Source organism: Sinohyriopsis cumingii, unplaced genomic scaffold, assembly GCF_028554795.1.
Source record: "Sinohyriopsis cumingii isolate HCF-2022 unplaced genomic scaffold, ASM2855479v2 utg001460l, whole genome shotgun sequence".
Classification (NCBI taxonomy): Eukaryota; Metazoa; Mollusca; class Bivalvia; order Unionida; family Unionidae; genus Sinohyriopsis; species Sinohyriopsis cumingii.
The window spans coordinates 1-72,089 of record NW_028316002.1 but is presented as its reverse complement, the minus strand read 5'-3'; the positions used below and the strand labels follow the sequence as shown (position 1 = coordinate 72,089).

General features: G+C 36.2%; 1 protein-coding gene across 2 annotated transcripts; it reads left to right on the top strand.

Annotated features, from left to right (window-relative positions):
• The first annotated feature begins 22,830 nt into the window (after positions 1-22,830).
• On the top strand, positions 22,831-67,733 carry LOC149772461 (uncharacterized). Of its 2 annotated transcripts, XM_089947749.1 has the most exons (20): positions 22,831-23,096; positions 28,824-28,936; positions 37,233-37,496; positions 38,844-39,107; positions 40,456-40,719; positions 41,819-41,944; positions 43,427-43,552; positions 48,989-49,105; positions 49,370-49,495; positions 49,760-49,885; positions 50,148-50,273; positions 50,538-50,663; positions 53,895-54,002; positions 56,926-57,036; positions 61,286-61,384; positions 61,850-61,936; positions 63,535-63,666; positions 65,834-65,920; positions 66,574-66,708; positions 67,186-67,733. In XM_089947749.1, exons 1-20 carry the CDS (start codon positions 22,871-22,873, stop codon positions 67,453-67,455), a joined length of 3,033 nt encoding a protein of 1,010 aa, XP_089803875.1. In that variant the 5' UTR covers positions 22,831-22,870; the 3' UTR covers positions 67,456-67,733. The 2 variants fall into 2 exon arrangements, with proteins under 2 accessions (XP_089803875.1, XP_089803876.1); XM_089947750.1 differs by lacking the exon at positions 49,370-49,495.
• Positions 67,734-72,089: the final 4,356 nt, after the last annotated feature.

Sequence of the window (72,089 nt, the reverse complement as noted above, 5' to 3'; positions counted from 1 at the left end):
TAAAAATGTTGTGTTTTGAAAAAAATGCGTCTGTCGTTTATTTGCCATTTGTATCATGAACCATGCTCTTTGATTCTCTATATCCCTCAAATCAAACTATTTGAGCGTTCCGACTCTAAACAATGTAGGGATGTTTTCGATCCCGTCCGCGCTTGAACGAAATAAAGCGGGGTAGTCTCTAGTCTGACCATCCTCCTATGAAGATGTGCTCAAGACTGGCCAAGTTGAACGAAGCTTACGTGAATTTGCATCGTGTGATAAAAAGTCTGATACCGAAGCCTAAGGAGATTGAGAATATCAGAATGTTAAAAGTAACTAAAGACCTGATAGAAGAGCTCTTCAGAGAGGAAATAAAGAAGGAGAAAGAAGAATGGACGGTGAAGTACAGACTTCAGAAGCAACAGAGAGAGAGAGAGAGAGAGAGAGAGAGAGAGAGAGAGAGAGAGAGAGCGGCAGAAACAGCAGCAGGAACCTGGTTTTGTCGACTGCCGTGTCGACACCAAAGAGTTCTCCTTCTCTTTCCGAAGAAGCAGACCCTATCCTGTGGGAAAGCCTGCCGCCAGACAGCGACGCAATCTTACATCATAAAAGATTGCCATAGCCCTTCGTCCACAAAAAACAGCAATTTCCAGGGCTACCCAATACTCTAGAAAAGAAATACTAATTCAATTGTCAATGATATGTTAGTCAGTTAGAAAAAAATAGAAGTGCGTCTATAAGCACATTATATCTTTATCTTTGTTCGAAGTGCGACTATAAGCCCTTCGTTCCCGTAGCTTGTCAACATTGTAAATTAGTGATTGTTAATACAAAAGTGAGTGAGTATTTCTTTTAATTATGCGCGTTTTTGTGATAATATGGGAAATGTAAGTTTTGGTTTCAGGGGATGTTTTCCTTCACGTCTGTGCTTGGCCAATATAAAGGGAACGCTCGTCAGTCTGGCTACCCTTGCTGATTTGTGAAGAACGAAAAATGAGTAGCAGAAATGCGAAACTAATGGAACTCCAGATGCACCTGGAATACGCCAGGAGACTCTTGGATGAGCTGGCTATGTATAGAGTCTAGAATAGAAGAAGAAAAGGAGGAGAGAAAAAAGAAAGAAGAGGATGAAAAGAAAAGAGGAATCCTGCCTCACCTCATGCTGAGGCAAAGTTGTGAGGTGAAAGCTGTGGTGAGGACACCTCTGCAGACAGTAACAGCACCACAGTAACGTCAACCACAGCCACAGCCTCTTCCACGAGTCCAAATATTAGTGGTTCCCCAGACAGAAAACTGGGAGGAGGAGCTGGAGAGAGAACGGGAACCACAACAAGGACAACATCCTAGGCTGCGACATAGAAGAAGAAGACAGAGGAAAGTTTTAATAATCCCAGAAAATGAAGGTGGTGATGCTAATCATCCTGCCTCTGCATTCCCAACCACAAGCACAAGGGTGAATTGGGAAGGGGATTGGAGTCGGATATGTGTCTGTGGCGCCAGACCCAGAAGATGCAACCATTAGCCAGATGCATTTGGAGTTCTAAAAAAACAACCCTTTTCAGGGCTAACCAAAAGTCTAGAAAAGAGACACTATTCAATTTACCAATTTGTGTGAATGTGGAATAGTGTGAATATAAACACTCACTCCTTTACTGATATTAGTGTGTGTGTGTGTGTCTGTGTGTGTGTGTGTGTTTGTATGAGCTCACGTACAATTGTGTGGATAGTAGATTATTGGGTTTTGTATGCGCTCGCGTACGTTTGTGTGGATAGTAGAGTGTGTGGTTGTTTAACTTTCCTTCTGTGTGGATGGTATTCTTGGGTTTGATTTTGCTTTTTCGCATGTGTGGATAGTATATTTGTGGTTAATTCATCGCATGTGTGGATAGTAAATTTTGGTTTTTGATAGTAAAATAAGGGTTTGTTTTTTCTCCTTCCCGTGTGTGGATAGTACTATTGTTTTGTTTTGGCTTCTTTGCGTGTGTGGATAGTATATTAAGGTTTTGTTTTGCTTCTTCGCGTGTGTGGGTAGTAAATTTTGGTTAGTTTTTGCTTCTTCGCGTGTGAGGATAGTATATAATATGTGAAGTGAGTGTAGGGGATGTTTTCCTTCACGTCCGTGCTTGACAAAGCGTTCGTCGTTCTATGGAATAACCGAAAGAAGATGAGCATAGGACTGTTTAACGAACTATAGGACTGTTGATATTAGATGATAGATGTAGCCTATGTAGTGGAAAGGCTAGAGAAGGAAAGGAGGCATCCAGTTACGAAGGATTTTATCACAAGTCATATGACCAGTATCAAAGTAGTCAGGAATCTTGTCCAGGGAATGATAGAGGAGGAAGTCAAAAAGTTAAGAGGTTTCATTCAACTTCCGTATATGAAAGTTGGTAACTTGAAAAAAAGCCCTAGATATTGTCATGAGAGTCAGGTGTTTCTTGGAAGATATACTACAATGGATAGAGTGGTCTTTCGTAAAATGGGGAATGGACCAGCTCAAAAAAGCCGAGGAAAAGATGTTAAAAGTGCTACAAGAAGAGGTGAAGAAGATAAAAGAAAGGTGGGCAAAGGCGAGAAAGGAAGAAGACAATAGAAAGAAAAAGAAGAGTTTGACAAACTAAACAACAACTGGATGAAAATCTAGGAGAAATTTAGAGCCATAGGCCATCCTGACTGGATGCCAGAAAATGAAGAGAAGAAGAAGAAGAAAGTAATATTTGGAAAAGTCAGGAGATGGTGGATGAAGTGGAGAAAATAGAAGAAGAAAAAGCAGAAGAACAGAAGAACCCAAAGGCCCTTTTCAGGGCCACTCATATGACACGAAATAAGTTGCTTTCTTGCCTCAAAACAATTATTTGTCTGTTATATGTTGTATATGTGTTTGTCTATTGTCTGTGTTATATAAATCTAAATCTCCCATACCGTGACGTCAGACGCTATACAGACTCCACTTTCCCTTGTCCGTAAACAGTCCCAATATTCCCCAAGTTAAATTTCCCTTGTCCGTAGACAGTCTCAATCCATTGTCCTTATATATTCCTATGTTAAATTTCACATGTTAAATTCCTCTTTTCCGTAGGGTACAAACCCCTAGTTTAACATTAAAATCCCATTGTCCCCTACGTATCCCACTTCACTACTTACGCGAGTGTTTGGTTTCGCTTGGTAGATAAAGACACCCCTTTGCAAATAGCAATATTTTTATCGAAATTCGCTTGGTCTGAAAAAGGAACAACATAAACTGGAGATGACACATATGAAGCATTTAGAGAATTCCCTAGAGGAGTAAAACCCCAAAAGAGACCGTGTCATGAAAGATAAGAATTGTGCAATGAAGAAGACGAGAACTTGCTTGAAACGAGAAATTCTGAATAGTAAGTCAAACTGAAAAGCATATGTAGTGGGAAAGTTCAACATAGTCCTAAAGACTAGAATATGGCAGTATTTTACTTGAAAAGTAAGTCGAGAAAATGTTCATATTTTACTAAATTTAATTTATGGCCACTAAAACAGTCGTCCGAGATCAATATAAATCGCAGAGACTGAAGCATGCAAGAAGAAAACAGATCAAGTACAAGTGGCAGTTTATTTAGTCACTTGGGTTATTTCTTTCTTCTTCAATTGAATCTGATATTCACATGCTATCGTGTCGGTTGAAACAAGTTGCATATTTGCTAAATCATCAGCATTTACTCTTGTTAAAATTTTAATCGTTTTCACGCTTATGAACTATGCTTTAAACGTTCTGTAAAATCGTTTTGTGCAAACTTCTCTTGCACTTGATCAAACATTAAAATTTCTGTAAATATATGAACTTTACAGCCAGAATTTTGCAAATAATTTATCTAAATCAGTTTAATTTTGTTCTTGTCCAGAAAGAGCGACATGCAAAATTTACAGTCGTTATTGATATTTCATTTTCAGTTTGTATTGTGTGATTATCATAAAGGATTCTGAGACTATTTCATTTCAAAATCTTATCTACCTTGAGTTTTTGTGCTTCTGTTGTGGAGCCCATGTCAGTGGCAAGCCAGATACAGCGGTTACTTTCTGGCGGAGGTGTTTATAGTTATGAGTTACATATACTTCCTAAACCCCTTAACATATTTAATTATTCTTGACGTGAAGTGGTGTGAAGCTGACACAATAAATTGTGTGACACGTCCGCTAGCACCGTTTACTAAGGGGTCAATGTCTAAGTCATAGAAAATTCGGTTTTGGTTAAAGAGTTAAAAATTGCGTATATCTCCTAAATTACTTGATAGATTATTATAATACTAAGCATACAATGCTTTGAATGCAATGGAATTTATTTTATGACACGCTCACTTAGTGCTATAACCTTTTGGTTGAGGTAGTTAAGGTGTAGGTTAATTGTTGGGATTGTTTGCTTGATTTTCTAAACTCCATGATTTATATTGTTCATACATGCAATTCATTCTGTGACAAGCATGCCAGCACCTTCTACCTTGGGGTGAAAGTCATGATTAAAATATAAGATTCGTTTTGGTCAAAGTTGTTAGATTTTCTTACATTTTATAAAGTCTTTTATGAGTTTTCTCTCCATACCTGGGATGAATCATTAAGAAGTTAACATTCTGTTACACACTTGATCACTCTTTAGTTACTTTGAAGGGGGTGGGTCGGTGGGCAACCACAAACATTTGGCATGAATAAGAATTCGAAAAGATGGAAGAGAGACAAATATAAATACAATGATGTTGGAGTTATTATCAGATGCTGAATTGTGACATAACTCAATACTGGATGTTTTTCTAATTTAAATTTAGTTTGCAAAGTAAACTGAAATATAATTACATGACTTCAAATGGAATTAGTATCTGAACTGACTTTTGTAAAGTAAATTAGATTTGCATATAACTGCATTGAATGTTAGTTGGAAAAAGTTTAATTATTTATAATAGCTCACGTCACCATTTATGAAAATCATTAACACTATCGTCTAGTCAATTTTCTTTATCGAATTTATTGCATGATAGGCTGACACTTTTAGAATTAGAGTCGATATAACAACGCTTTTTAGAGATACAAATAAATCAAGAAGAAAGCCACAATTAGAAACTGGTTATCAAGCACTTTCACTCTGTTCTTTTTTGTTTGGGCCATGTAATGTACGTGTGCCTTCGTCACAGTCTTAACGTTGCACGCTGAACAATCTTCAATGCTTAATATTTGTCTTGTTCTGCATGCCCCACCAAATTATACCATTAGCATTCCACAATATTATTAAAACCGATTTTGAAAAAAATGTTATCGTATTCTTGTATCGCTAATTTTGATAGCATTCTAACATTTATTTAACTTATTTTCTGTGTCAGTCATTTTGCTAATTGTGAAATCATTCTAACATTTCTTTAACCTATTTTCAATGTCAATCATATACTTCGTATGTGACCATTTTCTTCGTGGATCATGATTAGATACATAAAATGACGAGTATGGAATGGCTTGATTACTGTCAAGATAATCTTCATTAAAACCTTCAAGCTTTGTGAACCTTAACCCTCTCGAATTTTATGTTTACATTGCGAATTATTCTGAACTTGCCAGAATTGTAGTATCCTTGTCTGTGTGTATCCCTAGTTGAATTATTGCAAATATCACTCTTTTCTTCTCTGTATATTTACTCGTTTTTAGCAGTAATTGTTCAGTAAAAGTCAGATATGGTATTCTATACCTCAGTTTGGACATACCGTTATGCGCACTGTCGTATTTACTCAATAACATTTCAAATTAGTTTTCATTAGTTGAAGTTAAATTGAAAAATATTGCTTTACACACATTTATGCTGGATGATGATTTGCTAAAATCACTTTAAGCATAATGAAACCATGGTCGTTTAACTTTCCAGTTTACTTGTATATTAACTGGATGGTGAAGAAGAGACAAATTAGAACATATAATGTCAACAAAGAACCTGAAAAAGGACATTTCAGAAAATCCAAAGCATACATGTAGAGTTGAACATGGAAAACAACTAGATTGATATTCAACAGAAATAAACAAACCAAATCAAACCAAAAGAAAACAACAACAACCAAAACACAGAACAAACTCGAACGTTTGAATAAAGAAGAGGAAGAGTCAAGACTCTACAACATAGAGCATGAGGAGACTTCAGCATCACAATATGAAGAAAACACACTGCTAGAAAAATATACAAGTTCAAAAACCTCGAAAAGTATACTATTTGATAAATTGTGGCATCTTGTAAAATATGTCGGAAATAACAGTGAATAGTCAACCTAAGTATGGCATGAATCCGTCCGTTAGAGACTGAACAAAGTCCAGCCATGACAGTAACTTAAAATAAAACATCTGAAATATTTTAAAGCTTACTGTAATAAATATCGTGTTAAATACCAAGGGCATAGCTCCTCTGAGATAAATCAAAGCTTTTGCAATAGATTACTGAAAAGCATTTTACATACAAACTTATATTGAATGAACATAATATATTAACTCTGCTTACCATGCCACACTTACGTCTGCTCTCACAATTACACACGACATGTTTTTGAAGGATTTCTTTAAGATGTCAATTGTGTTCGCTACAACGTTTTGGTGACACTGATTGTGATTACCAGAACCTTTTTGATCAAACATGACTGAATAAGTTTTTCAGATGGAAAAAGTTCAACACGGAAGAATAAATTTCCAATCAACAGAAAAGAAAATGTTGATGCTCAACAGATTATCTTTATTTCGAATTTTACTGTGTAACATATTTAAAACAACGAACAGATACCAATTACATATTAGGCATTATTAAATATATTTCAATAACATCAAATCATGACAGTGTATGGACTGATCAGCTGTTGAAAGGCCATGTTTGCTCCACATCAGACTGAGACTGAATACAGAAACGTTTTCTGTTATATCTTTATGATGTATTTGACAATTACGTCAAAACAGAAATGGGTACTTACATTTAAACACGTGTTTGTGATAGAGTCCAAAGACAAATTAAATAAGAGGTCAGAGTTACTGGTTGATGATTGACAAGGAAAAATACTTTGTTTCTGATTCATGATTATGACAATCGTGACAACTTACTGAAAGAAATCAAACTAACCTAACCAAATTTGCTTTTTTTGGTGGCAGATATTTTGAAATATATGTCTAGTTTATCATGCGTAAACATTCATATCTTATAATAGATTTCAGAAAAATTACGAATATCTTTCAGTTTTAATCACAGGTAAAACTACAATGGAACAAATAATATAACCATGCGTCTCGAAATTTCTTTTGAATAAATTACGAAAATCTTTCATTTTTCACCACAAACAAAACTACAGTGGAACAAAACATATAACCATGCGTTCGAAATTTCTTTTGAATACATAGTGCTTCTTTGTTCGTATGGTATTCCAACTATTTTTTTCATACAGAGAAAAAGCAATTATTTATTTTGATGTTAAGCGTCCCATGAGTGCATATTCTCTGATAATTTTACTTGTGATTTATTCTAACATATTTCAGTTAATTCCTCTCCTCTTCACTCAACGGATGGTGCTCTGATGTCACTCCTTTCCAATATTTCATACCCATTTATGGACGTATCAAATCATTTTCAAATTTCCAAAACCCTCCATTATCCCGGACATATAGCAAACCAGTGAGTATGAATATCGCTATTTTACATTCATTGTCTATCTGCATCATCACTTGGTGTGTTCATAAGTGATTCAACAGCATAAATAAATTTCTGTCTTTTTATCTTGCACATTAATTAAAGATTTTTTTGTTCATGAAACTTTCAGGAAAATCATTGAGACTGATACTACTCAAGCCTATCCTTGAACATGAAAATGTCCATCAATTCATCTTCCACTGCAAAATTCTCACAAAAATCGCGTGGGGTTGTTCTCTTTTTAATTGGATTTCCGTCATCATCCAATGTATACTCAGTCATTTTAGAAAAGTCCCCAAAAAGTACGCGTACATAGTCCCTCGGAATAACGAGAAGTAAATAGTTAGAGCCGAGGAACGTATAACATTGATTTTTGATTGGATAATATTAATGAGAACGTGCTTGTCGATGCCATCGCCTAGCAATCATGTAAACATTAAATCGGGTGTGACAGATGAATAATTCGGCCGTTACACCCAATTACCGCATTACTACACAGAAACAAACACATAAGGAAACGTTTCGAACATTGTCCCAAATCTTACTCGAACAATTTAAAATTTAATGAAATTGAAGGTATTCTTGACGCTGGGAAAGATAACCTCTGTATCGTTTTGTTTGCATGACTTTAGCGGTTCTAAGACCTTCACACATGGCCCGGTAAGAGGCATGACGCACTACTAGGACATAGTAAGTTAGACTATAAACATGCGAAGTAGCCTATCTACCCCCTAAATTGCGAAGAAAGTGTAATTTCTATCTCAAATTTGAAGTAGGATACAGGCTGCAAATGGAATTAATTTCTTTCTTCAGAATGTACTTGCAAGCCTTTTGATAAGAGATGCGACTATCTGTTTTGTCTGATTTTCAAGTGGTCAAAATATCATGGTTTTTCTTGCTAGTGAAAATGCATATATCCTTATTCTTTTAATGATGACGAAAATGGTGGTGTTGGTGATGATGTTAATGATTCTGATGACAACGATAATGATTGTAGTGTGACGGTGGTTATAAAATTCACGACGATGATGGTAGTGGGAGTGATAGAATGTAATAAAACGGACTACTGTCTTGGTAATTGTGATAACGATGATCAGGATGATTGATATGTCTTGACAATTACTAAAAATAATAATCTTAATATTAATATTTAATGACGACCTTAGGTCAATGTTTCATTGATTGATGGGGTTTAGACAGCTCGAGAAGAATTCGGTAACTTCCCAGTGGTTGGGATACGTCACCTGAATAGGCAAGTTCCAGATTGAGTAGCGTTACGTATATCTGATTTAATTCATATTTATTTTAATTGTATTGTTTGTTTGTCAGCTTTAAAAAATTATTTTTATTGTACATGCTGTTATAATATAATCTTGTTTACTTGTTTTGGAAATTTTTCAGAAATTAGTTTTACCATGACTGATTCATTTGCAAACACATAAAGCTGACCTAGTTCTCGACCTTAATTTAAAATTAGCAACTATCACGTGAACAAGTTCTTTTTTATTTTATTTTTATTGTTGGAATAATAAGGCTGAGATCGAGGCTGTGTTGGATACATGACCCTCGAGTTGTAAATAGTTTTTAGTGAAGTAAACAACTTTTTTTTGATATTTTATTCCCCGAGTAATATGATTGGTCTTTATCAATTTCGTGCTGTGGCTATGCAATTATATATATATATATATATATATATATATATATATATATATATATATATATATATATATATATATATATATATATATATATATATATATATATATATGAAGATGATCACGTGACACTCTGTTGCACAATTCAGGCATTTCTGAAATTGCGCATTTCTTAGTTTTAATAGTCACAATATATGTCAAACAAAAATGTAGTGAGTGTTTGTTTAAAGCGTCACTTTGCAGTAGTATCAGTGGTTTACTACCTTTAAACGGCGCCCCGGGGCGACGATAATAGCCCAAGCGGATGTAGGCGACCGAAGACCTCTGACACCTCGGACAACCGTCCCGTCGGCCCCCACCATCCTCCCCAGCTTGTTAGTACACGCTTGCGTATTATCATTGTCAGCCATTTGTTAGGGGGCATATAGTGCGAAATGGTATGGTTGTGCTTTTTTGCATGAGCGCGAGTTTGTGATGCTTTCTTTGAAAAGTTTGATCGATTGTGTTTTACCTTTAGTTTGCATTAAGTTTCAACATTTTATAACAAACCGAATTGGATGTCACTGAGCTTAATTTATGGAACAGGTAACGTGGTCGGGCAAAGGGAATTCGGTTTGAAATGCAATAGATAGCTATTTATGCAGTACAATTTTTGGAGAATCTTGGATGGAAAAAATTAAAAAGTATATCCGCAATAAAAAAGAATAAAGTTCTAAAATATCGAACAACAGTTTAATTTCAAAAGTTTACTTTCTATAAGACTGACTCAGATCTGCCATTATATAATGAATGCCCTTTCAGATTTGGGTCTCTGCATCTGGTTAGAAATAATCAGTACAGCAAACAACATAGTCCCTTATCTGTTTATGCATTATGCAATGGCAGATCAATGTCCATTTTCTTTGCAGTAGGACCCAACTTATAAGTAAGTATATATAAGTAAGTATATATGGTAATCAGTGACAGAATATCAGCTGAAACACTGGTCAGTCATATGATTGAGTGTATAGTGTGTTAATTTTGAGGTGTAGTTAAGGGAATATAATTAAAAAAAGTGGAAAAGGATCAACAAGAAGAGAAAGAATGCAACAATATATGCTGCTTGACTATTTTATTAAAACTTTTTTTCAGTAACAGTCCTTTAAAAATGTTATTGTCAGCCTTGATAGATATGTGTCTCGGATTCGGCTAATGTGGGTATGTGAGAAAAGTTTGCCAGTAGCTTCTCTTGGGTCGGTGGTTTTTTCCGGGTTTTTCCCAGGTTCTTCCTCCACCATTAATACGGGCGGCCATGTACAGCATATCGTTTGCTGAAAAATGGCGTTAAACCCTACAACAATAGTTGATAGATATGTGAGGTTATCTGAAATGTGTCTGATTCTACTGTACACTATAGTTCAAAGTACTGGAACTTACTGTCAAGCTCTGCAAGACTGATATAAGAACTATTGAGATGTGGTGAGAAGAGAATAAAATAGTTATATAAAAGTTGGAATAACAGCCTCATTTATGAAGCATTCCAGTTCTGAGAGATTTCTCAATTTGGTAACAGACTGATAACTCATTAATAACGTTTCGGTTGAAACCTTTTAATAATGATAGCTGAAAGTAATTTAAAGAGGAAAAAAACAACATATGGACTACAGTATGTTTGTAGATCTCTAATAAGTCAAAAAAACTTTGCCAAGTAAAAGAAAGAAATACCTGACAATACATACTAAAATATTGTACAATAATGCCTACATGTTGCAAGATATGGACCACTGTTTGACAATATGGGTAAATTGCCCCAAGAGCAAATTAAAAAAGATACAAGCGAAAGTTCCCTGGCTAACTTTGGATGTTCCTTTTGACATACCATGTAGACATATCTTTTTTCCATGAACTGAAATGGCTTTCAAAAAAATACAACAGAATCTTTCAATGGCAGTACGTCTTCATAAATGTGTAAAATGTAATAAGTCTGAACAGATCTACTAGATAAAAAGTATGGACTTGTTACTTTACAACTTCACATGGCCACTTGAAACTTCCAAAATCCAATAACGAACAATCTTGATGCAGTTTTAAATATTATGAAGCAAGAATATGGAATTGTTTTCCCCACATGTTAGATCAGATATTCTGATTAAAGTTTTGGAGAAATATATCTCAAATGATTAGGCTTGATTTTGACTGCTTTCAACATGTAAATAAATTTTATCAACTTCCTCTGTCTTGTTTAACTGTTTTTCTTTTGTGTGTAGTATTTTCACATTTATTTCTTCATATTTTGATTTAAATATAATTGGTATGTTGAGAGTAACGCAAAGTACAATAAAATCATAAAATGTGCATCCACAATGCCCTTCATTTATGACTTCTAATGGGAAAATCGTCGCTTTGATATTTCCTGATACTGCTAAATGCCCCTCTGGATTACTTATTTAAGCTGGACTATCTATTTCCGTAACAGCTATCATCTGATTCTGACATTTCATGGACCATGAGGATTTGCTATAGAGCAATAAGATCTGAAGCCTCCATCTAAGTCTGATTTTTAGTCGTCTTTTTCCCTTTGGATATACTTACAGGTCTTAATTATGCAATAGTGGATTGTCTAAAAATTTTAAAATTAAATTTAGGGACAATCATCCATTACGCATATTTATTTCTGTCTGACTTGTTCATATACTTTCCACATGTTAACTTGATAGGACCAAACTAATGCCTTTCTTTAAACACTTGCATTTGAGAATCTTCACAAGGGAGTGGACCATACCCCCTTCTCCCAGAAAATGAAAGCTCTCAAAAAAAGAAGCCAAAAACAAGAATACCAGCATTAAGAGTTACAATCTTGAGTTATAACAAAAAGAAAAATGAGACAGTGGAAACGACAAATACGAACAAACAGGACCTGAATGGAACCGAATCTAGCGACATGGACATACGAACTATTGACTGGGAAAGATCAGAAATATAAACGGACACGGAAAACAGTGAAGATAAGAGAGACGGAACAAATGGGACAATGTATACAGAAATAAAGACATATATGACAGACTCGGCGGGAAAGACAGACACTGAAGAAACAAATTCAAAAACTTCACAACAAGAAGCTCTGGCTGATATTGGTCAGGGCCAAAGCCAAATTTAAACAATACAAATATTACACATTTCTCCTTTGATTGAATAATATTTTTAACAAAAGAAATAATAAATAACAAGTTAAAAAGGTTAAGGTACAATCGGCTAATATTCAATGGACGCAAAGATAGAAGCAGCAAACTTCCGTATTGAACCCTAAATATTAATGGAATAAATAAAGAGAAGGTAGAGAAACTAGTTAAAGAAACGAGTTATGACGTCATAATGCTACAAGAAACACATAATGGCATAACCAATGAAAGAAACGTCTCAATTGAAGAAAAACCCAACGCTGTTTCAATTACTAATGACAATGTTAAACATTTAAGGGGAGGGATTGCCACAACTATAAAGAATAATAAGGATATTTGTTGGGAAAGGTTACAAGAAGAGGATTTATTTTAAAGGGAGAAAACTTCATATAAAAATAAAGGATTGGCACCTTAATAACGTTTGCTTTCAAGAGCAGAGAATCAAAAAGTGGCTTTTATATTTAAAAAAACTAAATATACACTTACAAAGTTATGCAATGAATAATTTAGTAATGGGGATATGAATTGGGTTGAGGAAGAAATTGATAGAACCTCGGAACTAAGGAGCGATAAGCTGTATGTTTTTTGCTAAGGGAAGAAAACATAAACACATACATGTATAGATACATATATATATATATATATATATATATATATATATATATATATATATATATATATATACAAAGTGTTATATTCTAAGGAGTTAATTCACTTAATGGTATATGATTAGCCAGTAGACTGGATCAATTTTACGATTTGAATTTTGAAAAGGGTTTTAATAAGGATTCAATAATTACATATTTTAAAGTTCCAGATCATAATTTAGTCCTTTCAGAAATAGTGATGGAAAAACTCAAAATGGGGGTGGTTGGTTGGACAATTGAAACTGAATAATACAATTTTGGATGAAAAGAATTAGCGGAAACAATTACATATGAATTAAACTCCTTTCTAGAGAGAAACATTGTGAAAGAATGTGACTCCTTAAAAAACACAATCAAAACGGAAGCGGCTCATATCTCTAAAATTAGAAGGGAAAAGACTTTTAGAGCAAACAGATACGGATGATAGGGAAAACAAACATTAATGAAGCGTTTAAATGAAATTATGGATGAAGAAAGTAAGGGACGGGTAATTAAAGCGGTCAAATATACTCAACTTTACTACAAAGCGAAAGGTTTGTACAAGAGAGACGAATTGAGAAAAGAAGGGGAAAAAAGTTTTCCGAAAATGGACCCAAGTTGTTCATACCGGAATAAATTCGAGGGTTCAGGTAAGTTGAGCTATCAAAACTCAGTGAGGCAGGGATGCCCTTTGTCCATCCTATTATACGTAATAGCAATCGAAATTTTAAGCCACAAAATAAGAAATATCCAGGAAGTAGAAGGTATCCGGATCCCTAATTTAAGGTATGAATAAAAAATGCTACAGAATAAAGATGATTGTACAAACTTTATTAAAGACGCAAACTTTTTCAAGCATCTTTTGAAAGAATTAAAAAAGATTGGTAAAGCATCAGGCTCTAAAATCAACCTTTATGAAATAGAAATCTTACAAATAGGCAACTGAAGGGGGAGTCACTCCAAACTCTCACCTCACCAAATTAAAGATAAGACACTAGTTGTGGTGTTTGGAAAGAATTCAGAGATAGAAAACTATAAATACATGGTGGAAAAATAAAATAAAAATGTAGATTTCTGGGCACTTACGCCTTTGTGCATAATGGAGCCAAAACATATATATATATATATATATATATATATATATATATATATATATATATATATATATATATATATATATATATATATATATATATATATATATATACACATATACATACTTTAATAGGAAATATATTTTAAATTCCATTAACAGAAAGAAAAATTTAAATGAATTCGATATATATATTATTGATTACGTATGGAACTTTAAAACGCAATGTTTGAATAAAGAAACTCTGTATAGGGCGAATGCGAGGGGAGTGCTAGGTCTCCCCAGACCAATACTACTTAAAATAACATTTTAAATGGGCTAAAAGAACTGAAATCTACACCAACATTGGCATGGGAGTCTCTCCCCCCCCCCTCTCTCTCTCTCTATGTATATATATATATATATATATATATATATATATAATATACGCTGAGTTTATCTGTGAGATATATGTAAATAAACTATTGTCCAAAAATTGGATTTGCCAAGGAAACTTAGATATATAAAAGAGATGATTTTAAAATATACAACAAAACAGACTTATGGGAAATGGATAATGATAAAAGGTATGGGTGGGTTAGGGTGGATATATGTAAAAAATATTTGATGTAAGGTTGAAGAGGAACACTAAGGGGTTAAGTTGGAAAGGGTTTGGAAAATATGGACAGAGATTGCTCTCTGAAAATTCAAAGTATGATATTCAAATATTTTCATAATGTTTATGGTTAACGGGAGTAGTGGCACGTGGACTATCCCAAAATGTGCCAGGTGCAACGTGACTAGTTTCACCAAGTACCATGCTATTGCTTTCGTTGTATATTTTTCCTTAAGTGTCAGCTGCATTGACTAATGACCTGAACGGAATACAGCAGTACTGAACAGGAAGAAAAACATATACGTGTAAATAAGTGTTATATTTCTGGACAATGCAATCTCATATACCTTATAAGGAACGAAGAGGCAACTATTCGGTTAAATTGGTGAGTTTAATGGGAATATTCTTCTGTTTTTAATTTTGTTTTGTTTTCAGACTGATAGGTAAGAGCCATCCATGTAGTTGCTCTGTTCTCTCAGACATGAACAACAATATTTATTTTATATTTTTAATGCAAGAGACGATGAATATATTTTTAAAAATCTCCTTTGTTTAGGAAGTAAAAGGCCGGAAAACAAGCTACGTACCTTTTATGAAATTGAGTAAGGAATTGAGGGAAGTTAAAAAACCTATTTCGGAACTGTGTAGTCAAACATGATCTTTCCAATAGACATATATATATAATTCAAAATTATATTGATTATATACTTTAAACCAAATTACAAAAGACAAAAGTAATTTTGTACAAAGTCTTTGAAATATAAAGCGAAACATAATGTTATTAAGTGAAAATGACTCTGTCCACCAAAACCATACAGTCTTAATTCACATAATACAGGTAATATAACATTTAGAAGATCTTCGTCTCAGTGCCTGAAATCTCAAATTACAGTTATTTTTTCCTAAAATCATTCACCAACACGCATACAATCGACGGCTGATGTCAAATACCGAATGGAAGACATACAATAGAAATGGGTCAATTTCTCTTGGACGGAACTGTCAAATACATCATAAAGATATAAACGTTTCTGCATTCAGTCTCAATATGATGCAAAGCAAACATAGCCTTTCAACAGTTTAGCACTCCATACACTCTCATGATTTGATGTTATTGAAATTTAATAATGCCTAATATGTAATTGGTATATGTTCGTTGTTTTAAATATTTTACACAATACAATTCGAAATAAAGATAATCTTTAGGGATAGGGAACGATACAAATTATTATTTAATTTGCATGATAATTTCCTCTTTCTCTCTATCTCTCTCTCTCTCTATGTATGTATATATATATATATATATATATATATATATATATATATATATATATATATATATATATATATATATATATATATATATATATATATTTGGCCTAAATGAACAAAATCAAAATATTTAACCTGCCGTTGCAGTCTTGTCATAATTACAGCCAGTCATTAATTTTGTACTCAACGCGAAGTTTGCGCTAATATCTGCCCAATTAAATACATTTTTTATGATTTTATGGTCTTTGTTATTATCATTATTATTATTATTATTATTATTATTATTATTACTTTAGTTATATTAATTATCCCGGTACATGATTACTTTAACAACTTTCCTTCAAAACCTCCTTGCATAACTCTACCGAGATATAGTTCCTGTCGTCGATCTCTCGCAAAGCTTTGTCCCTTCCACTGCTCCAATCTGATTAAGTCTGATCTCCACTGTCCTGGGTGAAGATCTGAGAGCGACTGCTTAAGGGTCATGTTCTACTGATATTTGTGTTAGCTAATATAAATGCAGCTTTTAGAAGTTTGAAAGTTAATTAGATCGATAGGCACACACAGATGCTCTTCAGCCAGCTGTACTGCTCAGCCGAATGTTTACAATGTTTCCACATAAAGAGCGTCAGTTTCACTACTAAGCATTCCAGTTGTTGGATATTCATCATAAAGGGATGATTACTGGATGAACAAATTCCAGATTTAACGTATTTGCAAACGTATTTTTGCATTATTGATTTTTGAAAAATTAGTAGACAAAAACATAATAAGAAGCATTAGATTGTCTGAGCTATTTTACCGCGTAAAATTGCACGATCTGAGATAGTAATTGTTTCATAAAGTAAAATCATACAGAAATAAGGTTGCTTTTGGACAGAGTTTGTTTATGAAGTGAACATGTTGCTGCTTCATTTAAATGACATTTGTGATAATTATTGTTCCCAAGGTATATATTTTTTTCAAAGTATCCCCATTTTGCATAGTATTGACTTTGAAAAACAAACGCATTTAAAAACCATCATTTAAAATTCCAGAATTGGAATTTTCAAAAGAGACGATGATACTGGGATGGTTGATTAAAATCAGGCGAGAAAAAAATTGATGTCAACGGCCTTAAAGAACTCGTTCAGGGATATTTAATCGACTTTGCATAATTATTTCATTTTACAAACAAACTTGGCCTTATAGCAAGCTGAGAAGAACAAATTTGGAGAGAGTGTCATGTCGTTATCAGCAAATCTATTCGAAGAAGTTTCATTTAACTGATATAGAAGATTCATTTAAAGAGTACATGCACTAAATGTAGGTAACTCTGTTCCACACACACACACACCAACATGATAGAGAAGTATTCCAAGTCACCGACAAGAAGACGGAAAAAAAATATTACTAAACGTACCTGACAGGAAGAAAACGTAGGTTTGGCAGTATCATATTTCGTTACATCTGATACGATACAAGCATGTACTAAACAAAATATCTCAGATCCTTATATCACCTGGAAAAATGACCCCTACCATTATGTCTATGTCATTGAATAGCCAAAACATAAGGACAAAAGGAATGGAGCAGGTGAATGCCAGTCTCTTGCATGCATTCGAAATTGAAAAAGATGAAACTGCCTTTCTTCTTCTGGTCATCGTCTTCCTCTTGATGTTTGGAATGGTAGTTTTCAATGTAGCATTCGTGTTCCAAGTCCCCGATTTGGTGACACATGTGACATCGTTTCTTTCCTCAACATACGTGTGCCTTGGAATTGTTGGTACGTATGCCTTGTCCACACGTAGGGCACAACCTCAGCAGATGACAAGCACTTTTCTTCTGTGAACCTTGCGTCTTTAGATGTTGTTGGTAACAGGCAAGACTGACAAAAGTGCGCTGACAAGCTGGGCATACACGGTTGAGAGACCAAACATCCCACACATTTCGATCCACAATGTTCGTATTGCTCTCGTTTGTTATAACCATAGTCACATTTCTCACAGTAATAGCTGTATCGCATGAATGTGGTGATACTGGTGATGGCATTAAGATATTCATCGTGATGATAGACGTGAATGTATTTTCCGTCTTTGAAATCTTTGCCTCAAAACAACAGAGGTCTGCGCACTTCTTGAGGGTGCACTTTTAAGGTGTAGCGTGGAGCCAAGACGTCATGCAATTTTTGTATTTCAGGAATGCCACAGGGTGTGTCTTTGGATAGCCCCAACTGTTGTAACAATAGTTCTGCTTCACTTCGTTGTTTGGCTCTGCTCTTTTCCATTCTGCCGTGTCGTTCTTTTCGGCATACGTTCGTCCCACCACGATAGCACGGGCTAAACATATCTGGTCTTGAGGGTTGTCAATTTGGACAAGGCTTGTTTTGGTTCTGTGAAGGTCGTCCACCAATAACACGTTTTTGCGTCCTGTCCCTTGAGGAACAGACACATGGGTCATGAACAGAGTCGCTTTTCCATCGGTGATGTGAAGCTTGTCGTTAGATTGTTGAACGGTGTTGAATCTTGCCGATGCATTTGGAAGGTGTCACTTCTGCCGGGCTGCTAGAACTCGATCCAAACGGGGGACTTCAAACTGTCGTGATGAATGGAAAGTCTCAAGCAATCGTCGTATTTGGCTTCACATTGCCGTTTCAGTGTGGTTAACAAAGAATCCCATACCTCAGTGATGAACCACTCTGCTTTCTCCAACAGTATGTCGGACTTGAAATCTTTAAACTTAACCGTGTTCGTGTAAGCCGTGGTTCTAAATTTTCTAGAGGAGATCTTTTCCGTCTCGCGAATGTAGTGTAGTACTTTTGAGGAGATAATGGTGAACTTTGGTTGGGTGGAGACTCTCTGGGTCTGGATTCTGGCTCACTCATGCCATCTTTAAAATCACTGGCATGAATTTGAGCAAAGACTTCAGCTACTATGCGAGGCGATAAATCACGTTTCGGCATATTATGTTCTTCTCTTTTCTTTACAACATGATGCGATCGTTTCATCTTGACTGCAAAAATGACTACATTTTAAACGCCATGGGTTCCTATATCCATGTCAAACAATAGGGTATTCCCTATATAAAGGTCTGTGTCTTCCCTCCCAGTAATCATTTCACTCTCAAACCGATCAGAACGATAGAAGAGTCCACACAGATTGAACCTCTGATCAGAGCTTTGCGAGGTGTCATCCGAAAGTTTTCTTCAGACAAGCCGACTGACTACTTCCCCTCCGTTCGAGATAAAAGTCAAGATACTTGCTATATCTGTAAGAAGAAAGGGCATTGGGCTACAGGGTGTCCAGACCATCAACAAAGTAAGACAGGTGTCAGAAGAGACAAAATTCAAGATACCTATTATCACTGTCAAGAGAACGGACTATGGTCTTCCGAATACCATAAAAACCAACATGAGCAAGAGGAAGAGAGGGGTTCGGATTAGGAAGTAGATTTTTTCCTCCCAAAAGGAAGAACCCTTACACGTACAGAAATAGAAAAAAGAGAAGAAAACAATTCGAGAGGAAAGTGAGAAAGAAGAGGTGGAAAAACCTGGGAAAGTGAATAAATTAAAAAAAAAACAGAGAGAGAGAGAGAGAGTGAACAAAGACACAGAAGAAGTGTATGAATTTTTAAAGTGTTGTGTTGTGAATTGGATCGTAAAATTTGTACCAGAATATTCCAGACAGAAATCGTAATTGCCTCTTGGTTTTGATTTTTTAGAATATGTATCTACACTCATGCATTTACACACGTACCTCATGGGGGAAAAAAAAGGATTTTGAGTTTGAATTGATTTTGGCAAAATGAACGCTATCTCTTTTGGAGAGAAGTGGGTGGCCCTGAAAGGGACCGTTAGGTGTTTTTTTTTTTAAATAAAAAACAACAACTCAAGAACGGGCCATAATCATCTTTAACTGCTTTAAGCCTTTGCCACGGCCAAGACTTACTTCTGGACTTGCTCCTGTCAATGATTTGGTAGAAATCACTAGGGGTGGTATCGCAGGTGGAGCAATAAGGTTGGGCTGTTTGGCTCAGAAAGGTCTTTTCTCTTGGGTTATATTAAAGAAATCTGATACATTTGTTTCAGACTCCTTAATTCTCCCAAATATCTGAGAATTCCGTCACCGTTTGACTTTCAATGTTCTCCTTCCCTCTTAGACTTTGTTTCTTCTCTGCTGCTTCTTTCTGTCGTTTCCTTCTTGCCTCTTCTTCTTCTTGCTGTTGCTGTTGAAAGAGAAAAGCTTGTTCCGCTTATTTCTGCTGTTGTAATCACTCCAATTTTTCTTTTTGTGTCTGTTTAAAAGCTTCGACGTGTGGTAAGAAAGAGAAGGTGGTGAAGGTACTAGTACAGGAACAAATTCTTGAGAATAAGAAAGAAAATCGACTAAATTCCAATTAAAATCAGTCTCTTCTGGAAGTAAGACTGTGTTGACTTTGGCAGCAGCTGCTATACCATCGCTCTTTGTCTCCACTGCCGGTGCACCCCAATTCATCGTCTACTTAGTTTCCGTCATGTTTGAAAACTTTGTCTCATTGATTCACTGTGCACATACGCTATTGTATCTTTATAGGGAGGGTGATGTCACAGTCAGCTCTCTTCGGATTGGAAGACAGATTCCACATTGTGATTTTGTAACTTTTGTTAGGATTGGTGAAAAAACGCAATCCGTTTCGATCCGCTCTTCAACTATACATGACCGGAGTTCATTTCCTTCACCTGTTCTAGTCACAAGATGTGGTCTAATGTTGAATCATCTACTTTCGTATCGTCGATGCTGTTCCGTACGGACTTACCCACGTATGTGAAATCATCATGGACAATCATCCGGATCACCGATACGAGCGTTTGGAAAAGAAGAATTTATGTGGAGAGACAAGGCTGTTTGAAAATAGTCCTTATCTACGGTCCAAAAGTCAGAAGAAATTTTGAGGAAGAGAAAAAGACCTATGCAATGCCCTCTACGTTAACGAAATAATGTTAACATAAAACCAAAGGCCCCTTTCAGGACCACTCATATGCCTCGAAAAGATTTGCTTTCTAGCCTAAAAAACGTTTGAGTCAATTTTATGGTTAACGTATGATAGATTGATGTTCATCAATCCATGTCTGTATGTATGTATGTATGTATGTTTGTTTATGTGTGTGTATGTATATGTGTGTATGTATGTATGTATGTATGTATGTATGTATTATATATGCCTACATCTCTCCTGTATTTGTCTCTCCCTAGAGTAGCGTGTGTTCAGGTCAGCCCCTTGCTACATTGTTACCAATCTTCAGTACCATGATGTAACCTGACCTCCATTCATATTGTCCTTACACAACAACCCCACTTTCCCATGTCGCTATACAGGCCCAATATTCCCCATGTTAAATTTCCCTTGTCGCTAGACGTGCCAGGAGGTTCCGTAAAAACCTTGTCGCCAGACGTGCCCACGACTTTTTTGACTGGGTTTCCCATTGTCGTTAGGGCGCCCCACTTAACTACTCATGCATAGCAAAGGTATTGTGTCTAGAATATTCTCAAATTTAATCAGACGTTCCACAAAAATGTGACATATTCCTGCAGATTAGACCCTGCTGAACCTAATTTTATTTCCTGTCCGCGACCCCTGGTGGATGGGTGATCTTATGCGCTTGCCGTTACAGATCACACATGTGTCTGCGTTGATTAGAGTCTCGGACCGGCCAACGTGGCTATGTGGGAAATCTTGCATGTTGCCTCCCGTTGGTCTGTGTTTCTTCCCTGGGTTCCCAGTTAGTCTCGTTAAGTGATTTCTGAGCTTAAAGAGCCATTCACACTATTTAGATCAGCAACTGCAATTTTCCTGAAACGCAATACGAATAACTTAATGAAAAGCAGTACAAAGGTATATGACTGATTTCTTTTTCTTGATATCGTTACAGATCGAGGGACAATCGAAGAAAGTACTTGATTCATAAAGGAAAATCATACAGAAATAAGGTTGTTTTTTGGAAAGAGTTTTAATGCAATGCTGCATAAAGTGAACGTATTGCTATTTCATTTAAATGACATTTGCTTTAGTTCCTATGGAATAATTTTTTTCTTTTTAAACTATCCCCATTCTGCATAGTTCTGGCAACGAAACTCTAGAAACATTCGAGGATGATGTGGACAAATTTAAAAGCAGACCTAACAGAAAAGTTACAAGAAAGACGCATTATTTGGATTCAACCCATATCATAGTTTGCTTATTGGTATCGCTTATATTAAATAGGATGGTCTAGATGCCTTGGGATAGTTTTGTTTTTAAAACAAGTTGTGCATAAATGTTCTCGTACCTCTATACAAGGTGGTAAGAATTTAAACTTACAATTAGCGCAGAGCTGAACTATCACTATGACCCAGGCACCTTCGTACACTCTTTAAGGAGGGTTTCAGAGATGACGTAGCACCCAAACGCGATGTAACATTGATTTAAAATCATCAAATGGATAGGCCATGACTTATCACAATGATCTTGTGACCTTGGGGTAATTTAGTTTTTTTTTTTATAACTGTGGTCCAGAAATGTTATCGTCCTCCGAGTTGATGATGTTATTGATTTAAAATTTACATGTGTGCTAGAATTGTCATTATGCTTACTTATTGACAATGCTGAAATTTGAATTTACAAGTGGATCATTTTACATTTTATATGTTGGTCGTGGGCAACAGCTTTGATCCATGCATCTGTTATCATCTAATTTACCTGGGAAACATACACACACGAACATCTCAAGTTTCCCAAACTTCTGCCTTCAGTTTGATCTCGCAGCTGAATAAATAGGTCGTGTATCATGGGATGCTTCATTTCACGGTCTGTGTTCGCGCTGCAGTGATCTAGTAAAATGGATTATCAAGCACATTCTTATTCAGGCCATGAAACGAAATACTTAAAAATGGGTGAAAATGAACGTAAAGTCTCTGACAATGGCCCTTTCTGTGTGGCCATACAGAACACACCTCAGTCTATGACCAAGTTTGATGTACTGGAAGCGGTGAAGGAATTTGAACCTCTTGATGCCATCCATGTTCAGGAAAACAGATGGATAGTATCACTGAAAACCATAAACCGTAAGTTAAACTTAAATATGACATATTCCCGATTTTAGATTCGAAATAGTAAACTACTAACGCTTCTTCTACGACAATTATCAATTTTGCCTCGATGATCACTAACATTAGAACCACCATTATTGATACAATAACAAGACCACCAACAACAACTTCTACGACAATTATCAATTTTGCCTCGATGATCACTAACATTAGAACCACCATTATTGATACAACAACAAGACCACCAACAACAACTTCTACGACAATTATCAATTTTGCCTCGATGATCACTAACATTAGAACCACCATTATTGATACAACAACAAGACCACCAACAACAACTTCTACGACAATTATCAATTTTGCCTCGATGATCACTAACATTAGAACCACCATTATTGATACAACAACAAGACCACCAACAACAACTTCTACGACAATTATCAATTTTGCCTCGATGATCACTAACATTAGAACCACCATTATTGATACAACAACAAGACCACCAACAACAACTTCTACGACAATTATCAATTTTGCCTCGATGATCACTAACATTAGAACCACCATTATTGATACAACAACAAGACCACCAACAACAACTTCTACGACAATTATCAATTTTGCCTCGATGATCACTAACATTAGAACCACCATTATTGATACAACAACAAGACCACCAACAACAACTTCTACGACAATTATCAATTTTGCCTCGATGATCACTAACATTAGAACCACCATTATTAATACAACAACAAGACCACCACCAACAACTTCTACGACAATTATCAATTTTGCCTCGATGATCACTAACATTAGAACCACCATTATTGATACAATAACAAGACCACCAACAACAACTTCTACGACAATTATCAATTTTGCCTCGATGATCACTAACATTAGAACCACCATTATTGATACAATAACAAGACCACCAACAACAACTTCTACGACAATTATCAATTTTGCCTCGATGATCACTAACATTAGAACCACCATTATTGATACAACAACAAGACCACCAACAACAACTTCTACGACAATTATCAATTTTGCCTCGATGATCACTAACATTAGAACCACCATTATTGATACAATAACAAGACCACCACCAACAACTTCTACGACAATTATCAATTTTGCCTCGATGATCACTAACATTAGAACCACCATTACTGATACAACAACAAGACCACCAACAACAACTTCTACGACAATTACCAATTTTGCCTCGATGACCACTAACATTAGAACCACCATTATTGATACAACAACAAGACCACCAACAACAACTTCTACGACAATTATCAATTTTGCCTCGATGATCACTAACATTAGAACCACCATTATTGATACAACAACAAGACCACCAACAACAACTTCTACGACAATTATCAATTTTGCCTCGATGATCACTAACATTAGAACCACCATTATTGATACAACAACAAGACCACCAACAACAACTTCTACGACAATTATCAATTTTGCCTCGATGATCACTAACATTAGAACCACCATTATTGATACAATAACAAGACCACCACCAACAACTTCTACGACAATTATCAATTTTGCCTCGATGATCACTAACATTAGAACCACCATTATTGATACAACAACAAGACCACCAACAACAACTTCTACGACAATTACCAATTTTGCCTCGATGACCACTAACATTAGAACCACCATTATTGATACAACAACAAGACCACCAACAACAACTTCTACGACAATTATCAATTTTGCCTCGATGATCACTAACATTAGAACCACCATTATTGATACAACAACAAGACCACCAACAACAACTTCTACTACTAGTACTAGGATAATAAAAATGATGCAGTATATATGAATCTTGACTGTAGCGATTACTAATGGATGACTGTCGGTACAAATAAAATTACCCATGTTTCCTCTTCGTGCGGTATGCTACAACTAGTAATGTGGCAATGCGTACCACTGCTAATAATAATAATAATAATAATAATAATGAGTGGGTTCGAGTCTAGAGCTCGGTTAATGTGAGTATGTGAGAAAGCTTGTCAGTAGTTTCCCATGGGTCGGTGGTTCTTCTCGCGGTTTGACCAGTTTCTTCCTCCACCAGTTTTACTGGCCGCCATATATAGCCAATCTTGTGCTGAAAAATGGCGTCAAACCCGATACCAACAACACAGTTGTTATGTATTACAGTGAGTGGATTTTACATCCGATATTATATATGTGGGTGCATGGAACTTGTTCAATCCTACTTAATGTTACCTTAACGCAGTATGGGGCCAAGTGTTATGTGTGCACTGTACATGGTTTGGAATAGGTGTTTACATATACATATACATATATATATATATATAGGTACATATCGGTTGTGCTCTCTAAGTAGATATCTACACGTTGTCTGTCATGTTGGTGAATAATATGCAACATATACGCCGCATGATGCATGGGAAACAATTCTAATAAGTGTACGTGTGTTGAGCGAAGGATAGAAATGTAGCAGCAGGAGTGGGGAGGTCGGTGGGGGAGAGTGTGAGGAAAATAAATAATATTCGGTCAATATATGGTCGATGGAGCAACAATCCAGCGCAATAGTGTCCATGGACTCGTCTGAGTATAGTGTGAGGTGTGGTGGGGGTGAGGGCTGGATACACCAAAATATTCAGACAAAATAAGGCTCATACCAATGTTGGGGTAGACCATTTCGCTTACAATAACTCTTCAGGAAATTGCGAAAAATGTCACCTGAACAAAATCGGGGGTAAATGGATATTTTTAAGCGAACGTTCCAACTGGGGTAAGGAAAAAAGTAGCGCTGACAGGTGATATTATTAAATCGTTGTTATATCAATTACACTGACTGATTCTGCCTAAACTATGGTGTAACACGATAACCGGGTGTAATTTTCTGATTCACAACAGAACACTTTTGACGATGACATAAATACAATGTTTAATAATTGATGACTTGAATGAGCAATTAATTATGAATATGTGCGTGTATATAATCCAAATATTGGATTTTATTAACATAAGAACGCACAGACTTAATGATGAAAAATACAAATAAATTAATTTAGCAAATACAAAAGGGGTGAATGGTTCACAACGATGTGACAATGAAACGATTGGTATAGTTTATTCAGGTAGTAAACATTGTACAATTTTACTCATGTAGTAAAATGAAATCACTCAGGTAGTGGAATTATGGTGATAAAAAAGGGGACAGATATAAGACTTATCTTTACAGTCCCGAAAGATATAATGGGTTTTACGAACCCCAAAATTAGCCCACGGTTAAAGACTTATATGTAAGGAGATACACTCTGTCATCAGTACACTTTTTCTCAGCCCCACGGCTGCAATAGTTCTGCTTCACAGCTACTACGTTTGATTCCTGTGGTTGGCTTTACAGCTTGCACCACGTAGACCCCGATCACATAACTTTGAACGCTCGGGTCACTCTGGTCGCTCTAGACATCCTAGATACTCTGGACACTCCAGACATGACACTCCGGACACCCCGGACATTAGACCCTCCGGACATTAGACACTCTGGACACCCCGAACATTAGACAGATGAAAATATATCCAATACCGTGTACTATACATGACACGGGCATAATAACGTAATGACGTTATACATGGTATGTTATATAGATTACATTATCAGCACAATAATTCCAAAATGACAGGTTCAAAAATGAACCTAACCCTGCTCGATAAGAATCCTACTATATTAAAAAGTTCTTTAAAAATTTGTTGCTTTATATTACTAATATCAATCCCTTGCTAAGTCGCAAACAAGATTAGAAATATGTGCATTATACTGCGTAAACCAAACCTACATAGCAAACACTAAGAAATAAACGTGGTAATACCGTAGTTAGAACTTATAGACTAGAAATTAATAAACTTACTTACCTGTACAGCTGAAGATGTGCAAGACCTTGAAGCAGACTGCTGGCTGACAAGACTTATCCGTATTGTAAAGAAATGTACGTACGGTGAGGTATTTATACACAGACATAGTCTGTGCATTGTAGGCATTCGGTTCGTCCCATCGAGAGCACTTCGCACGTGTGGCATGGGATGAACCGAACTCACTATTTCGAAATACGACACAATATACATAAATCACCCTCGGGTATCGTTGTACACAAAAACGAAACCCGAGTACATGTATTCAATAAATAAAAGAATTTAATTCCGTGACATATGGAATCTGAGACATCTAAATTAGCTCGACAACGACTAGAAGCAATTAAGAAATATCTCCCCGTCCGTGATTCTATCAAAAAGCAACTACAACAACGTCAGAAAGCTCGAGTAGAATTTGTAGAAGGTGAGAAAAAATAGTTTAAATAGCTCACCCAGACCACTAAAGGTATTCTTCCATCGTTGGAACCAACCGCTAAATCAACCGGAAAAATAGAAAGAACTAAAGCGACTTAAAAGATTCTTCGAGAACTTCCAGCTAGTATAGCTGCTGGTCAGCTACAATTACAAGAAGAAATACAACAAGTTATTGAGAGTATTGACTAAGCTCATGCTGAGATCCGCAATGTGAAGGATCTTGTTACACCAGTACCAGAACCAGATCCTAAACCTAAAATACCACCTGCCCAATTTACCGAATATGGTCTTTAAAAACTTAACTATAACCCCGTAGCGATTGCTGCAACATGTTATCCAGCTCGTGATACTTTGTTAGATCCAGAAACCGCTGACGTTAAAAAATCAGAATAGATTCCTTTCGTCTTTACAAATTATTATGGTGTAAGTAAAATCAGTGACAAATATAAGGATAGGTTTTAAGGATTTGAAAAACAAGTCAGAGAAGCTGGCCGCGCATCCTTACATAGAGATATATTATCGCCATAACAAATCAGAATTTGTACCACCTCGCATTGCTGATGAAGAAGCAATCGAAAGTGACAATGTCACTCTCGATTTGCAAACACATCGTGGTCATAAAAACAAAGCCAACAATAACGTAAACCTGTCGCCAGTGATCGATGAACGTTGTCACAATAACGTCCATGATGATGTTAATCGATTAAAAATTCTGATTGGTGGAAGACAAGCCGGCAATAATTCCCCCGAAATCATAAAGGAATCAGTTGCAATTTGTCAGAGAACATTTACAGGTTGTGTCATGGATATCAACGTTTGTTGGGCACTTATCGATAAAATTACCGACTATTACTATAGCGATGATCTTGCCAGAGATAGGGTATGCAATTAGATCAGTGACAACAAAATAACATGATTATACACAAAGCCCAACGTAGACCTTGTGATGGTCAGGGTGATAAATTCGCGATTACCAACATATAAAGCTATCAATGGAGATTGACTCGGCGATTTTGTTTAAGGTCTGTTCAGAACGGTAGCCCCAAAGGCGATCCCGATTGCAAAACAATTAGGAATGAAAGCCATCGACGTTTTTTCATAACAAGGTTGGTAAAGTACTCTCAGCGATCCGATACAGACTCGCACAATTAATAAGACGAAAACCGCAGCCATTAAAAATGCTCATCTCCGAAGTGATACCAGCAAGTGTCAGTAAAATAATAAATCAAACTGTAAATGATCGGTTGAAAGAATTACCTAGCGTGCCACTAACAAAACAAAAAGCAGCAGTAAATATTATAAAATGTTCAAGCAGTTCTTTGAAACGTTGTATCACTGGTTACTTCATTCATTAGTTAGACTTTTTCGAATTTGCAGATGCAGCAATGGCGTTTCAAGCAGGTAAAATTCCGTTCCCAAAAGAAGAGTGTACAATTTTTATCACTGCATGTGATCCAGATGAAATTCCTGGAATATGGACGGAAACACAGGTAATTTCTCCAGATTTAACAAATTAAAGAACTGATTAATTTGGTTGACAAAGATTCTAGACATGCATGATTGTTTGTTTTGCTTCAGCTGTAAACAAAAAAAACGGCATTTATATTATGTCACTTCTGACTGTAAGTATGTGTAAATATTATGTTTGAGCTAGACCTGATTACGAGCTAGACCAATAATCTGTCCAGGCAGTTCACTTTGGACAATTCTGGCCCACAAAATATTTGAAGCGATTTCATACACATATCTCCCAAACTAGCATTTCAAAGGCATATGCTTAAATGGCAATCTTTTAACACTGTAATGACAATCTGAATCACTTTTGTTGTGTAATATATTAAGACACACTCACCCGCATCCACTTCCATTATACGGTCTACGACTCGAGATATAATTCATTTGAGTTCATGCTGAGAGCAATATGATTTAAATATCTGAGCATACCTAATGGAGTTTGACAGTGAACGTTGATTGATATCAAATGATTTTAGACCATAAACAAGCTCATATACTTTGAAACGCTTTATTGAGCTCTTGCTTAGTTAAACGTTATGACGTTAACAAATATTAAAGAAAACAACTACTCAGTCTATGATGACATCATTTTCAAGCAGATAAAGATAAAAGCGACAATGCATTGTCTTCAACAATGAAAGCAAGACACCACGGGAGTGTAAAATATATTTAAAAGAATTGGCATTAATATTACTCGTATTAAAACGTCTTTCATTGCCATTACATAATTTGCAATACAAGGGTAGGAGCCAATACTTACGAATATCAATAACAACGACATAATTACCAGATTGCTAGAGAATAAAGAGGCTTTTTGCATTTATTGGCAGAAGATGATCTTTCAAAGGTTGGGAGTAATTGCACACGCAATTTAAGTATGTGGCATGTTGCAATAATTAACCTCGTCTAATTAACATGTTTGTTTTTTTTTGGCTCTAGAAGCCTCATATGTTTACAACAGTTTAAATTGTGGGGAGAAGTAACGTAATAATAATAAATGATTGATACAGTGAAATAAAAATGTAGTGTTGCTTACATAATAATAAAATTTGAGACAACCAACAAACTAAGACTCCATCATTATTAGTATGCACTTCATTGTCAATTTTGTCGTGTTCAATATGACCATTACTTCTTTTAAAGGTTGCCAGGAAAGCTTGTTTTTATTTATTGTGTTCATTTGTTTTTGTTTATTTAATTTGTAAAAGAGATATAATCTAATTATAAAGTCCGTTTCGGCATGGTCTAATATGCAGACCCTTTCCATTTTTCTGAAACAATATTTCAACAAATGAAAAATAATAATTACGAAGCATGACTAATCTAGTACTGAGTAAATTGGAGCAAGTAAGTGAATGTCAGTTTCAGTTACAAGTATGTTTTATATCTGACGAAAATACACAAGGAAATACCCGCATACTAAGCCCGTTCCTGCAGAACATTGTAAGTAATATTTTGCAATGAATTTTGTATATAACTAGTGTTAGATTTCCTCTTTGCAAAACTTTTATTGACATAGAGACGAACTGGTAAAATATGATACTGTCATTTACAACATTTGGTCAAAACTTAAAATGAAAATGTCACAGTAATTTTATTGTTACTTTATTTAATATTTGAAGCCATCCAAGATACACCACTGTGCCCAGCACTCATACTGATCTCACAGATGGTCACCATATGGTCAATATATGTAAGTGGTTAAGGGAATTAGGCTTTTGGATGGTTAGATAGATGGATGGCTACACGGCTGGTGTCGCAATAACCCCCTTGTTCTATTTTTTCTTTTTAAAACAAATATGAATACAATAATATTAGTAATAGTATTAACAAGAAGGAGAAGAAAAAAGAGAACAATACTACTACTACCACTACCAATACTATACAACATCAACTAAGACTACTACTAATAATGAGAAGAAAAATAACAGCAGTAATCAACACCAATAGCACAATACTACTACTACTACTACTACTACTACTACTGTTAATCATTTTGATGATGATGATGGAGGTATGCTAGTTGTATGATTATTATTATTATTATTATTATTATTATTATTATTATTATTCTCTTGGCATCCGTCCGTCTACGGAAGACGATGGCGTAGCTCCAAAGTAAGCTTTTGTCTATAATTCTTTCTAGCTCTCTTTTCAGCTTGTTTTATTCTTCTCTCTTCCTCTGCGTTTTGAACTCCCTGCCTGACAGCTAGGCGCCAGCTGGAACGGTTGTTTGCACAGCTCTCCCAGCCGTTGACATTGATGTTTGCCGTCTTCATATCCTTCTTGCAAACATCTTTGTAGCGCAGATGTGGTCGTCCAGTTGGTCGTGCACCTTCTGCTAACTCCCACATATAACAGGTCCTTGGGAATGCGACCTGGGTCCATTCTTTTGACATGGCCAAGCCAGCGAAGGCGCCTCTCGCTGAGAATGGAGAATATGCTGTTCATGTTGGCGCGTTCTAGAACCTCTGTGTTGGGTACTTTGTCCTGCCACTGGATGTGCAGAATGCGCCGCAGACATCTCAGGTGGAAGCTGTTGAGTTTCCTCTCGTGTCTTGCATAGGTGGTCCATGTTTCGCTGATGTAGAGAAGTGAGCTGAGTACGCAGGCTTGGTAGACACGCAGTTTGGTCTTCTCTGTGAGGTTGGGGTTGTTCCAGACTCTCTGGTTAAGTCTGGCCATCACTGCTGCTGCCTTGGCAATCCTGCCGTTCACCTCAGAATCAATGGAGAGTGAGCTGGAGATGTTAGACCCGAGGTATGTGAAGTTCTCGACAACTTCCAAGTTGTACCCATCGATGGTGACAGAGGGAGGGGAGTCTGCGTCCTGCGCCATGACGTTCGTTTTCTTCAAACTGATGGTCAGTCCAAATTCCTTACAAGCATGGGAGAGGCGGCATACCAGCTGCTGCAGTCCATCTTCCGTGTGTGATGTCAAGGCTGCATCGTCGGCGAAGAGCAATTCACGGATGAGTACCTCTGTGACTTTAGTCTTAGCACGGAGACGGGCGATGTTGAACAGCTTGCAGTCAGCCCTGGTATGGATGTACACTCCCTCGCTGCAGTCCTTGAATGCGTACTGGAAAAGCATGGAGAAGAAGATGGCAAACAGCGTCGGCGCAAGGACACAGCCTTGTTTGACTCCGCTGATGACTGGGAATGCTTCAGATGTTGCGCCATTGAAGCACACTGTGCTGTGAATGTTCTCGTGGAACGACATGATGACAGCAAGCAGACGTGGGGGGCAGCCGATTTTCTGCAGGAGTCTGAAGAGTCCACTCCGACTAACCAGGTCAAACGCCTTCGTCAGGTCTATGAATTCAATGTAGAGGGGCATCTGCTGCTCGCGACACTTCTCCTGCAGCTGACGTAGTGAGAAGATCATAACTACAGTTGACCTGCCGGCTCGAAATCCACACTGGGACTCTGGGTAGACGCGGGAGGCTAGGATCTGCAAGCGCGCCAAGGCAACACGGGCGAAAGCCTTTCCAACGATGCTGAGGAGGGAGATGCCTCGATAGTTGTTGCAGTCGCTACGGTCTCCTTTGTTTTTGTACAAAGTGACGATGTTGGCGTCACGCATGTCCTGTGGGATGTATCCCTGTTCTCAGCAAAGGCAGAGGAGTGCGTGTAGGGGCTAAAACAGTGCTGGTTTTCCGCTCTTAAGGACTTCAGGCGGAATGCCGTCGCTTCCAGGAGCCTTCCCACAGGCAAGGCAATCGATGGCTTTTCCGAGCTCTTCCAGGGTGGGCTGTGTGTCTAACTCCTCCATGACAGGCAGGTCTGGAATGGCGTCCAGGGCAGTTCTAATGACATTCTTTTGGGTTGCATATAGCTCGAGATAGTGCTCAACACATCGCTGCAGTTGTTTCCCCTGGTCTGTGATGACTTCGCCCATCTTGGACTTGAGGGGGGCGTTCTGGTAGCTGTGGGGGGCCTGTCGCCTTTGTGATACCCTCATACATTCCTCTTGTATCCCTAGTGTCAGCAGCTGTCTGTATACTGTTGCAAAGGTTCAGCCAGTAGGTGTTGTCACAGCGGCGGGCAGTCTTCTGGGCGTTGTTCCTTGCAATCCTGAGGGCTTGTAGTGTTCTGGAGCTAGGTGCAGCCTTGTATGCCAGGATAGCTTTCCTCTTTGCCTCAGTCACGGGCTCCATCTCCTCCCAGTTTGCCTCATACCAGTCGACATTCTTTCGCTCCCTCTTCAAGTAAGCTGTGATAGCTGAATTGTACACAGAGTCACGGATATGGGACCACTTGGAGTCAATGGTGTCATCAGGTGTCACTTTGGTGAGGGCTTCCTTCAGTTTGCTGATGAACTGCTGTGTTTTCTCTGGGTTGCTTGCACAGCAGGTGTTGATGCGTGGGTGACCTTTTTTATTGGCGTGGTGCAGCTTCTTGGGTAATATTCGCACCTTGCTGGCCACGAGGGAATGGTCAGTGTCACAATTGGCACTGTGATAGCTGCGGGTGAGGAGGACACTGGCCAGTTCTGCACGCCTGGTGATGACGAGGTCTAGCTGGTGCCAGTGGCGTGAACGTGGGTGTCTCCACGACACCTGGTGGATCTCCTTGCATTTGAAGAAAGTGTTGGTCACACATAGGCTGTGGGAGCAACACATCTCCAGCAGTCGCTGACCATTCTCGTTGGTGTTGCCCCTTCCGTAAAAGCCGAGACTGGTGGACCAGGCCTCATGGTCAGCTCCCACTCTAGCATTTGAAGTCTCCAAATAAGTAAAGGCTTTCATTGTTGGGATACTGGATATTGCCTGATTCAGAGCCTCATAAAACTTGTCTTTCTCCTCGTAGGTGGAGCAGAGGGTTGGGGCGTACACGCTGAAGATGTTGACCGGGCCTAAGGATGTTGACAGCCGGAGGGCAAGGATTCTCTCAGTACCTGATGATGGAGGTTCAATGAAGGCGATTAGCGTGTTCTTTACCGCAAAGCCTACACCATGCTGCCTAGGTTCATCCGAGGGCTTCCCCTGCCAAAAGAACGTGTAATTGGCTTCCCTGATGGTGCCGCTGTCAGCCAGTCGGGTCTCCTGGAGGCAGGTAATGTCAATGTTCAGTCGGGAGAGTTCTCTGTCAATGACGGCAGTCTTCCGTGCATCGTCGATCTGCTGTAGGTCAGCGGTCATTACAGGACACATGGTCCTGATGTTCCAGGTTGCAATACGAAGAGTTGGAGTCTTCTTATTTCTTCTTTTAGTCTTTCCTGGTGCGGAGTTTTGTGGCCCACTTGTCGGGATGGTTCTCTAAGCTCCACGCACCCAGTGAAGCAGGCAGGCCATGGCGGGCAGCACCTTACTGACTGGGGGATGCCCAGCTTGAGGCGGGCTGTAGCTGTCCAGTGAGACCTGGTGATCTCTCCCACCGTCAGAAGTAACCACTGGCGCCAAGCTCTACGCCAATCGATCTTTGACTTAGAACCGGTAAACTGCTACTTCTCGTGTTGTGCCGACGCCGTACGACGACGCTGGAGTGTCCTCTCCAGTGGAGCTATGAAGCCTGGGCAGGGTGGTATGGAGAATCAACTGTTGTCCATGCAGTAGATCCCCCCTCTCCACGCAGCTGGTGTGCCCAAGGGAACGACGAATGCCGATACAGCTTGGCACCAACGGCGTCGCAGGAGTTGCCGGAATGCCATTGAAGTCAATGTCAGACCGCCTTAGGGACTCCATCTCCGGATTTTCTGTCGGGGTTTACTCCCTTAGCCTTTCCCATGAATGGGTATAGCCACAAGGCTGCAGAGGTTTTGAATCGGAGTTTTCCTTCTCCTAGATGAGCTACCATCCAAGGTTTACGAGTCCCGTCTACCCGAAGCAACTGGTTTTAAGGCGCCAGTGGGCCGCCTTCACCCCTTCTCCTGTTAGTAGAAAACATGGTCTGCCGGGCTTCAAATCTAAGCCACTCGCGAAGGCCAGGAGCTGGATTTTAGTTCACAGAGGCAGTCAGAGACGCAAGCCGTATGGGGCATTTTTTGGAGGATTGGGGCGCTTGTCGCCCACTCCCACCCCGGGCAATGTCATCCTTAGACCACTATTATCATTATTATTATTATTATTATTATTATTATTATTATTATTATTATTATTATTATTATTATCATCATCATCATCATCATTATCATTATTATTATTATTATTATTATTACTATTATTATTATTATTATTATTATTATTATTATTATTATTATTATTATTATTATGTCGTACGCATGTAATGTCCTTAAATTCCTCCTGCACCATTAAATCTAGACAGGTAACATATGCGTCAATGAGTTTTGAATGTGCCTAAGTCATTGGAACTATCATTAGCTTCAGGGTCAACCTAAGTGAGCAGGAGTCATTTTGTATTAGTTACTATAGTAATCACACACCATCCCGTGTGTATGTACCTACTACCGATTTTAAAAATAAACACCGTCAAGGATATAAAAATGTGCAAACTTAGTTATCTCATTCATCAATTTATAGTCTTTAATCTGATTGTCGCCAGGTTCTACATTGTCAGCATTATGACGGTTCAAACCAAACGGAACTTCTCGATGTGCACAATCAGGCAGACTGCTCACTCACTGTCCTTTTCTAATTTCTATAACAGTCAATTTCAGTAAAACTATCTTCTACATCAATATTTGCAATGTCTAGTTGAAATATTTCTAAAACAATGAACAAACTAAAAGGAAGGGACTCTTGCATACACGTCATCAAAAAGATGCAACTCTTAGATTTATGGAATCATTGAGATTATTAAATACAGTGAATTATATGATAATGTTTCTTGAAGACACACCCATGAACATATAGCAACCGTTTTATAAATACAGTACCGTTTGATTCCAAACGCTTAAAAGTTGACAGTGTTTGTGGCCCCCTGTTGACAATCGGGTAAGAAATTATAAAATGATGAATGTTTTGACTAAGTTTTGTGATTGTTGTGTCCTTGATGCCTTTCGTACAATTCTGTATTAGTTACAGAAACGGGAGGGTGTGTGAATACTATATTGCTGTCTTTGTTGTGTAATGCAAATACCCATTTTTCAATTGGCATATATGCACGCACCATTTATATCTAATTCAAAAATTACGCAGACAATGAATGTCTGATTTTGTGATGATATCTCAATGTAAGCAGGCAACTGACACAAATTACCAGATGTTCAGATATTAAAGTTCAAATGCAATACTAGAGCACACGGTCAATTATTAAACAGTTACATGCATGTGATGTATATCTTAATAAGTTGAGAGTTCAGATAATTGAGTCAGAGAAATAATATTGTTGAATAAGACGCTCGAGTGAACCGAAATTGCTCACCTGCTGCGTACTAGTCTGCAAGCCAATATATGACCATTCGTTTCTCTTTTGCGTAGACCAATACCAACTGTGTTGCCATTTTATCATTGGAATTCAAACCTATAAGGTTCTATCGAAATACGCTGTATGCTCAACGCTTTATTTTGTGTTCATTGTCAATATATAAGCATAAATGCAGAGACTGGGTGGAAAATTAGTGTGTCACTTTCGTTATCATCAAGCCATCTTTCTAACTGTACTATACTATTATATCCTTTACTATAATTACTATCTATTTCTTAAAATTAAGAGAATGAACAAGTTTCACTAAACAGTGAAGGTGTAAGGCCGTTCTGGAGCAGATAACATTCTCAAACCTGTTATAAAACTGTGACAATGGTAATCATTTCTATTTCATTTTGGGGAAACCTTCAATTGTTTTGTGTATGTGCATATTTGTGTATTGTCTCTTTACGTATTTAAAACTTTTTAATAGATATACAGTCAAGAAAAAGAGGAGAAGAAGCAGAAATTTCTCAGTAATTGTTATATATCTAGCCGAACATATGACCAATGTAAGAAGTTATATAAGAATACAACAATAATAACTATTTTCTATTAATTATTATTATTATTATTATTATTATTATTATCGTTGTTACAATTGATTGCCTGCTATAGCCAAACGTACAATGGATATACGAAATTGTGTACATTTAAGGAGATACCAACGCAATTCTCTAAAAATCAGCGTCATTCCCCTGTTCCCATTTTAATATGAGATTAGAAACCTTAAACAGTTTTATAAATTCCAAAACTGCTAATACTTTTGAATGCACTCAATAATAATAATAATAAAAATAAGTATTATTATTATTATTATTATTATTATTATTATTATTGTTATTGTTATTTGAACTATACATTGAATGAAGATAACCTGAACTGATGACACTTTAAATTCCAGCAAAAGGACGTTAATCAGGATTTCCAGCGTGGTGGCCCGTGTATAACCACGCCAGATACTGGACAAGATTTTACGTTCAAAACAGGCCTTCCATCGGTCCAGACTGGCGTATCTACAGTGTCCCTCACTACAGAGATACCCGCTGGACAACAGCATCCTTACCAACCCAGCACAGTGAACACGCAACATGACCATTATAATCCAGCAATGTATGATCCATTGACTCCAGAAGGAATGGATACGAGACCACAGACACATATAAATGTATTTGCAGATTATCCTTTAGCAAACTCTCCTTCTCTTACCACAATGTAATTACCCCAGCGCATGTATCCGTTTGCAAACCTTAGAACACCTACTGTTGTCTTACATGCGAAAGGGAATGATATCTCTTTTGCTGGAGGTAGCAGCAGTATCAACAACATAACTTAGTGATTCTTAATGTCATATATGTATGCAACCGAACCTTTCTCATAATTCTCACCATTCTATATCTAAACTGTGTACCTCTCCAGTGTCTCGTTTCCCATTCACATGCTTGAGCAGAAAACTGTATTAGAGATATACCATAATTAAACAACTATACGATACAGTATTCAGAGAGGCTGAGTATGCAAGGTCAAAGTCACAAAGTGCGGACAAAATCTAGTCAATTTATAACCACAAACATGCAATATATGATCGTGCTACTGTAACGTATTCTTGATTAACTTAAGGTCAACGTTTTTATAAAAAGGTTCGTTCCAGCCTAGTACCTGACCAAGAAAAGTCAGGATAAGTAATATATAATAGGTTTATTTTTATACAAACATTGGAATCCCACCTACAAAGTACATAAAATCATATCATATATGTATATATATTGGTTATCAATGTATGAGTAATATAAGCTTTCCAAAACGTTGGGAGTCTTCGTTCTTCTCTCCATCACGACACATCGCAAGGGAAGGATGTATTTGCGTGACTTTATTTGGAAATATGAGGACATACGGCTAAACATTCGTTACACTACAGCTTAATCAAGCGTTCATTATGGTGAACTTCTAGGGTTTGAAGGGAGCAGATTGCAGATCTTCAATGACTTAAAATAATATTGATTTCGATTTCATATCTCTATATTGTCATGCGCAATATCAGTGCTTGGCGTTACGAGAAACAAGTCAACTCTATTTATCTAAGGCTTTGCATATTTCATCTTAAAATGTGTATGTAGACTGTGCGGGTATTCCGTGGAAATGTGACAGATTTCAATATATTAGAGTTATACACGGGTACAAGGATTGAACTAACTCATTCATATTGAAAGAATTCAAAACAACTGCAAATCATTCTAATGGTCTGTTTGTTCAACAAGTATTTGGGTGCATGGGCTGCTATTAAATGCATAAAGATTGATTTAGTTGCATATTTATTTCCCATCCAACAACAAAACGTATGCATAATAAATATTTTCCTCATTTTGTTGAGATTTGAAAGAAATAATCTATGTCATGAAAAAGGTTTCCGTAAACTCAATATAATATAGAAAAGTATAATAAAGATATATTGGAAGAGAATTTGAACTATACATTGAATGAAGATAATCTGAACTGATGATACTTTAAATTCCAGCAAAAGGACATTAATCAGGATTTTCAGCGTGGTGACCCGTGTATAACCACGCCAGATACTGGACAAGATTTTGCGTTCAAAACAGGCCTTCCATCGGTCCAGACCGGCGTATCTACAGTGTCCCTCACTACAGAGATACCCGCTGGACAACAGCATCCTTACCAACCCAGCACAGTGAACATGCAACCTGACCATTATAATCCAACAATGCATGATCCATTGACTCTAGAAGGAATGGATACGAGACCACAAACACATAGAAATGTATTTGCAGATTATACTTTAGCAAACTCTCCTTCTCTTACCACAATGTAATTATCCCAGCACAGTATCCATTTGCAAACCTAAGAATACCTACTGTTGTCTACCATGCGAAAGGGAATGGTATCTCTTTTGCTGGAGGTAGCAGCAGCATCAACAACATAACTTAGTGTTTCTTAATGTCATATATGTATGCAACCGAACCTTTCTCATAATATCACCATTCTATATCTAAACTGCGCACCTTTACAGATTCTCGTTTCCCATTCACATGCTTGAGCAGAAAACTGTAATAGAGATATACCATAATGAAACAACTATACGATACAGTATTCAGAGAGGCTGAGTATGCAAGGTCAAAGTCACAAAGTGCGGACAAAATCTAGTCAATTTATAACCACAACCATGCAATATATTATCGTGCTACCGTAACGTATTCTTGATTAACTTAAGGTCAACGTTTTTATAAAAAGGTTCGTTCCAGCCTAGTATCTGACCAAGAAAAGTCAGGATAAGTAATATATAATAGGTTTATTTTTATACAAACATTGGAATCCCACCCACAAAATACAGAAAATCATATTATACAACATATATATTGGTTACCAATCTATGAGTACTATAAGCCTTCGATGACGTTAGGGAGTCTTCGTTCTTCTCTCCATCACGACACATCGCGAGGGAAGGATGTATATTTGCGTGACTTTATTAGGAAATATGAGGACATTCGACTACAAATTCGTTACACTGCACCTTAAACAAGCATTCATTATGGTGAACTTCTAGGGTTCGAAGGGAGCAGATTGCAGATCTTCAATGACTTAAAATAATATTGATTTCGATTTCATATCTCTATATTGTCATGCGCAATGTCAGTGCTTGGCGTTACGAGAAACCAGTCAACTCTATTTATCTAAAGCTTTGCATATTTCATCTTAAAATGTGTATGTAGACTGTGCGGGTATTCCGTGGAAATGTGACAGATTTCAACATATTAGAGTTATACACTGGTACAAGGATTGAACTAGCTCATTCATATTGAAAGAATTCAAAACAATTGGAAATCATTCTAATGGTCTGTTTGTTCAACAAGTATTTGGGTGCATGGGCTGCTATTAAATGCATATAGACTGATTTAGTTGCATATTTATTTCCCATCCAACAACAAAACGTATGCATAATAAATATTTTCCTCATTTTGTTGAGATTTGAAAGAAATAATCTATGTCATGAAAAAAGGTTTCCGTAAACTCAATATAATATAGAAAAGTATAATAAAGATATATTGGAAGAGAATTTGAACTATACATTGAATGAAGATAATCTGAACTGATGATACTTTAAATTCCAGCAAAAGGACATTAATCAGGATTCCCAGCGTGGTGACCCGTGTATAACCACGCCAGATACTGGACAAGATTTTGCGTTCAAAACAGGCCTTCCATCGGTTCAGACCGGCGTATCTACAGTGTCCCTCACTACAGATTTACCCGCTGGACAACAGTATCTTTACCAACACAGCACAGTGAACACGCAACATGAACACAATAATCCAGCAATGCATGATCCATTGACTCCAGAAGGAATGGATACGAGACCACAAACACATAGAAATGTATTTGCAGATTATACTTTAGCAAACTCTCCTTCTCTTACCACAATGTAATTATTCCAACACAGTATCCATTTGCAAACCTAAGAACACCTACTGTTGGCTTATATGTGAAAGGGAAGGTATCACTTTTTCTGGAGGTAGCAGCAGCATCAACAACATAACTTAGTGTTTCTTATGTCATATATGTATGCAACCGAACCTTTCTCATAATATCACCATTCTATATCTAAACTGCGCACCTTCACAGATTCTCGTTTCCCATTCACATGCTTGAGCAGAAAACTGTAATAGAGATATACCATAATTAAACAACTATACGATACAGTATTCAGAGAGGCTGTGTATGCAAGGTCAAAGTTACAAAGTGCGGACAAAATCTAGTCAATTTATAACCACAAACATGCAATATATTATCGTGCTACTGTAACGTATTCTTGATTAACTTAAGGTCAACATATTTATAAAAAGGTTCGTTCAAGCCTAGTACCTTACCAAGAAAAGTCATCATAAGTAAAATATAAGAACTTTATTTTATACAGACATTGTCTATGAGTGGTTCGTGCAAATGTATCAGATATAATTTTCTTCGTGTAGTATATTGTTAGATGGTTTGAACCAGAATATTCAAGCTTAAAGAATTCATAACATTTGCAAATCATATTATTGGTTCTTTAATTGAACAAGAAATTGCCGGAAATGTTGATATTAAAGGCATAAGGAGGGATTACCTGCATACGTATTTCCAGTCGAACTAACAAACGGTGACACAGAATGGAGATTTCGCTGAATAACTTGAGAAATGTAGAAAATTATCCATGAAATCGAACTTTTTAAACAGAAAAAGCAAAGACGTCTTGGAAGATAATTTGACTCATGCATTGAACAAAGAATTTTAGAAAATAATCATGTATATACCTATAGCAAAGGGATTGTAATCTGATTTACCAGGGTATTAGTCAGGCTTCGTCAAACTCAAATACAGGCTAATAGTTTGCAATAAAACAGGAATTTTGTGTTTCGAGATGCGCCTCTGCGAACAATATTGACCTATTTTTGTTACTGTTTCTTGCTTGTGATGAAATATCTCTTTACTTTTCAGCCACCTGGTCAACAGTATCCGTACGAGCCAAACCCAATGAACACGGACTATGACCGCTATAAGCCATTAATGCATCCACCAATGGATCCATTAGAATTCAATATGAGACCACAGAGAAATCATAATGTACCAAGTTATTATATGCTCTTTTTTCTGTGTTAACTTTAGATTATCAGAACTGTTCAGTATTTTACGATATTGCACACTACTTTGTAAACAAATCATGCACATTCGCATAGTAGGCGAAGTACGTTTTGGTTGATTAAATTTGTTTCTGAATGAACTAAAGCAGATGTTTCGTGGACTGCACCATGCCAACTGTTTTGCTACATTCCACGTTAACTTTCTGATACATTGTTTCAGATTTTGCGATAGAGACCAGGTTTCATAAAATTGCTTGGTACCTACAAATAACATGCACGCTATAAAGGCATAAACTGTCTCCTTTATAGCTAGTAATAAGAATAGCAAAAAATATACTTATAGTTTTACAACCAGAATTTCCTCAAAATGTACTTTCTTAGTTCTGCAAATCCGAATTACATGAGCCATGTCATGAGTTCTCAAGCTTGATTACACATTTCGAAATTGTACTGTAATTATAGGTTACTGCATTTGTATAGGAAATATGAACGAGTTTTTTGGACGGAATACTGAACGACCTCAAAATGAAATAAACATTAAATTCAATAGCGTCTTTTTGATAATTGCAATTGAAACCCTTCATATTTTTCCCACATTATGATTTCAATTAGTCGATGACAGAACATACACCCTTGCAGATGTAAACACGCTTCTCCCACGTTGCTTCAGTCCGATGTATTTCATGTACAATTTGCACAGATGAATCCAGTCCAAAATGACGAACTTTCATAGAATCGAAACAAAATACCAAACTCTATTCATTCCAGAACAAATGGAAAAGTTGTTGCAATGCACATTCATTCACAATATGACTGCACATTTCAATTTTAACTAGACACGCTATTTTCTTTCGAAAGTTATGCCGAGCGCGCGACTAAGTTCCAATTTATCTGGGTGGAGTTATGTGCACATTAAGAATGTTGTTGTGTAGTGATGAATCTGCGCCTGTGTATTTAGTTTGGAATACGGCATACATTCATTTACGTTGTTTCTTGTAGTGTATTTTGTTTATATAATTAAGCCTTAGGTAGAATAAGACAATGAGCATACAATAAAAAGGTTACTGCATTTGTATGGGAAAATATTAACTCGTTTTGTCGTATGGAGATAGAGTACTGCCAAGGTCGTGCAGTATTCTATCCAAGAAACTCGTTCATATTTTCCCATACAAATGCATTAACCTATAAATATTAAACTCTATCGATCTCTCTTTCTCTCAACACATTATAATTATCTTGTCCCTTGAGAAAGTTTGAAAATAGTTATGTAAAGAACTATAGTAAGGGATAGTAATCTGATTTACCAGGGTGGTAGTCAGGCTTCATCCAACTCAAACGGAGGCCAATAGTTTGCAATATAACAGGAATTTGGTCTGTTTTTTTTCTAGATGCGCCTCTGTGATCAGTACTGACCTCTTTTTGTTATCGTTTCTTGTTTGTGATGAAGTATCTCTTTCCTTTTCAGCCTCCTGGTCAACAGTATCCGTACCGACCAAACCCAATGAACAATTACTGTGACCCATATAAGCCAGTAATGCATCCACCAGTGGATCCATTAGGAATGAATATGACACCACCAAGAACTCAAAATGTATTTAGATATTAAATTCTATCGATCTCTCTTTCATTTAACACATTATAACTACCTTTTCCCAGGAGACAGTTTTAAAGAGTTAAAGACACACCATTTTTTACATGTGAATGACTGGAGTAGAAATGACTTTCTTTGTAAATACCAGAGTTTTCGCTAGAAATATGTAAATTGTGTCAACATGTAAGCTGGTAATGACATATTCTTCAAATAATTCATTAGATTTTACTTGCATACAGCCAACAGGACGGAATATAATTAAATATGTATCGATACATATACAGTGGTCACCCTCTTATACGGCCACCCATTCTGCACCCGGAAAGTGGCCTTATAGGACGGGTGGCCTTTCCTGAGGGGGCTAAACAATTTGTGAGAAGGTATATGTAATGCACGTAGTAAGATATATACATACTTCAAAGCATTTAATATCTTCATTTAATATCTCTGTTTAAAAGTATCATTAATTATTAAAAGGTTCTTATTGGTATAACAATAGACTTATTTCAACTGAATATATATTAATAGTTCTTATTCTTGGCATTAGCGTGAGGTGCGAACGGGTATTGTTGTCATGTACATTGCAGGACCATTCAAAAAGGTCATTTTAATCTTGGTACATACATAATTTTAATTCCATTTGCTCCATTTTTGCACTGTTACTGAATAACCTCCTTATCAGTTTTGACGTTGTTTATTCAAGTCTTTTCAACATCAAATAGTTTTTTTTTAGTCTTTTCTATCTAAATTTGTTCTGCAAGTCCACCTAACCCGATGTTGTCGAGAAAAATAACCGACTTTCTTCTAAAATAATACGTCTCCATTTACGTGATGACATGTTAACGTTTGGTAATGATTTATTCAGATGTTGCTAACTGTATGCGATTTAATTATGCAATCGAAACTTTTGTCGAGTAGACAAAATGCCTTCTTCGTAAAGGAAGCAATAAAATGTGTTGTTACGTAATTTTTCGGTCTTTGTCTGGTACCTGATTTGTTCAAGGTTAATTTCTGTTTGTGTGTGTGTGTTAATGCACAAAATCTGTTTTAGCCTATGATGACCCTGTTATAATCTTGACAATTATGTCCGGCTGTACCGTAATCATCAAAGAGAATAACACGACACATGTGTGAAGCACAAAACTCTATCATAACTTTGTAAGCCCATTTCCTGTGAATGTCGGCTTTTATAGACAATGATATATTAATCTTAGTGTTACATGTACTTTAGTCAACACTTCTTTCAGTAATGGAAACTTGACATTGAGAGACATGTATTGACGATATAGATAGTCTGATTACTTACCTTATGTCACGATATGAATTAATTATTAGTTCTTGATATATTTGAAAAACAAAGTAGCAGCTTGTGAGGGGAACATTTTCCATTTTTGTACTAATATGCTGGCTGCTGATCGCGTTAGAGGGGTGGCCGTTCTTGAGGGGTACTTTCGAATACAAACTCGTCGGTGCCAAGGGAATCAGGCCGTAAGAAGCAGATGATCGATGGTCAGGCGGGCCGTTCAAAAGGGTGACCTCTGTAGCTTGAAAGTCAGTCAAGTTAATGCAATTGATGCCCTCCATCATCAATTATGACAACCATTACTGAAAATAGAACACTTTTGGAACAAGTTCTCAAATACTTCTGACATGGCTTTTATCAAATTGGACCGAAAACCTTAACAAATTTCAATTTTGTACGAATGATGCAATATATTATCATGCTACAGTAATGTTTTCTTGATCCACTTAAGGTCAACGTTTTAATAAAAAGGTTAGTTCTGGCCTAGTTCTTGACCAAGAAAAGTCAGGATAAGTAAAATATAACAGGTCTATTTTCATACAAACATTGGAATCCCACCTACACAATACAGAAAATCATATTATATATGTATATCTTTTGGTTACCAATATATGGGTACTATAAGCCTTCGATAGTGTTAGGAAATCTTCGTTCTTCTCTCCATCACGATACATCGCGTGGGAAGGATGTATTTGCGTGACTTTATTAGGACATATGAGGAAATGGACTACAAATTCGTTACACTACACCTTAAACAAGCATTCGTTATGGTGTGCTTCAAGCGTTCGAAGGGAGCAGATAGCAGATCTTCAATGACTGAAAATAATATTGATTTCGATTTCATATCTCTATTTTGTCAAGCACAATGTCAGTGCTTGGCGTTACGAGAAACCAGTGAACTATATTTGTTTAAGGCTTTGCCTATTTCATCATGAAATGCATATGTATACTGTGCTGGTATTCCGTGGAAATGTGACAGATTTCAGTTTCTTGGAGTTACATATTAGTTTACGGTTTGAACCAATATATTTGTAAATCTTTTTAATTTTCCTTTATTTCAACAAGTATTTTGGTGCATAGGCTGATATTCAAATTTATAGAGATTGATATATTTTCATATTTATTTCCAGGCAGACATGCAAAAGATAACAAATAGTGGACTGTTTTGATGATTAAAACATGTAAAGTTTGGGAAACTATCCATGTCTAAAATGTTTGCTTAAAATACAATTGTGAAAGAAATGGAAAAAACACAAGTAAAATAATCGAATTTAAATTAAAGAGTGAATGAAGATGGTTAGAAAATAATCATGCATTAGATTACAGAAAACGAACAGCAACATGGTTTATCAGGGTATTAGCCAGGCTTCATTCAACGGAGATTCAGGCCAAGAGTTTGCAATAAAAATCCAACTATTTTCTTTTTAGTGCAGAGTTTCTGTGATGACAAATTAAACTCTTTAATTTACAGTTTTCTGCTTGTGATAAGTTATCTATTTTCTTTACGGGGTCCTGGCCATTACTATAATTACGAATGAAACCCAATGAACAAGGACTATAACTGGCATAATCTGGCAATACCGTCACTAATGGATCCAATGAGAATAAATACGATACCACAGAGAAATCTAAATATATTTACCTATTTAACTGTATCCATCCTTTTTCTCTCACCACAATATAATTACCTCTTCACAATATAATTGTTTTAGCTGTACAAGTGCCCACTTTCGTTTGAAATTGGAATGGGGAGATATTAATTGCCTGTAGGCAACATCATCATCACTATTAGTATTTGGTGTTATTTCAATTACACCAGAACACCTGGTTGTGTTCAAAAAAGGAATTGAGTACGAAGATGCAATCTGTTTTCACCTTGCACCTCAAAACAGGTGATATGCAGTGGTTATCATTGGAGAATAATCGTATGGTATCATAAAGAGTTTTTTTCCATTTCGTATTCTTTCTCTACCACCGCGATCACATCAGGTGCGTTTGCAAGTGTTATGGAAAAATCTGAAATCAAAGGGATGTGTACAAAGGGACTGTAATCAGTACTATGCTATGATCTAAACTGTTACGACATTCAACACCTTTCACAATTGATGTGAACTAAAAAGCAATGTAATCAATGTTTTCTTCATTATCTGATGGCAATGTGAACTGTCTCACTTTTCCATCCTGTAACCATTGATTAATTATATTGACTGCATTCGAGTCAGAACAAAACACTTGTTTGTGTGTCACGAAGGTGCTGTAGTCATTTAACCTGAAAAAAAAATCACCGTGTCCATATGGTATGTTTATCAGATAAGTATCAAAATTTAATTTCATGTGTTAAAGAAACAATATAAAGAACCTACAAGGTGCAATAGCTATATTTGTATTAGTTTTGGTATAAAACGCGTAATATTTTTCTGATTTTATTTTGCACGCGATATGTGTGATATATTTAAATGAGTTATTGAACTCTTTGTATTACACGTTCCTCCTTATGATGAATTACATATTTTCCGTTCACTGAGATTTTTATTTTTGTGTAATACTATGATGCCTTGAAGATTTGATCTGGCAAAATCTGTAAACAATGAATGCACAAAACAACTGCCATGATTTGATTAAGAATGTGAAAGAAAAGAATAATTGATTTTGGTTAATCACGTTTTACGTTATATTCTTGAAGGGTAAATAGCGCATGGTGACTATATTTTCATGGTGAGTAGAAGAAAATTACCATCAAAGTTTATACAAATGATGCAATCTACCCGCACAGAAATTAGAAAGCCTTTGTGAAACATCTCGAACATCCCTCAAGTGAACTTTCTGAAACTGAACAGACAACATGAAGACATCTCAGTTTCGTACAGATCAAATATGGCCACATTTACTAAAATAGTTAAACCCAGAAAGTTATTTTTGTCATAACTCTCCCATCAGATTATAACCTAATTTGTGAGATGGTTTCAGTTCTTCATTTCGATATGTATTCTATGGTAAACCAATACTATGTAACAAAGAGTACGAACCAAAAAAAAGGAACGTGGAACATGTCATCCAGAAATGGATCCAACAGGAATAAATGTGATATACTAGAGGAATAACACTGTATTTAGAAATAAATTAAACTGTATTCATCTCTCTTTTTCTTGCCACAATATAATTACCTCTTATCAATAGAACATTTCTAAGACTAAAATACACCACTTTTATTTAATATGTGAATGGGTATGTTATCATCTGCTTGCAGGCATCAGCAGTATCAGCATTTTTTGTTGGTATTATGACCTCATTTGAGAGATAGCTTAGATTCTTGATGACGATCTGTATTCTGTGACAATGGAATACTACGTAACACTTTATCATTTTATCGTTGGAACTAAAGAAAGATCATATATAGTCTCCTACAGAGGTGACAATAATACACGTTTCAAAAGATACAGCGTACAATGAAGTAAAGTTTGCATTCCTAAGGCTAACTACCATCAGCTGTCAGTTTGCGAAGTAGCTCCATAATGGCAAGCGCGATGCCAGTACTTCACGTCGTGTGAGGCCAGTAAACTATAATCGCCTTAGGCTTTGTATATGTTATCTTAAGTGTCTATGAGTGGTTCTTGCAAATGTATCAGATATAATTGTGTTCGTGTTGAATATTGGTTGGTGGTTTGAACCAGAATATCCAAACATTTGCAAATCATATTATGGGTTCTTTTACTGAACAAGAAATTGCCGGAAATGTTGATATTAAAGGCATAAGGAGGGATTACTTACATACTTATTTGCAGTCGAACTAACAAAAGGTGACACAGAATGGAGATTTCGCTGAATAACTGGAGAAGTGTGGAAAATTATCCATGAAATCAAACTTTGTAAAAAAAAAGGAAAGAGGTCTTGGAAGATAATTTGACTCATGCATTGAACTAACATTTTTAGAAAATAGTAATGAATATACATATAGTAAAGGGATTGTAATCTGATTTACCAGGGTGGTAGTCAGGCTTCATCAAAGTCAAATACAGGCTAATAGTTTGCAATAAAACAGGAATTTTGTGTTTCGCGATTCGCCTCTGCGATCAATATTGACCTATTTTTGTTATTGTTTCTTGCTTATGATGAAATATCTCTTTACTTTTCAGCTTCCTGGTCAACAGTTTTCATACCAGCCAAACCCAACGAACACGGACTATAAGCCAGTAATGCAGTCGCCAGTGGATCCATTAGGATTAAATATGAGACCACCGAGAACTCAAAATGTACTAGGATATTAAACTCTATCGATCTCTCTTTCTATTAAATCATTGTTACTACCTTGTTCCAAGAAAAAGTTTGAAAGAGTTAAAGACACACAGCGTTGTTTTACATGTGAATGATTAGAGTAGAAATGACTTTCTTTGTAAATACCTGAGTTTTCGCTGGAAATAGTCTGTTTCGAAATGCTCCTCTGCGATCAGTATTGACCTATTTTTGTTATCGTTTCTTGTTTGTGATGAAGTATCTCTTTCCTCTTTCCTTTTTAGCCACCTGGTCAACATTATCCGTACGAACCAAACCCAATGAACAAGGACTATGGCCGTTATAATCCAGTAATGCATCCACCAATGGATCCATTAGGAACGAATATGACATCACCAAGATTTCAAAATGTATTTATATATTAAACTCTATCGATCTCTCTTTCTATTAAAACATTATAACTACCCTGTCCCAAGAGAAAGTTTGAAAGAGTTAAAGACACACAGCGTTGTTTTACATGTGAATAACTGGAGTAGAAATGACTTTCTTTGTAAATGCCAGAGTTTTAGCTGGAGATAGTCTGTTTCGAAATGCTCCTCTGCGATCAGTATTGACCTATTTTTGTTATCGTTTCTTGTTTGTGATGAAGTATCTCTTTCCTCTTTCCTTTTTAGCCACCTGGTCAACAGTATCCGTACGAACCAAACCCAGTGAGCAAGGACTATGGCCATTATAATCCAGTAATGCATCCACCAATGGATCCATTAGGAATGAATATGACATCACCAAGATTTCAAAATGTATTTGTATATTAAACTCTATCGATCTCTCTTTCTATTAAATCATTATTATTACCTTGTTCCAAGAGAAAGTTTGAAAGAGTTAAAGACACACAGCGTTGTTTTACATGTGAATGATTGGAGTAGAAATGACTTTCTTTGTAAATACCAGAGTTTTCGCTGGAAATAGTCTGTTTCGAAATGCGCCTCTTTATCAGTATTGACCTATTTTTGTTATCGTTTCTTGTTTGTGATGAAGTATCTCTTTCCTCTTTCCTTTTAGCCTCCTGGTCAACAGTATCCGTACGAACCAAACCCAATGAACAAGGACTATGGCCGTTATAATCCAGTAATGTATCCACCAATGGATCCATTAGGAACGAATATGACATCACCAAGATTTCAAAATGTATTTATATATTAAACTCTATCGATCTCTCTTTCTATTAAAACATTATAACTACCCTGTCCCAAGAGAAAGTTTGAATGAGTTAAAGACACACAGCGTTGTTTTACATGTGAATAACTGGAGTAGAAATAACTTTCTTTGTAAATGCCAGAGTTTTAGCTGGAAATAGTCTGTTTCGAAATGCTCCTCTGCGATCAGTATTGACCTATTTTTGTTATCGTTTCTTGTTTGTGATGAAGTATCTCTTTCCTCTTTCCTTTTTAGCCACCTGGTCAACATTATCCGTACGAACCAAACCCAGTGAACAAGGACTATGGCCGTTATAATCCAGTAATGTATCCACCAATGGATCCATTAGGAACGAATATGACATCACCAAGATTTCAAAATGTATTTAGATATTAAACTCTATCGATCTCTCTTTCTATTAAAGCATTATAACTACCTTGTCCCAAGCGAAAGTTTGAAAGAGTTAAAGACACACAGCGTTGTTTTACATGTGAATGACTGGAGTAGAAATGACTTTCTTTGTAAATACCAGAGTTTTCGCTGGAAATATATAAGTTGTGTCAAAATGTAAGCTGGTAATAACTGGTGTTGTTGTTGTAGGGTTTAACGCCATTTTTCAGCACGCGATAAGCTATACACGGCGGCCAGTATTAATGGTGTAGGAAGAACCCGGGAAAACCCCGGAAAGAATTTCCGACCCACGAGAAGATACTGGCAAGCTTTCTCACATACCCACAATGGCCGAATCCGAGACTCGAACCCACGCAGACAGAGGTGAGATGGCAGTGATCCGTAACGGAAAGCGCTTTAGACCACTCGGCCACGCCCCTCCCCGGTAATAATTGTGTATAATCTTGATTTGCTGATTTAAATGATACATTTCTGTAAATAATTCATTAGATTTTGCTTGCATACAGCCAACAGGACGGAATATAATTAAATCCGTATCGATACATATACAGTGGTACCCCTCTTATACGGAGACCCCTTCGGCATCGGGAAAGTAGCCTTATAAGACTGGTGGCCTAACCAGAGGGGGCTAAAAAATGTGAGAAAGTATATGTAATGTACGTATTAAGAAAGATCCAAACTTCAAAGCATTTCATATCTTCATTTAATATCTTCGTTTGAAAAGTACCATTAATTACCAATAAGTTCTTACTTTTATAATAATAGAACTATTTCAACTGAATATAAATTAATAGTTCTTATTCTTGGCATAAGCGTGATGTGCGAACGGGTATTACTGTCATGCACATTGCAGAACCATTCATAAAGGTCATTTTAATCTTGGTACATACATAATTCTAATTCCATTTGCTCCATTTTCCCACTGCTACTGAATAACCTCCTTGTCAGTTTTGACGTTGTTTATTCGAGTCTTTTTAACATCAAATTGTTTTGAGACTTTTCAATAACAATTGTTCTGAAAGTCCCTTCTCCCCACCTAACCCGATGTTGTTGAGAAGAATAACCGACTTTCTTCTAAACGAATACGTCTCCATTTACGCGATGACATGTCAATGTTTGGTAATGATTTATTCGGATGTTGCTAACTGTATGAGATTTAATTATGCAATCGAAACTTTTGTCTAGTAGACAAAATGCCTTCTTCGTAAAGGAAGCAATAAAATGTGTTGTCACGTGATTTTTCGGTCTTTGTCTCGTACCCTGATTTGTTCAAGGTTAATATCTCTGTGTGTGTCTGTGTTAACGCACAAAATCTGTTTTAGCCTATGATGACCCTGTTATGATCTTGACAATTACGTTCGGTTGTACCGTAATCATCAAAGAGAATAACACGACAGATGTGTGAAGCCCAAAACTCTATCATAACATTGTTCAGCCCATGTCCTGTAAATGTTGGCTTTTATAGACAATGATATATTAGTCTTAGTGTTAAATGTACTAAGTCAACACTTCTTTCAATAACGGAAACTTGATAATGGGAGACATTATCGACGATAGAAATAGTCTGATTACTTACCACGATATGAATTAATTATTAGTTCTGGATATATTTGAAAAACAAAGTAGCAGCTCGTGAGGGGAACATTTTCCATTTTTGTAATAATATGCTGACTGTTGGTCGCTTTAGAGGGGTGGCCGTTCTTGAGGGGTACTTTCGAATACAAACTCGTCGGGATTCTGTATGTAAGAAGCGGGTGTCCGCTGGTCAGGAGGGCCGTTCAAGAGAGAGACTACTGTACATTGAAGGTCAGTCAAGTTAATGCATCAATTACGACAGCCATTACTGAAAATAGAAAACGTTCGGAACAAGTTCTCAAATACTTCTGATATGACTTTTATCAAATTGGACCGAAAACTTGAAGGAATTTCAACTTCGTATGAATGATGCTTGTTTTGAATAAAAAATGATCACCATTACCAAATTAGTAAAACTTTCAAAGTTACTTTTTGGAACGAATCTTTTGTCAAATTATGACTTCATTTGAGGGATAACTTTGTTTGTTGATTCTATTCTATGACAACATGATACTTTGTACTTTTTACAAACCAATCATTTTAATAAACACAGATTACATTTTCGCTCGTACAAAACAAAATATTTTTATAGTTGAAAGCGCCATATCAGTACTTGATGTCAAGAAAAGCGGGTGTCTCGTGGAAATATGATAAATGATTTTCATCTTGTTATATATTGGAACATGAACCATATCAGTCATATTGACATTTGCAAATTATAGGACTGGTATATTAGTTGCATAAGTATTTGGTAGATGTGATGATATTACATGCATAAAGAACGATTACATTACCAATTGTTTCCAGCCTATTCTGCAAAAGGTAAAAATAATGAGAGTATTTTTCCGATTAACTAGAACAGTGTGGAAAATTATCCATGGAGAAAATGCTTGCTTAAAGAACAATTCTTTAAAAAAGTATAGTAAAGAGGTGTTGTAAGATAATTCTCACAACAATGTAATGAAATCTTCTCAACATAAATTTCTAACGGGATACAAACACCCACTTTGGTCCTAGATGCGAATGAGGAGGTTTCATTTGCCAGTAGGCGGGATCAAAATCAGTGTTAGTGTTCAAAACTTTCCATAGTCCTATATTTCAACACCAGATTACAATGTCAATGCAAGGGGGAAAATGTGTTACCTTTTGCAAGTTAGACTGGAAATAAATATGTTACGAATCACTTTTTAAAGCTTTCCTAAGAACACTTGCATCAAATTCGTGTTGAATTAAATTACTAATTTCTGATTTTTAAATGTTATGCAACGGTTATTCTTTAATTTAGTAATTATCTGGCTTACACCTTGTAACCAATACAAAACAAGAACAAAGTCATGTCTGTCACATTTCCAAGAAACACCCCAACAAAGAGATTTTGCCGATTGACAAGAAAAGTGGGAAAAGGTATCCATGATAAGAGACGTGTACTTAAGAACATTTATAAAGAAAATTATAGCAAATAACTATTGTAAGTGATGATATCCAGGTTTCAGCTAACTCAGATAAAGACAAATAGTCTACAATCAAAATAGGAATTTCATCTGTTTCAGAATCATCTCTGCGATGATGTATGGAACCCTTTGTTATCGTTTCCTACTTGTGATTAATTATCTATTTTCTCTACAGCTTCCTGATCAGCAGTACCCTTGTGAACCAAACCCAGTGAAGATAGAAGCAATGCAGCCACCAATGAATCCAAAGACAAAGAAACCGAGACCAAAGAGAACTCAAAATGTATTTAGATATTAAACTCTATATATCACTCATTCTCCAACCAAAGGAGAATTACCTCTTCCCATGATAACGTTTAAAATATTTAAAAACATTGCCCATACCTGCGTTTTCGCTAGCGAATGTAAATTTATCATCATGTAAGCTGATTAGAAATGTGTGTAATCTTCAGTTTCAGATTTAAGTGACATATGTCTGTAAGTAATTCATTATATATCAATTGCATACAGCCCACAGGATTGAGTATAACTAAATTCATATCGATACATATACCTTGACGCTCAGTCAACTTTATGCTAGTGGCGCCCTATACCATCAAGGAACACGCCTCAAATACTTCTGACGTGCTTTTAATCAAATTGGAACATGAAGAAATTTCAGTTTCGTAAAGCTGATGCCTGTTTGGAATCAAAATATGACCGGCGTTACTAAACTAATAAAACCGTATAAGTTACTTTTCACAAAGAATCTCTTTTCAGCTTATTACCTCATTTGAGAGAGAGCTTAGATTTTTAATTTCAAATTCTATTCTATGACAGCATAATATTATGTAACACATTACAAACCAACCATTGGAATTCAGGCTATATTTCTTCTCATAGAAACTGGCATAATAATAACATTTTCAGAACATATAGTGTGCAGTGAAGAAAGTTTACTTTCCCAAGGCTAACACAAATCAGGTCTGGCCTTGCAACATATCTCCATAGTCTCGAGTGCGATGTCAGTGACTGAGATCGCTAGAGGCCAGTAAACATTATTTGTCTTTGGCTTTGCCTATTTAATCTCCGTTGTCTGTTTACAATGTACTTATGTCTCGTGTAAATATGACATATCATTATCTTCGAGCTAAATATTGGTAGACGATTTGAGCTCGATCATTGAAATTTAAAGAATGCATAGCATTTGCAGTACATAGTAATGGACTTTTAGGTGAACAGAGAATAGGGGATGTGTCGATATTAAATACGTAGAGCGTGATTTAGCTCTATGTATTTTCCAGTCTAACTTGCAAACGGTAACAAAGAATATTTTACTGATTAACTTGTGAACTTGCAGAGGTTATCAATGGGTGAGAATTTATGCTTACATTAACATTGTTAAAGAAAATAAAATCAAAGTGGTGTTGGAAGCGAATTAGAATCATACATTAAATGAAAATGGTCAGAGAAAAGCTGATTACGTATGATCACGGTCACACAGTTCGGATAAAATTGGGTCATTTGAAGATCACGACCAGTCCATGTGTTATCATACTACAGCTCAAAACAGGTGTTTTTCAGCTTATTAAATACTATTTTGTGGCTTATATAAACCAGTGTATATGTTGGAAACCCTAGAAATAAATTATGTTTGTCGAATCGTTTATAGTCTAATATATTGCTGATAGGTAAAACTCTTCATCATCAAATTATTCACTCTCCTTGCACAACATCAAAATTTCAGTTTATTCAGGTAGAATCTAGTTGGTGAAAAGTTAAAACCTATATAGACGATTTCATCGATAATTGAATCCATAGTGATATAGTCGTCACGGAAATAATTGCATTTCTGTGTTTATCATTAAATGATTCTGCAAATGTTTGGAAAATAATCTTATAGTAATGTTTTAACAAATCTAGGTCTTAAAGTATGTCCCAAAAAATCGTTCAAAAAAAGAATCGTAACCAAAATGTTTGGTAAAATCCAAGAAATAACTTGTTTCGCTAAAATACAAAACAAAACTTTAAAAGGCACAATATTGTGCATTAAATCCCAAATGATCGTAAATGTTTATCTTTTGTAGCTCCAGTCCGCTGTGGGTTCTAAACAAAAACGACATTGCAATTTTCCAGATAATATGTACATATTTCTTTCACAATGTGGAAATATGAATATTTTACATTAAAGTCATAAACATGAAGTATGAATGTAATTCATTGCCAGAACCTAATTACATATTCCTACCTGCTTGCTTGGATTAAAATTGTGTGTGTACGTAAGTTCTTTTGTCCGTGTAGACCCGACGAGGTGGATGGACCTACTGCACGATTTAGGGAGTGCAGTATATCCATCCGACAAAACGGGTTCATATTTTCCCATACAAATGCAGTAACTTTTTTTGTTATATGTCCATTTTCTTATTCTTCCTAAGGCTTAACTATATAAAAAAAAATACAATACAGGAAGCAAAGTAACTGCAATTATGTTGTATTCCAAAATAAATACACAAACGCAGATTCATCAGTACACAACAATATTAATAATGTGCACATAACTCAGCCCAGAAAAATTTGAACTTAGTCTCGTGCTAGACATCACTTTTGAAAAAAATGGCGCTTTGGTGTACCTATATTTGAAATTTTGAGCCATATTGTGAATGAATGCGCATTGCAACAACTTTTACATTTGGCTGGAATTAATAAAACATTTCCTCAGTCTTGAGATCCAAAGACGTCTAAGGAAAGATAACTCATGTAGCATGACATACACACGATAGGAAGGCTGTTTATGAATCTCTACTTTTGCGCTCATTATGGTCATTTTCAAATTCGTGCAATTTACGCCAGTAATTGCGTGAAAACGAAACGAAGTCTTACGATTAACTCAAATACAGATATACAAATTTTGCATATTTGTATTAATTATTGTAACAAAAGAGTTCATCCTGAAATAAAAGTGAGCATTCGAATGGAGCAGATCTCCAATCAATTAAATTGATTCTTCATTTTGATTTCTGTTTTATTACAAATCAATACTATATAACAGACTATGTTCTAATCATTGTAATAAACACAAATTGTATTCCTTCTTGTACACCATGGAGCACAATGCTGTTTTTTAAATTGCTGTGCTAAAGTAGGGCTTTCATCGCTTTAGAATAACATCTTTGAACTCTTTGAGTTATCGTTTCCTTTTGGTGATGAATTATATATTGTCTCTTCAGCCTCCTGGCCAACCAAACCCAAGGAACAAGGAATATATCCGATATGATACAGCAATGCAACCTCTAATGGATCCAATAGATATGAATACGAGGCCTCAGAGAAATGCAAATGTATTTACATATACTGTATTTATCACAATCCAGCACCTTAATATTATTAAGTTTTCTTACTTAGAATTTGCAGTAATAGCCCCCATTCATCTGTTTCGAAGTGTGTCTTTTCCGTAGGTTGCAGCACATTAAGGTCATGATTTAGTTAATTGTAATGACATACATTTTCTATATCAGTTTAATATATATGCAAACGAAACTTTGACATAATATCGTTATTATAAATCTAAAATGTGTAATTGTACAGTTTCTTGTTTCCCGTTTCACCTCCTTGAGAAGAAAAGTGCAGTATTGATATACAATTATCAGAACCCTGCACGCTGTGGTATTTAGATAAGCTGAGAGAGCACATCAAATTAAAGCATAGCAGGCTGTAGGCAAAGCTTGTCGAATTTAAGACCATGACCTTGCAAGATGTTATCATCTTACACCTCAAATCAATCCATATGCAACGGTTGTCAGTGTGTCACCAACAGTCTACCTAAAACAACTTTATCATTTTGTTGCTTGCATCTGATTTTATGTTTAAATGGAACGACAAAAAGAAATTACGCTGTGCAGTAAATATGTTTTTCCTTAGGACTATGTACCAGTCACAAAGTTTTTTTATTGTATGTTCCATGGTATGTACTTGTCAGAAATGTGCCTTTTGATGAGCTTTTGAACTATTTTTCTGCTTGTGATTATTTTATATATTATGAATTATGTATTTCTGCATAAATATGGAAACAACAAAAGCAGGAACATGCACAAGAGTAACTTTTAAATTTAATTAAAAGCTACGACAAAGCATGCAGTTTAGGCTGTGGTGCTTTATCAATTTGGTACTAGTTTCATAGTGTGTCATGGGAATATATATTTTAAGACGAGCTGAACGAGCAAAAAGATCATGAAGGCGGATTTAATAATCAGCCACTTAACAGCTCCAATAGTGCTAGGCTGTATCTCAACCTCTTTCCCTGCTACTGCCGGGTTTACTTTAGATTCCGTGCATTAGTTTTGTTTTCACATCAGACTCATTTTGTATTTATAATTTCCACTTTCAATTTTCTGATTTTATTAATTATTTTAATAATTATTACATCTATTTCCACGTTCAAATAGTCTTATATTTTTCCATATTTTTATTTATTTTGATCTTAAGTGCGTCACATACATCTCATGATACTGACGTTCTTTAATTATTTGATCTAATTCGTCATTGTCACCTGGTATCATGCCGATGTTGTTAACAGCATATCGAACAAAATATCCTTTCATTTATGGCTTGAATTGCTGAACCTAAACACGTAACATCCTGAAACATTTGGTGAATGTAACATATGTTATCGTTCTGATATCTTGTACTGAAATCAGTAAGATAGTGTTCCTAAGTTCTTTCATATATATGATTGTAGTTTCATTAGGATTTATTATATTTTTATTTAGCTCTAATTTTTGTATTTTTCGCTTTCAATCATTCGTTTCTTGCAACTCGAACAGGGTATTAGTGCCAACAGTTACCTTGACGCTACAGTCAATATTTTGGGTTTCTATATTTCATTTCCTTTATAATCTCGCAAACAAATGGTTCTAGCACAATAAACTTATATATCCTTATCCGATGGCGTAAAGATTGTACAATGTAATTATTGTCCAGAATTTGAATTTTTTCCATAGTGTTTTCAAAAGAATCTGTAGATTTTTAGTATCTGCTTGATTGGTTGCAAATATTGTTTAATGTCAGTTATCTTACTATCACATTCTCGTATATTGTCCTGGGTTCGATAACAGGTGACATTGTGTTAAATTGTTGATAAACTCGTCCTGAACATCGAAAATATTTATTTCCATTCTCATCATTGTGTTATTTTGTGATGCATCTGAGATTGTTTTAGATCATTCCGTGCCCAGTTGATTAATTATCGAATAATTAATTTTCTAATTTTTCTCTCCTGATATCTATGTTTTGCAAATTATTATCCTCAAACGTTTTGTGCATTAAAGGAAAAAATGAGATTTTACAGGGTTCGGTAAATCTGTTTTAATATTATTGCTGAAATGTAAGCCACGTGTAACGATCTCATATGTTGAAACAGTATTATTTAATGTTTTAGTCTTATTGTACAAAGGTAAAACTAATTATGTCTTCATAAAATATCTCTTTCATTATTTTATCATTCACTCAATAATGACGACATACTTGCCAATAATGCTTCAATTTACATCTTCTATGCTGATATTCAACCTGTTTTTCGTCCAGTCTGTATTTATTGTAATTGCCACTAGCACTGCATGAACTAATGTCTTTACCACCCCTCACCAATAACATGGAATAACCAGAGACTGTGACAGAGTAGAATCTATATGTATAATTATTATGGCTCATAATGATTTGGTCTTGAAAAAATATAAAACTTTAGGATTCGTATATCGGCAAACATTATCAGATTAAGCAGAGGTCCATATAATTAACGGGTTATTTGATCCTAACAATTGTAATTGGTGATATACTCTGTGTAATTGTTTGTTTTGTTTATCTTAACTTTTGAGTTGAGTTTAAAGGAGTTAATATAAATACTTTATTCGTTCTCCCCAGCTGGTTTAATTCTCTCCTTGACTTTATTTATATGCAATTCAAGGATGCAAATTCCATCAGTTTAGTAACACATCGGGTGTAGTTTATGTGATAGCTGATACTGCATTTACTGCTTACCGAAAATAGCATAATACCCAACAATAAAATACAAAATCTGTAATGAAATGAAATTAATTATTGTTATTGCTCTTACCAGTTGGATTGATAACATAGATTCTACTCAAACGAATGTCGTACAGACTTAGTTTGCTTTCACATACGTATTTTATTGTAGCTTTTCATGTATTAAATACCTTTTTCTAATTAATCAAGCTTGGAATTGTAAGTACTAACTTTAAGTTTGTGTTTCCAGCTGTCATGTTACAATAAGATTGTCTCGTATAATATAACCTTCCTTTTTAATTACTTTCCTTCGTGAAAACTGATTTGTTATAATTTATAATTGAACGGAATTGCAGTCGTCGATGTTTAACTCCAGCTCTGCTCTTTATTAATTTATTTATATCAAGTATATGCGATCATGATTTAGAGAACTCTCGAGTGACTGGCTTCATTATCTCTGATAGCCTTGGATGCCAAATAATATGATCAACATTGTTTAACTTGATGGCAAATATTTCACCATGTTTTAATACTTTATCGCAATTAAAAGGTTCCCTAATTGCTTTTGAGATAATGTTTACATATGTTGAATTTCAACCAGCAAATACAAAAGCAGTAACTTTTCTTGTAACTATTCATATTAATTCAACTGGAGAAACATCTACAACCACTGAAACTATTTCTGTCCCTATCTAGCATTTACTTACATTTATACAAAGTATGATTTGAAATCCGTTCCTACCGATGATTCGTCACCACGGTAAGCATGGTACTAACATGCGATTGTAACGTCAAGATGGTTTATGCACATGTCAAGTATATAGTAATCATGTAATTTGCGCCTTGTTTATTATCATTTTATAAACCGACTTCAAACTTCAAATCATTCAAAACAAAAAGTACATTTTAAATCTAGAATACTGATAAACTCACTTCACCTCCGCAAAGGAAGGGTAGGACAATCACGTTGAATATCTTTAAACATTGTGCAAAGGAAATGATACAATAGTAGACTCAAATGATAAGGTTTTGATCAAGTTTCCCTGGTGTCAAAACCTCTTCTCAAAAGCAGTTAAACATACTTTTGCTAGACTTGTCTGAACGAATACTGGCATAATGATTCTTTTGCTTTCGCAAATGATGCTAATCCGCCTTAAAATACTTAAAACATCTATAGAAAGTATATTTATTGGCCAATTACTTTAGTATTTGGCGGATGTTAACCATTCGAGAGATCTTGGTCTCACGTAGGCCTCTTCTCGTACTGAGAATTAAAACTTTTGAAAAGTGAAATAAAATCCAGCGAGAACGTTTTGTTTACCGTGTGTCCAGAATCAGATTGTATGCAGATTAAAAACAAAGTTTCGTTGGCAAGAAAGCAATTCAATAAAACATTGTTGGAAAAGAAGGAATTCACAACGACAAGTGGTATTCTGATGCTATTCTCTTGTATTATATTAATTATTTTCGCTGTCAAAATACGAAATAATGTGATTCAGTGGTTAGAGCTTCATGACTATTGTGAAAAGGACATATTTTAAAGCAGAATCATATCTTTTATTTCCTCAGGAATATGAAGAAACGAAAGTTGTCAACATTAATAAGCACATCCAGAAACATATTACTTGTGCTGAACGGAGAAATGAAATTCAGGATAAATTTAACAAGGTACAGATCACATTCCCTGAGGAAGGAAAGAAGAATAAAGTCATAACCTTAAGAGGACCTAAGAATGATGTTGATCAGTGTACTGCATATCTAGACAATTTGGCTAAAAATCTAGTGAATCATCGTTTTGATGCTGAGGTTAACCTTCTGTGCAATCTGGTTGTAATGCCTCAAAGTAGAAAATAATTTTGTTTGTTTAGAAAACATTTGGATTTGTTGAAAAGAAAGGAACGTTAAAAGATTATTAAATGAAATATATAAATGTGGTATGGAATATTATATTAAGTTCAAACGGAATTCTTCTTTGTATTTTATTTATTTGAGATGTTCTGTTGAACAGTTAAGTAATCATCTTCAAGATTTATCTTTGGCTGAGTCTGTACATAAATTAAACACAACAAAAATGTTTGTAATTTTGTGAAAACGTCCTGTGGTGTAATTTTCATAGATTGTTTCACTTTTCAGGCTGCCAGCAGTTATAGAACCCAAGTGCAATTTTTCAAAGTATTGCAAGAAAACATCATTGGAAAAAATGGCGCAGCAATTAAACGTGTGAGTTATATAATAATGTAATATTTAGTGAAACTGCTCTGCATAGTTTGAAATTCACTCTTAGCCCATTGACAAGAATATGGCATTATCGCATCTCATTTGGCTTGTCTTTCTGCCTCCCCCTGCGCATATGTATGTATCAACTGATGTATATTTATATAGATTTTAAAGGTACACCATCGCAATCCCAATGTAATGTATGTATCCCCAAAAGACACGCAGATACATTATTCAAACCTCAAAGTACAGATTACAAAATCTCCATATAAACTGCATTCTTTAAAAAGACTAAGACCTTATCAGCTATAGCATTATAACGGGAAGCATCCCACTACGCCCCACAATTCATGTGTTCGTAACTACTGCTGTTAATTTGTACGGATTGTTGTAAAGGTCAGCGTGCGCATATCAGTCTGTCATCATGATTTGATACGCCTCCATTTGGCGTTAATAGCATGCATCATACATAAAGATAATTACTGTTTGTACAATTAGTCCATCTTTTTAGATACATTACGCCTGTTCAGATTTATTATCAATTTTAAATGTTTCTCTGCATGTTGATAAATACATAAAATATATCAGACATTATGTACATAAAGTCAACAGTGACATTTAGTTCTAATATTGTTCTCTGATACATATTCTCAGAGTTGGATTGAATGAGTTCCACAGACTTTGACGAATTGCCTTTTAACCTGCCAGATATAATTGGCATAAGTCCAACATACGCATCTGGTTCCATCTACACTCTGTGATGAATGGTTATACCCGTGAATTTGTGTCTGTGTTTGTGTGTGCAATTAGTTACACATCTTGTGAGGAACTGTGATGAAATGTGATGAGACTTGCCAAACAATACGTCTGGCAAATATAACTTGTTATACCATTACGAAGATTTACTAGAATTATGCTTGTTTCTTTGATCTATTTTAAATGTCATTTTGCTTATTGATACATACATGTATACATTATTAAATCATTATTGTTCTCAAGTATAGACGCCTCTTTCGAGCGAGGGAATGTTGGTATATGTTTTTTCTGTGGATTCATTTCTGGTTTTATCCAAATGCACATGCATGCTTGCTTTAACTACCCTTGTGCCTTTTGGTTTGGTACATAGATTCCAGTACGTGTCTTTTGGAAAGGCATTTTTGTTTCCATTTCCTTCGCATGATATACGTTCAATAAGTTTTGTTCGCTTGGCTAACATTGCTATATAGTTTTGCATTCGAGCGAAGCAGGAACGTATAGATGTGACGTGTGGAAACAGAAAGTACCAATTCAGTTTTGACTGTTAGCTGTATGTTTTGTGTAACAAGGACCGAATTATCAAGCAATGCTAGTTGAATACAGCATAAAAGCAATGTTGTTGGTTTAATTCAATATAACATGTATGTTCATTATTAAAATGCGATTTAGCTTTCCACATCTCGTTCGAACATCCAAATCATTATTTGGATTGAGTCAGTTATATCTTAAGATCATAAAAGTACTCAACAGAGCAATTTAATTCGTGATATCTCTTCATGTTACACCGCTACAATGATAATTTGACAAGTTTTATTTCCAAGTTTGTAAAATTGCTCCTTTCATAGATCCGCGAGGAGACGGGTACATGGATAGAGTTTCCAAGTGAAAACAGCGATTCTGATGTGATCATTATCACTGGGATAAAAGATAACGTGGAGGCAGCTAGAGGCAAAATCGAGGCCATTCAAGAAGAACTGGTAATCTGTTCTGGATATTTCGTTTCTTTAAATATCAATAAAGTTTAATTGTCTAAGTTATCAGCGTTGGTTTCATTCTATTAAACCTTTCTCTTTTCTCAATTATTTCATCCAACATCTTGTTTTATGTAAGTAAACTGTACTTGCATCATCAGAGATCATTAGTCGTCTTTGAGAAAATGAATGAACATAATATTTTGCAGCCTTGAGTCATTAATTAATCAATTCGATGCCAACTGTCTAAGCTTCACAAATCGTCAGTATTAAATGATTTAAATAACATGAGATTAATTTTGAAGTATTAATTTCAATACATGCGGTATAAAAGGGATATTTGACAGAAGTCTGGATCATTAAACTAAAATTACTGACAATAAAAGGGATATCTGACTAAAATCTGGATCATCAAACTAAAATTACTGACAATAAAAGGGATATCTGACATAAGTCTGAATCATTAAACTCGAATTACTGACATTGATGACCAAATGGGACCACATTTTTTTGAAAATATGGATGTTTCATAGATAAAGTTGCCGACTATGAATCATATGCATGCATTCTTGACAAACTAATTAAAGTATAGTGTGCCCTCCACACTAATGAGGCACGTTATTCTACAGTGAACAGGTTTTCGTGTTGCGTCAACTGTGCAAGCATAGCGAAACATAGATATTCGATTTTACATCAGGTAATATGATAACGTCATCCATGTTAACAAGTTATGCAGAAGTGTTTGATATATGGGCAAAAAGAGATAGAGGGTATATATCAGGGTAAGACACCGAGTTGTATGGAACATTATAAAAATGGTTTAGGTTCAATAACGGGGAAAATAGCGCAAATATTTGACTATCAATTATTTTATTGTGTGCATGTATATATTTGTGTGGCTTAGCAACTAGTGACATGTTCTTCTTTTTGTGAAGCTGGCAAGGGGCACAATTTTTTCGACATTATAATCATTGTTGCTTGAGTACTTAAATTCGTGGTCTGTACCGAACAGGAAATTCAAGAAAATTTGGTACCGACGAGAAAAAAAAAAGATATTCACATTCTTTATTTTACTCTTGGGACTCTAATTCGAAGATATTTATAATTATACATCATAAGCATTTATTTAGTAAACAGGAAAATGCATACATATATTCTCATACCTGATTTTTAAAAGCCATTATTCATGAAACTGAGATGTTTGTCAAGCTGCATAACTGAATTATCTGGTGAAAGGGACGCTTGATACTTACAATCATATGCAAGTGTACACAAGTTAAAACGTGACAGAAGGTGCTGGGTAAAATAACGATATTGAAGCCACTCTGTATATTCATCTGTTCATATGCAGAGAGTTTTCTGCAACATAGCTTAGTTTGTTGTGGTATTTATTTTCGAACCTCATATGTGGTTAACCCATGTGTAGATGTAAAGGATTATCGATTTTGGCGCTGTTAGGCTGAAATTCAAAGTCATTGGAACTTAAAGACTGAATTTTATTTTTCGCATGATACATTTCTTGGGGCTAATTTTTTTCTCCATTTCAACGGTAGTTTACAATTGGGCATCTACATACTTAATACAGGAAGGATAACTGAAAGGTTAACGAAAATGTAGAGAAAATTGTACCTTTTGATTTTCACTTAATATATTACGTTCCTGGGGTCCAATTTAGATCATATTCAAAGGCGGGCTATGTTTGTGGATATTTACTTTTCTTTTGAAGCCGATAGATCTAATGTGAAGATCTCTGGTGCTGAACTTGTAATTTGGGTTCCACGTTTTAAGTCTTTATTTCTACACTTTCACGCTTTCAAATCTTTTTAAATCAACTAATCAATTTATGGTAGGAATATGCATTGCTTAAGTCATTTTGCATTGTATGTTTTGGGCTGCTGTGTAGGGGTCGGGATTTGCGGTGGTGGATGTGGTTACAAGTGTGTGTGATATGGGGGTCTGGGTGTTGAAATATGCTATAAATTGAATTGGTGATATGCGGTGGTTAGTCATTTTAGAAACTCTTGTTGATTCGAATGATAATTCAACGAACTAACTTGTTATTGGTTGCTTTAAAACTGTTTCCGCATCTAATACTTTTAAAAATATCGTAGCAGGAACACATTTTTCACAGGTGTGATAACATGTTCTTTTTTCTTTTCTGCACCAATTACAGAAAGTATCCAACTACACTGCCGAGATAAGGGCCAAACCAGAGTATCACAAGCTGCTTAGAAAAAGAGGAGGCTATAATATCAGAAATGTGAGTCTATTTTATTTTGGCGTTTTAAATTGTTTCTTAGTTTCAACATTGTTCCAAAACAAATAACGCCGTATCTCAATTGTGTCATTTTAGGAAACCCTATGAAATTCAACAAAATTAGAATATGTGTATTTTAGACTTTATTTGGATGTCCTAGTTTCTTAAACATTATGATGTTTGAAAAAACAAAAGAAATGTAGATGCTGTTCATCTAAAAAGGAGTGATTATATCCTGACATTTACCTCAAGAAGTACCCTTTAACTATTACCATTATCGAATAAGTTAACTTTCATGTTGGACCTTTTTCTATCTCTGTGAACTGTTTGTTATAGTGAGATATTTTGTATAATGAGGTGTTTTAAAATGTGTCTTGGGTCTTAGGAAATGTTAGTTTTAAGTAGCGCTTTGCATCATTCAGTATGTAGCTAAGAATTTACTTATCATGATTTCTAAATAATGTCCTATTGTAGGAATGTATAATTTCCACGTTATAGAATTATACAATAACAGCCATATAATGACATACATACAAGCCCATATTTTAAAATCTCAGAGTGTGTTTTTATTGTGAGATAATTGTTTAAACCCATATAACTTGCAAATAACATCCACCCATCCATCCATATATATTTAACTATGTTACATTTCGAAGGTGAATGAGAAGACAGGCGCCTGTGTGATGTTCCCCAACCTCCAAGCTACTGACCGGAACCTGATCTCTCTCATAGGAAACAAGGATTCTGTGGAGAGGGCAAAGGCAGAACTGGAATCTCTGATAAAAGCCCTGGTTATATATATTTATTAGGTTTTATAGTGTGCTTGTTTGAACAAAATATTTTTTCTTATGCTACATAGGTTTTAATTTTATTGATAGCACAGCAGAAAAATAATCTTCACCAACACTTTAATGATTTTAATTATTGATTGGGAAATATAATTTAGAATATAGTTTGAAAATGTTTTATATCTTCATAATGAGAAAGAGTTCTTTAAATGAAAATTTTCAGATCTGTGAATACTGAGTAGTTTTCTTGGTTTATGTTAGAATAACCTGCAATATCCAAACACATGACTGCCCATCGCTCGTTAGTTGTTTAAGTGGTTTAATTCCTCTCTAACAACGTCCAACCCCCCCAGAGACAACCTTATGCCAATAGTTGAGCAGTAAACAACAAAGTCGTAACCTGTGTAGTAGAATGAACCTAAACCATGCATCTGGAAATATATTTAATATATTTGCATGTTATGTATTGTACCTTGATAGGATAACATTGCTGAGGATGAGGTCAATATTGATCCCAAGCACCAACGCTACTTCATAGCCGGGAAGAACAAAGTATTGCGCCAAATAGAAGATGAATACGATCTCGTTTCTATCAGCTTCCCAAACAAGGAGGTCATGAATGGCCGTGTTGTACTCCAAGGAGAGCGCGATTGCGTCGAAGGAGCAAAGAAGAGAATTTTAGAGATTGTGGCAGACATAGTAGGTTTTAAGCATTTCTATATGTTCCCGCCTGATATACTCTGGTCATAAACAGTTATGGTTTCCCAATCTGTTTTGGTTATTCCATTCAGATGCATTTTCGCGTTGATGGATACTATGTATTTTGTGTAGCCCAATAAGTACTCCATACATAACATACATGGCATCACTGTAGCCTCATTCCACAGATTGTTACCTTGATTGCATTATATAATACCCCCGTTGTTTTAATTGTCGGTGTTGGCCTTAGCAAATGTACACCTTTGTGCTTAAGTCAGTATCAGAGGTACACTCTACGTTTAAATACATGAAGAATTAAAATTAATTGTGATTCATTAAAGTTTAGTTCTATGTCTTATTTGTTTAAATATCATTATAACAAACACAAATATGATGCTCAATTACTTACTGTATGAATCTTGACAGGTTTACCACCATGAAAGGCAGAAAATATTTGCATCACGCAGCAACCATGTGCTTTCCAATTGGAACACATTACATCTGTTTGCTTCCGTCAACAAATATAATTATGGTTTCACAGTCCTAAATGGGCAGCTGTGGTAATCGATCACTGGTGAAGATTCTCCGTCAGATACTTCACTCAGCCGTACTAACGTCATGCATTAACTCCCCCCCCCCCCAAGTTCTGGCTATCTTGAAACGACGCCCTTCCCGTCTATATACACATCATAAACGTTTCAATAGTCTGTGTGGCAAATAACTATTGCATGAATCAAGTATAATTACAACATATTTTCAGTAATATTTCGCTATTTACAAGTAATATAACACCATTGTACTTCACGAAAGCCGTTGAAGTTTCTCAGGGATTTTCAGCCATCCGTCTACAAAGTCAGTAATGTTTGTTTTATTTTTTCTTCGGTAAATGTTCGTTTTGAACAATATATTGTGTATATTTTGCCACCATTTATAACTTGGTCATTAACCATGCCGTCTTTGCATTTGACATATTTCGCTGCTGTAGTGAGCGTTGTCATATTCAGGACAAAGGTAGATTTCATTACCTTTTCTTAAGTTTTAGTTTAGGTGATAAAAATGTCCGCATATTTTGCAACCTTTTTTCGTTCACTTTCGTTCCAGGTTATAGATGACAAAAGATAGAAGTGCACGGTCTTTTAAAACATTGTCTGTGCGTACCTATGGTGTACTAAATGTCCTTCGTCTTTTCCTTGTAGTGCCTGCACTGGTTGGTCAGATGGAACACGGCGCACTTCAATGGAAGTATATGATAGGCCAGAAAAAAAACGCTTGTCAGCCATTCTACTAACATGGCTATAACAAGCGCAATTTCTCCTTTGTTTCAGCGGCCCTCTGGTCTCATTTACCCCTAATCCCACTATCCAATGCAAGACCAGATTGCACTATCTATCTTTGATGCCCGCCGCCGCCACAGCTCCTGAATATAACTAGCTGTCCGACGTTCGTGGCTATATTGGATCTCCCTTTCTTGGAAGCCAAATGTGAGTATGAGGTAAGCAAATTACATCGACTGCCTGAGCATTACCATAGTGCCAGAATGTCCGAAAGCATGGCGTTTAGTGTTGTACCACTGACCGCAGTAGCATAGATTGCTGTCTGCTGCGTTCCAAGCGTCCAATCAACCCTTTAGTCGTCCAGCAAGTTCCATCGCTGACAATGAGGAGAGGATGTCGTTGAACGCAGTCCGTGTATAAAACTGCTCATCATCTCTATTTGCACAGCATATTACAAGGACCTAACCAACCAGTGCAGGCTGCCAAGCCGTATTCGAAGACCGTGCAGTCGAAGGGCTTTGTTTTCATTCCAAAATTTGGTCAGGTACCATGATACGCCCTTGTTTATAAACCAATTCGAAGAGGGCAATCCTAGCTAGTGAGTGCTTGGAAAATCTCCAATGGCTTGTTCCCTCAAATTCCGCAACACACATAATGAATTCCGTTTAAAAGCGGAAATTAAGACAATATGTGGTCTTTTGTTGCTTGCAGGCCTATTGTAATCAAAGCCGTTGGCAATTCAGGCATACATTGTCAATGCTTAGGAAACACAGATGATGAGGACAAATATGTTTAATTCCGTCTGCTTCCATAATTGATTAAAATCAAAGAGGTGTCCGACGGTCTGTTTTACATGATCATAGATTCAAGTAAGTCTTACGACTTTTCTGCTGCAGGCATCTATTTCCTCTTGTTGCGATTTTATTCACGCGGTAGCCTACAACGTAGAAGTTACTAGTGCAGATAAGTATGTTGCGAGCTTAAACTCATACATCCTTCTGTTTATAAGATCATGATGATCACGTTTCCAGGCTACTTCCATCCTAGTGTGGAATTTAGTACCAATATCGACTATTACTGAATATGGCATAGACAGCGATATTTAACTTTGATACAAAATCTGTTAATCATTATGCCCGGGAATCAAGATGATGGTATCACTAAGGCGTTTGAGTGAGCAGCTCACTATACCATGGCCAACATTCTAGGGGCATCATGTGACATCTGTCTAGCGAAACGATATGTTTTTCTTTGATCATCAGCATGTAAACAATATTATTTTGAACTTGTACAATCATCAGCCGTCAGCTTTCATTTTTTGTTCGGTGGTAACTGCTCAGAAAGTTCAACTCACTCTTCTAGTTTTCGCACACGTCTGTCTTAGCCTCACCTGAGACAGTCATTGGCAGGAGTAGAAGATATAGAAGTCTGTTTAACAGGAGTAGTTTTTCTCACAGTCGACCTTTGGGCTGAAACAAATACCCCATTTCCGGAAAAGCCCAATAAAGAGTAGAGGGAACGAGGCCTCAAACTCCAGAGCCATTAAATCTCTTCCATGACTCCTGCAGATAATCCGTCTTCACTTTCGCCAGTTCACTTTGGTAAACTGTAAGCGGTTATTAATTTGTATGTAAGGATTTCGGTAATGAAGAACACTTGTATGTGTTGATCAACGCCTACTGTATATCCATATTAACGTGGCTTCTCTCGTGTTCCATATTGTTGTGCTCTGAGGCACATTGTACCAGATTCATTTCGACTCAGTCACACTCACTAGCCTTCAAGGGTACCATCAATGGTGTTGCCATTTTTCTTTACAGATCCTCCACATCAATTGATGGTGGGTGTTTATATGCAACATCCTGCAGAAACTTATGATATGATATGTTTTCGAAGCGTCAAATGTCTCTACTTAATAGCAGTTCCACAAGAAGGAGTGATTGACTGAACTCAGTCTTGTTACTTCCAATCCATGAGCATCGGACGAATATTGGGAACCTTAGAGTCAATTTACAACAGTTTGTGGATTTATGCGGCAGCGTTTTTCTAACTCCTGCGCCTACTCATCTGCCTCACAACGGTCTTAATGTCATGCGCCAATTCAGATAATTGGTCCTTGGGTGCCTAGCTTTTGGTCCCTGAGACCAACCGATTTTCGTATTCCTACCAATATGTAGTATTTTCTGTATAATTGACGGAAGAGTGAATGTCTCAAGGCAAGAATCCCTATGCTGGAGATTATGATATGCATGTACGCCAGCTGACATGGATGCGGTGGCAAACTGTTACCGAGCTTCACCTCCGTTGAACGAAGGAGAAGCACTATTCCTGCCATGTATACAAGAATTTGCTTCTTAGGAAGACGACTAATTATATCCTACAACTTGGTGTAATTAGCACATCAAACAATGGCATGCAGCTGTGGATAGACAATGCTACCAGACCTTTGATCTGATATTTTTGCACTGGTGATCCTGGTACCCCATTACTGCCGATGCAATTGTTATCCTTGGCAGGCTCAATGTCTAGGCCTAATCGTGTTCGAGATTTAGGAGCCTGGGGAGCGAACGTTTTGTAGTTCCGCTAGGAAAGGGTTTATGGATATCATTTAATTTCATTTCATTCCGAGGGAAACTGAGAGATAAAGCGTCAGCCTTGCAAACGTGGTTCTGATACCCAGTCTCAATGGAATAATTCCTGTGTCAGGATAAATGATATACCCTATTTGCAGAAAGAAAAGAAAACAGGCGATTCCGAAGCTGTTTAAGCAGCTGCGCTTGCACATCTACACACATTCCTCCTGCACGACTGAGCTTGTCATGATTGCACGAGCTTGAAAGAGATATCGTCGCTCTGCAAGTCTCAGTTCCAAAGCTATCAAGCTGGGTTTCTGATGAGATGGTGTTTGCTCCCGTCTCATAAGCAAGCTTTACCGCTCCATCATTTCAGACACATTAAGATATCATGGGAAAGAGCATATAAGCCAGGACAACGACATTTCGGGCTTGTTCGTCAACTTAGATTAGGATCTGCACCCGTCATTCATTTTCTTACCAATATGAAAACTTGGTTTTCAGTATGGTCTGACTTCATTATGTAAATTGCACGTCCTTTCAATGGATTTTAACTATCTCCATTTCGTTTGGACCGTTTGATTGCACCGATAATGCAACCGCCCTTATATATCTCTCTTTCTGTCTGTTTGCCCCTCTGATCTGCATACACATACACACATATTTTCTTCTCTAGATCAATTGAAAGACGTGGCTCAGAAAGGAATACGTCGCACTCACGTGTGCCACTAAACATGTATGGGAAACATTTGTTGGGCACGACATCTTATTCAGGTTGTAAATGAGAGAATACAAGTCTTTGCGTCTTAGCTAAAACAGCTGCTCTGTTTTGCCAACG

Coding starts and splice junctions, on each gene's coding strand:
- LOC149772461 (XM_089947749.1), top strand. CDS start 22,871: ATGGATTATCAAGCACATTCTTATTCAGGCCATGAAACGAAATACTTA. Junction 39,108..40,455: donor GACCACAAACACATAGAAAT/GTATTTGCAGAT, acceptor TTTAAATTCCAG/CAAAAGGACATTAATCAGGA. Junction 41,945..43,426: donor GACCACAGAGAAATCATAAT/GTACCAAGTTAT, acceptor TTTCCTTTTCAG/CCTCCTGGTCAACAGTATCC.